The sequence below is a fragment of the Alosa pseudoharengus genome, unplaced genomic scaffold (genome assembly GCF_046254945.1).
Source record: "Alosa pseudoharengus isolate Yale_2024_CS ecotype anadromous, Long Island Sound unplaced genomic scaffold, YU_APseudo_1.1 YU_APseudo_1.1_scf_23, whole genome shotgun sequence".
Classification (NCBI taxonomy): domain Eukaryota; kingdom Metazoa; phylum Chordata; class Actinopteri; order Clupeiformes; family Clupeidae; genus Alosa; species Alosa pseudoharengus.
In genome coordinates this window covers 30,287,445-30,359,113 of record NW_027468685.1, presented here as the reverse complement: position 1 = coordinate 30,359,113, position 71,669 = coordinate 30,287,445, and the positions used below count along the sequence as shown (strand labels likewise).

At 42.5% G+C, this 71,669-nt stretch overlaps 5 protein-coding genes across 5 annotated transcripts in view; 2 read left to right on the top strand and 3 right to left on the bottom strand.

Moving 5' to 3' along the window:
• Positions 1-15,409, top strand: part of fam83hb (family with sequence similarity 83 member Hb) — an 18,831-nt gene extending 3,422 nt beyond the window's left edge. The window contains exons 2-6 of the mRNA XM_076302298.1: positions 3,424-3,915; positions 9,875-10,039; positions 10,190-10,314; positions 10,615-13,267; positions 13,871-15,409. Coding sequence (XP_076158413.1) covers positions 3,460-3,915; positions 9,875-10,039; positions 10,190-10,314; positions 10,615-13,267; positions 13,871-13,891 — 3,420 coding nt within the window. The 5' untranslated portion in view covers positions 3,424-3,459 and the 3' untranslated portion in view covers positions 13,892-15,409. The remainder of the gene's footprint in view (positions 1-3,423; positions 3,916-9,874; positions 10,040-10,189; positions 10,315-10,614; positions 13,268-13,870) is intronic.
• Positions 15,410-16,103: 694 nt separating this feature from the next.
• On the bottom strand, positions 16,104-24,636 carry LOC143141059 (synaptonemal complex central element protein 1). The gene is made up of 10 exons (XM_076302299.1): positions 24,505-24,636; positions 24,079-24,123; positions 21,586-21,645; positions 21,126-21,200; positions 20,981-21,028; positions 20,327-20,381; positions 20,114-20,203; positions 17,077-17,140; positions 16,911-16,977; positions 16,104-16,432 (listed from the first exon to the last, which is right to left on the bottom strand). The coding sequence occupies exons 1-10, from the start codon at positions 24,518-24,520 to the stop codon at positions 16,329-16,331; spliced, it is 624 nt and encodes a 207-aa protein (XP_076158414.1). The 5' UTR covers positions 24,521-24,636; the 3' UTR covers positions 16,104-16,328.
• A 13,910-nt stretch (positions 24,637-38,546) lies between these two features.
• Positions 38,547-41,369, bottom strand: cd164l2 (CD164 sialomucin-like 2). Its single transcript, XM_076301049.1, has 6 exons — positions 41,111-41,369; positions 40,639-40,743; positions 39,751-39,828; positions 39,303-39,338; positions 39,044-39,194; positions 38,547-38,937 (listed from the first exon to the last, which is right to left on the bottom strand). The coding sequence occupies exons 1-6, from the start codon at positions 41,187-41,189 to the stop codon at positions 38,922-38,924; spliced, it is 465 nt and encodes a 154-aa protein (XP_076157164.1). The 5' UTR covers positions 41,190-41,369; the 3' UTR covers positions 38,547-38,921.
• A 2,487-nt stretch (positions 41,370-43,856) lies between these two features.
• On the top strand, positions 43,857-44,822 carry gpr3 (G protein-coupled receptor 3). The gene has a single exon (XM_076300857.1). The coding sequence runs from the start codon at positions 43,857-43,859 to the stop codon at positions 44,820-44,822; it is 966 nt and encodes a 321-aa protein (XP_076156972.1).
• Positions 44,823-46,592: 1,770 nt separating this feature from the next.
• On the bottom strand, positions 46,593-58,218 carry wasf2 (WASP family member 2). The gene is made up of 9 exons (XM_076302297.1): positions 58,106-58,218; positions 56,817-56,972; positions 52,995-53,129; positions 52,536-52,689; positions 51,679-51,796; positions 51,454-51,578; positions 50,945-51,082; positions 48,551-49,014; positions 46,593-48,345 (listed from the first exon to the last, which is right to left on the bottom strand). The coding sequence occupies exons 2-9, from the start codon at positions 56,947-56,949 to the stop codon at positions 48,188-48,190; spliced, it is 1,425 nt and encodes a 474-aa protein (XP_076158412.1). The 5' UTR covers positions 56,950-56,972; positions 58,106-58,218; the 3' UTR covers positions 46,593-48,187.
• Positions 58,219-71,669: the final 13,451 nt, after the last annotated feature.

Below are 71,669 nucleotides of genomic sequence, written 5' to 3'. Positions count from 1 at the left end.
AAAATTTTACAGAGTCCATTGTAGAAATTCAGACATTACCACCATGAATGAAATACGTGTGGCAGGGCACCTTTAACTTAAAAAAGTAAGGCTAATTTACAACAGCCCCTCCATGTTTGCCTTTTATTTAGGGAGCATATCTTTTATATCACATGACAGACAATGTACCCCTCAGAGACAGCATATCTGTTGAGCAAAGATACACAAGAGAGGCAGAACACCTCTCGATAGAACCCACAACTGCTGAAGAAAGGACAGAGAACAAAGTAAAGCTAGAAAACAGATAAGCACAGGTCATAAAGGGATGAGAGATCGAGAATGGAGCAGTGGACCCTTTGATAACTAGAGAGGCCATACAGCATATCTGTAGAGTACAGTCAGAGCACCTGGTCAGAAGGAAAGTAAAAACACAGAGACCAGATCATGAACAGGGGCTCAATTGAACTTAGGTGTAGTTGTTGCGCAAGTAGCAAGGTCATAAAGAAAAGAAGACCGAACTAATGAACCTGCCATATGATGATAATAAACCTGATTGAGTTGTTTGGGTGTTCCTGTGTTGTTTGGAAAAATACTTTATTGAGACTCAAAATCAGTGATAATGTTTGATTGACTGAAGTGTGATTGTTTATGCTATCCTGGAACAATTAAGTGTAGTATGTTTAATAAAACAGACACTTTTCTATTCTGACCTACAGTATTTGAGACACCTCCATAGACCCACAAGCATATTGTGAGTAAAATGGGTATATTCAGAACACTGCAAAATACATAGCTCACAGCATGGTGGCCATTTTCACATGGTATAGCTACAAAAATGGCCAACTGAGCTGGAAAGGAGACCTCTTTTTACACAGACTAGAAAATATGTAATGAATGTGGAAATTCACCCATCTGTGTTTTTGTGTATGTGTGTTAGTATGTGCGTATGAAACGAGCCAGCGTTTTCTATGTAGGCCCAACCTGTGTGTGGGTAGGGAAGGTCCTTTAAGAGATGTTTAGAATTCATGCGCGTGGGTTCAACCCAGAAAGAACAGGAAAGCCCTGAGGAACAGGAACACAGTAATGAGTCAGTGTGTCTCCCAGTCTGCCCAATTAAACCTGTCGGCCTCGTCATGGATGTTCAGTCAGGCCAGGCTTTTGCTTCAAATGTTAAAATATGTCAATTAAAATATTACAATGACAATGTTACAATGCTGCAGTATAGAAACGGTTGCAGGGGCATTCCATTGAAGCAGTGCTGTTCTAACATGTCTTTCTTTAACTGACACGACATATAAACATTTACAGACTAATAATGTAAATATATTTTCACAAATAATAGGCCTGCCGCCTACATCATATCTTAAATGATTGTATGTGTGGCCTATAATTGTTATGGCAACCCTTCCCTTATTCAGAGTCCTTAAGGCATTGTAAACACATGCATAAAGGCATATAAAGTACTCATAATGCCTCATAAGTGTATTATAAGTATTTAGTAATGATTGCACTCATAAAGCATGATGATGACTAACGTTTGTAACAAAATCAAATGAATCACATTGTTTTTAATTGGAATGTCCTAACTAGAACGGTGCGATACAGTGCTGTGCAGTGCGATTTATGCTATATGGTGACTGATTTGTTGTTATGTTGTGCTGTTGAGCTTGGCCACTTTGGATGTGCTGTGGATTGCTAATGACACAGGCTAGAGGGGGCTGCACGGCTGTAGCATGTGTATAGATGTGAAGTATAGAAAACTATATACTTGTTGTTGAGTAAACATTTTGGTTAGAGAGTAAAGAGAGTCGTGTAATGTTTTGTGTGTGCATGCATACGGGCTTAAATGAACACAACTTGAATCAATTCATAGTTATTCTTGAGATAACCTAACATGAAGGGTAACCTCTGTAGTCTAGATGGCATGAAATGGAGAGCTGCACTTATTGGATGTGGTAGTGAATCCTGCTGGTGAATCACCCAGTGCTTAGCCACAAGAGATTTCTCTCTCTCTCTCTCTCTCTGAGTCACTTTCTGTAATCCACAATTCTGTGTCTACTGACCACAAACCACGTTGCCATGACAGCGGGGCAAACATACCCATACACTCTACTACTCTATTCCAACGTATGCATGGATGTTTTGTTTCAAATCTCAAACTAGGAACTCGTGGAAACTTTGGACCTAATTTTAAGTATGGGGAAATAATGTGCAGCACTGGAAATGGACCGTAATGTCTTTTTGCCAGTTTCATTGGCTAGTGTCTGTTGAAACAAACTTGCCTGACAAGCCTGGAAACATCAGTTCCATAAGATGAGGCTGTAAAGACATTTTTACAAAGAGTGTAACTAAATACTTTTTAGGTCTGATACTTGTGGTTCTGATATTTTGCACTGAGATTCCTCATGACTTCTCCTTGAAACCAGATATCCTTATTTGGCAATGCATTGAGAAATCTTCAAGAGAAGAGAAGTCAATACTAGGTGGCATGACCAGAGCATGTTAGATCCGGTTTAGTCCACAGCCATTAACTGTTCACATGCACACTTGAAGTGAATGTTTTTTGTCATTGTTGTAAGATGATTCATAAAAAAGCACAATGCTCAAGTGTATTGTTTGATGTTTGAAGATGAGAACAATTCATTTGAAATTCACATCAATACATTTAAGATTATAGAAACAGATGTATGATTTTTCCATCAAAGTTTGCATATTTAAACTACAATTGTTCTCCAAATATGAGCACAAATGCATAAAATACCATGATGAGCACGGCAATGCCTCATAACCACAGACAGGTTCTTGAAGGTCAGAAATGGGCGTGTTAGAGGGGATTGGGTGTGTCAAAGGTGTGCGGGCATGCCAAAAGTTGGGTGAGTCAAAATATGCAGAGCGTGACGAAGGATGTAGAATTGTTTTCAAGGCTATTGTTATTGAGGAGACTTACATGTAGCATGCTGTTATGCTTGAGCATGCTTTGAAAAAGCATTAGACCTGCATTTTTTGTCCCACACCTAGTAATGTCTTGACTATAATCATGTTGTGAAGACCAAGCGCATGATTCGGTGGTTTCAACCCCCTTGAACAGTTACTTGATAATTATAGTTGTAAGTTCCTGTTTGTGAGACTGCATGCTTTGTTGGTGTCGTATTTGTCTAATAATGTCTAGAATTTCCCTTGGGATGAATAAAGTATCTATCTATCTATCTATCTATCTATCTATCTATCTATCGAAAACCTTTTAACATGTCAGAATGTTGTGAAACATCACACATACCATCTTTCCATAGACTATGACCTGCTGGAATTAGTAACACTGTATATTCAGGCAGGAATAGGTAGATTTAGATCAAATATAGGGTATTATATCTTGAGATTAGTTAATTTTAGACACATGGTCAAGGTCAAACCGTATTGACATTTTGTGTTGTATTGTATCCTCAGGCCTACCTCTCACAGTCCTGTGCCTCAGTGCCCACAATGCCTCATCGGTCTCAGAGTTCGTCTGTGGGGGAAAATCCCTTGGATCCAAACTACCTCCCCCCCCACTACCGTGAGGAGTACCGGTTGGCCATTGATGCACTTGTGGAAAATGGTGTGGAAGGCTACTATGAATTCCTGCAGAGCGCCAATGTGGTTGACTTCCTGTGCCAGTCAGAGGTGGAGCACATCAAGCACACCGTGCAGTCACCAGAGACCCAGCAGGCCCCCAGCGGATCTTTACCCCAGCTGACGTATCACCAAGCAGACCAAGATGGCTCCTCTGACACCTACTGGCCGATGCATTCTGACCTTGACGCTCCAGGTCTGGACCTGGGCTGGCCACAGCACTCATTTGTAGGCCCTACAGAGGTCACAACCCTAGTGAACCCTTCTGATCCTGAAATGCCAAGCATCAAGGAGCAGGCACGGCGGCTCATAAAACATGCTGGGCAGGTGAGAGCATCATAGAACATATGACAGTTACTCCAAGATATTGCAAAGGTTTTTTTGTGATTGTTGTGGCCAAAAGTAACCAAATTCGGAATTAGGGCTTACTGATTTGGGGAAAATATCAAACAAATTTTTTGCGGATAGATATTGCAATTGCAATTTCATTTGCTATATAAATTGTTTTTTAGACTTAAGTGCTCAATGACAGGTTTTGCATTGTACATTACTTTTGGTAATCTTTGAGTCAAAGTCAGGACATTTCACATCAAAAGTCAGGACATTTCTTTAAGTCATACCAGGGATGTACTGTAGGTAGGAGATCGCATATACATCACAAAATTCTATTGCTTCCATCAGCGATACAGAGTTGAGGTGAAGAAAACACATTTTATCCAATCTTAATTCCAATCCAATATAATTCACACAACCTGTGGCTTGAAGTAAGCAATTTTGTATTTATATGCTGTGAAAAGTCATGGGGCATTATTCTCAATGTCAATGACAAGTCATGGAAAAGTTTAGAGAATTTGTCAGTGAAAATAGGTGTAAACTCTGCACAGAGGAGAGCATGAGTTAAAAAAAAACATAGATGCAAAATTAATTGGAAAAATGGTCATAATCAGTCACGGCAGCACCTTGAGCTCCCATGTACATGCCCCTACAGTGTAGCGCTGTAGCTGCCTGGCAGCGTTAGCTGCTGCCTGTAGCAACTCAAGCTAGGGAAAAACTATTGTTTTCGGGTTTTTTCATACCAACAGTACTCTGTGACCTTGAGAAACGGAGATCTATGTGTAAACAGATTTTTCCTAAAGCTTATCAAGATAAACATAACTCAGGAATACAAAGAGTAGTGAGGAACAAACTAGGAACTAGTGAGGAACAAACTAGGCATTTTATTCTTCCTGAATGTAGTGTAGATATAAGGTTAATGGAACGCAGAACTGAGTATAATATTTCTTTGCAATGGGCAACTTTACCATTCACACAATGCAAAAACTGTTTATCTAATACAGGCCCGTTTCAAGTCAAGTCAAGTCAAGTCACTTTTATTTATATAGCACATTTAAAAACAACAGGAGTTGACCCAAAGTGCTTTACATGGCAATGAGAGGTTAGGCAAGTAGTTAAAACAAAAAGAAAAGGGGCCCAGGGATACACAGGTCTGACTAAAGAAATGTATAAAAAAAGTAAAAGGAAAAACAATATTACACGAGTAAAAATTAAGAAGTAGTACATTAAAAAGAAAATAATAATAATAATAATGGTAATAATAATATCAGTAGAATAGATAAAGTTAAAAATAAATATAATATAAAAATAAGAACATAAAATAAATGGAGTAAAACAGGTAAAATAGAGTAAACAGGATATATATATATTCCAAATAATACCAAGATCCACGCACAGCCTGGTTAGGTGCAGGTAGATTGCAGGAACATACTTAATTAGAAAAATTGAGATAGTCCTACCGCACACTGTTTTGACGTTTCACTTGATTTTATTCAGAGCGAACAACGCGTTTCGCATATAGCGTCCTCAGGTTCGCTCAGGTATGGTCTGAGCTCTCAGGTGTGTCTTTAATTACCTTCTAGTCACATGACCAGTTGTTTGTAACGTCCATTTTAAATGCCAATATCCCATATTCCCATAAACAGATAAATACAATCAACAGACAAAAATATTGAACACGTCCGCAAAGATATACAATATACAATATATACACAATTCTTATCAAATATATACATATATACATAATTATCATCATCAAAAATAGTGTCATCAAAAGTCCAACAAGATCAAAGAGTTTTGCAGAAACAGTGCATATAGGTCACAGGTATCATCAATGCATCACCAATGCCACAAATACAGCTAAACCAGTGGGCAATACCCCATTGTCTATACACTTACATTTACAGAAAACAGCTTAAGTCCTGTGATTCATTCATGCCAGCGGGTTCAAGAGTGGACAGTTCATTTATCCAAAAGGCCTCTCTTCTCAAGAGCTGTTTGACTATGCGAAACGCGTTGTTCGCTCTGAATAAAATCAAGTGAAACGTCAAAACAGTGTGCGGTAGGACTATCTCAATTTTTCTAATTAAGGATATATATATATATTAAGAGAAATAAATAACTAAAAGTAAGTAGTAGATAAAAAATAAAATAAAAAGGTAAAAAAAAAAAGAGTGAGCCATTTGGGCAGAGGGGAAAAGGGACACACGCAAGACACAGGGGGCGGAATTACAGGTTGTTAAAAGCAAGAGAGAAGAGGGAAGTTTTTAAATTAGACTTAAAACTGGCAAGGGTAGTCGAGGACTTAATGTGGGGTGGAAGGGGATTCCATAAGTTTGGGCCAGCAACAGAGAAGGCCCGGTCACCTTTTGTTTTGAGACGGTTTTCAAGGAATTAGGGGGCCCTTGGGCAGATCCACGACTCAAGGGGCTAACCCAACTGCCAGGGGTCTTGGTGTGTGTGTTGGGGGGATGACAGGGGAGATGGGATAGTGTGCTGTGTATGTGGGGAGAGGGCAGTGTGCAATATGTGTGTTGGAGAAGCTTCCTGTGTAGAAGGCCTTCATGATGGATGTAGAAACTTTAAATTTCCTTAGCTGACGAAGGAAATAGAGTCGTTGTCTGGACTTCTTCAGAACATATTGAGTGTTAACAGTCCATGTCTGCTTTGATGCACGGAATTTATCGTGTGGTTTTCCTTGGTAAATAGATTATCACGGTTGAATAGTTAGTATAGCAGAGAAGCTATGCCACTTTCATCAAAACCTATTTCCAAGCTATAGCAATGTTATGTCATTAAATACGATAAACAGTGATTCTGGAACAGATCTGCGTCTTCCTTTTCCTGTTAATAAACATATTACAGTATGTAACCATATTCCGTCCGTTCGGGAAAAAAAAGTTGCGCTAACTGTTCTTGTTTGTTACAAGAAGCATGGGCCGTCAGGCAGGTAGTTAACATAAACATTTTTTGCTAGGCTAGCCTTCATGCTGCGACATTACACAATTTGTACAAGACAAGTAGAGCTATTTTATCCAGTGTAATTTATCACTTACCACTATCTTGTTTTTTCTTGTCATCCTCTTCCTTTCTCTTCTGGCTTCCGGATGCATAACTCCACTTCATTATGACTGCCAAGGTTTTATATTTTGCCAGCAGCAGATATCACAAACCTGGCTGGCTGGCTGCTGTCAGCATAGGCTGTCAGTGACTACTGAGAGGGGCCCCCTTGAGGGGGATCCCGGTATTGCCGGTAACAGTGTCGTTGCACTTCACTGCATTGACTATCAAAGGGGCACTCACAGTTTGTCATTGCATTTTATTCTTAACCAGTCGTTGTCTTGGGGCTCCTGGCCAGCTCGGGGCCCCAAGCAATTGCTTGGTTTGCTTGCCTTCTAGCGACGGGCCTGATCTAATAACATCTAACCAAGTCTTATTAATCTTATATCAAGATAAAAAAAATCTACTTGACCAATACCAGTATTGCTTTCAGTATAAAGAGATTTACCTAGTGCTTTCTCGTAAAATCATTTGACTTAATTTAAGAAGAGTTTGATTTCTTTTAAGACGCCTCATCCTGAAAACAAGCAAATTTGTCTGCCAGTGCGTTAAGCAAATTTGTCCTAAAACAAGCAAATTTGTCTGCTAGTGTGTTAAGTAAATTTGTCTTGATAAGACTGCTTATAAGTCAAAATGATCTTTTGAGAGAGCGCTAGGTAAGTCTCTAAATACTAAAAACAATACTAACAAGATTTTATGATCTTAAGTAAGGGATAATGTATTGTCCGCCGGTAATTATCAGAAAATAAGTGTTCTCAGGGAGAACAGAACCCCGACGCGCAGCGGAGGGGTTTTGCTTCGACCTGAAGGGACTTATTTTCTGATAATTACCGGCGGACAATACATTATCCCGCTTATTACACGGCTACTTGCCAAAACGAGAAAAGAAACCTAACACAATTAATCTTTAAAAATGATTTTGCTACCGTTTTGTGTCTTCCGCTGACAAAATAAATAGTTCGCCACACAGATAGAACTTGACAGTTTCAGGTGTTGCGTGGCAACGTCTTACTAGCTTACTTTTAGCTTACTAATTCTTGCGGAGGGATATGAAAATCGTTAATCAACCCGTTGCCATTGACAGCGGTGATTATACTTTGCCGGTGATTTATATAGATTTAACATAGGCCCGAACATTGAGAAGGCCCATTCATGTGAATGGAACTTTCTGCAGCACTATGAAGAGCCGTGTAATAATATAAGATTAATAACACTTGGTTAGATTTTTTATTTTTTTGCAGTGCATGCATTAAGGGAAAACTTTTCAGATGTATTCAGTTTGTTATTTGTCAAAATTAGATTCTTATTTATTATTTCCATTGAATTGTTGTATTTTTTATATACGTTATATATTGCCCATTGGCTGCCATTCTCCCCAAGTGGCCATATCTCAACATATCTGTGCACATACCTTTGAACTATAGAGTCTTATCCTGAGATCTACACTGAGACTTATTCTGAGAACTACATTGATGCGTGAGAACTATACTGACAACTATATGAAACATACAGTACATACCTGTGAATCATATCTGTCAACCATTCATACCTTTGAGTCATACCTGTGCTGTGTTATCTGTGAAACTTAGCTGAGCTGTGCTGTGTGAAAATTAAGATTCTAACCTAAGTTCTGTCTAAAACTGATCATCTGAAGGGCTGACTTTTATTTTTCAGTCTATATCACTAACAAACGTGATGTTACCATTTACTAAGAGCTCTAGCTGTTGCTGCCTGTTCAGAATTACCACTAATGAATATCTAAAATATATATAGTATATATATCCTAGGATGATGGATGATATTATTGGCAGTAGTTTCTCCCTGAGCATAAAGTATTGGCTAGCTTTAAAATAGGTTAAAAAAATGGGTTAAAACAACTTAGATTTTTGGACTTCCAGTGTGCATTGGTTGTTAAATGTTTATTAGTGTATTCTGAGTATCATTCCACTGTTGTTTCTACTGTACTGTATTAAAACAAAGAATATTGATCAATATTGAATTAACAATTTATTTGTACTGACTGCCATATACTCTATGCTAACATCTCACATAGTAAGTGATTTTCAAGAATACTGTAGGTCTATGTAATCTCAATAATCATACTATAAGTAATTTGTATTTTTTTACAATGTTTACACAGCAGCCGTTTTGCATTTACATGCAATGGTAATCCTTCCTTGGAATTTTTGTATAAATGTCATTGTCAGAATTGTCAGAATTCACTTTTGAAATTTGACTGAGGTGAAAATATGTTATATGATAAATGTTCTTTGGTTTAAAGCAACACCAAAGAGTTTTGTGTACCTTAAAATAATGTTTCCAAAATCGTTTCAGTGGTTCATCAACTTGTAACAGGGTGAACAGCACTTCTGCAGTCGCTTTGCGGCCCTCTATCGGCTATAACCGCACTATGTGTGTTTGCCAAATCGGGTAGCGCATCAGTAAGTTGATGGAATGAGACATAAGAAACTTTACTTGCATCTGATGTCGCAATACATCATACTTTCATAAATCATGCAACATATTCTACCTTGTCTGTGGACATTGTTATTTGCCTAGCCAGTGCTGGATAAACAAATAGCGTGCGTGCGACAGAGGGAAAGTTCTTTGGTGTTGCTTTAATACATCTTGTAAGAATAATAACACCAGCCAAGCCATGCTGATGGCTGATGATTGATTAAATCAGACTGAAAACAGATCAATCTGTGAATGTTAAGGTAGTCAACCTTTTAGGTCAGCAAATGCCCGTCATATTTTGGAGATCATTAAAGCCTGGATTGGATAGTGTGATGATAAGCAGAAATGTTACTTGGCAGGCCCTTATCTTCTTTTTAAAATATTTGAAGTTGCCTAGTCTAAAAGGTCATTCATTTATTTATTTATTTTTCGCCAGGTCATTGCTGTGGTAATGGACGTGTTCACTGACATTGACCTCTTTGCTGATCTCCTGGATGCGGCTGCACGTGGTGTACCTGTCTACATCCTTTTAGATGAACAGAATTCTCACCACTTTGTTTCTATGGTGACAAGCTGCAAAGTTAACCTAGAGATGATTCATGTAAGTTTTACTCTGGCAATTTTCCAGAAGATAAGGTGCCATGACACAAAAGTAAAAACACATTATTTGCTCTGCTTACACTAATAGCGAGGCATACTTTAATGGTGAGATTACTACCCTTTTTCAATATAAATCTTGTTTATGTTGTAGATGATGCGTGTACGGACAGTATCAGGTGTCACATACTTCTGCCGGACAGGAAAGTCATTTAAAGGTCAGGTGACGGACCGTTTCCTGCTGACTGACTGCAGAGCTGTGCTCAGTGGAAATTACAGGTGAGAACAGACACATTTCTTTGGAAAAAAGAAAAAAAAGTGTAACCAGCCCACTACTACTCATATAGTATGTCTGTTCTGTGGTAATTATTTTAGATCTGGGTTATTGAATTGCATTACATTTTATGAATTAATCAAAATCAATGGACTATTATACCCCTAATACAGAAATAAATTATTTTAACATACTTGGTTTTAGTTTAATTGTGCTATTTTAAATTGGTCATATTTAAGGAAACAGGCTTACAGCAGTCACCAAACATTAATTACATTAATTAGTAACCTCTTGTGTGTTGACAGCTTCATGTGGTCTTTTGAGAAGATCCATCGGTGTATTGCTCATCTTTTCCTGGGGGAGTTGGTAGCCACCTTTGATGAAGAGTTTCGGATTCTTTTCGCCCAGTCAAAGCCCTTGGTAGTGGAAAATGCACTAGTCCCTTCTGATGGTAGCGGGCATTTTGGTAACCAATTTGGCATGAAAAGGACTCAGTCCCTGCGTCTGCAACGTGGCTACTTTCGCCAGACAGAGCTTTCTGCGTATTCATTTGGTGACCGCATGGATTCCGGACTACCCTTTAGACGTGAGGATCCCTTCCGTCACACATTGGAGATCGGTGCAGCAGGCCTGCAGATGGGAAAGTACTCCTCACAGCAGTTCCGTATGCAGCAGGGCGTTGTGCAACAGGGTCGCTCCATCATGGCCTCCCAGCAGATAGAGAGGAATGCTTTCAAGAGGCACAGTTATGCTGAGGGGACCCAGGAGAGCTACTCTTCCTCCCGCCTATACATGAAACAGCGTGTCATGGGCAACCTGGACGAGATGGAACAGCACCACCAGCGGGAGAAACACATGTACCAGGCAGAGGGCTGTTATGAGCAGCTCCGCAGCCGTGCTTTACAGCAGGACCAGCACTCTGACTCTGGGTACCTACCTGAGTTAGAGCCACCATCTGACTATGATGTCCTTTCCTCCGATGATCTCAAATCTGGACATTCTCACCCACGTGCAGGGCACTATGACCCAACAAGTCACAAAAGACCCACAGTAGGACAGGCATATGCATGCCAGAATTCCCCAACACAGACCAACCCGCCAGACCTAAAAAGGTTTCCTGGGGCTAAGCAAGATCATGACGCAAAGGACCCTGATGTAAAGCAGGGAATGAGGGACTGGAGAATTAGCTCTTACCTGAGTGCGTATGATGATTCAGGGCAGGAGTGCTTAAATGAACCTCTTGGGCCTGATGCTTTCGATGACGTCCAGCACCATTCTGATGAGAGGGGATTTGAAAACAGGGAGCGTCCCAGCAACCCCCACAGGCCCAAACTGGACCTTCGTCCAAGATTTGGTAAACCTATCCTACAAGAGAGAAAAGGTTCTAAAGATCTCAGCACAACTGACTATGAGTCCAAGATGAGGTCAACAGACTCTCTCTCGTCTTTGGGAACAGAGGGAGAGGAGAGGGAGACAAGGGAATTGGGCCTCACCAAACATGAATCCTTCCGGTCAAGAATCAACCCAATGCTCCAAAGGAGCTCTCGTCTGCGGTCTTCACTTATTTTCAGTTCTTCAACATTAGAGACGCATAATACCTCAGGCACAACCAAAACCGAGGGAGAGAGTGACCTAATAAAAACCTCCTCTGCAGTGGCTGAAATCCTTGAGAAGAGGAGATCTTTATCGAGGGAGCCCTTTGACTGGAACAAGCACAAGAAGACACACGGTACTGATTCAGACAGCAAAGCCGTTGCACCCACTGATGAACCTAATCAAGACCCCAAAGAGGATGCAAAAAGAAACAAAGAGGAAGCTACCATTACATCCATAGTGGAAGAGTCAGAAAACCCTGCAAAATCAGAGGCTAAGCTGAACATGAATGATCCTGAAAGCCGACTCTTGTACTTCAAGGAACTTGCAGCTAAACGAAAAGCAAAAACAGTTGAGTCCACCACAGACAAAAGTAATCAACCAGCACTGAAAAGGTCAGATCTCCTCAACACTGTCACAACTGCTGATAAACTTCCAGAAGAAAAACTCACCAAAGCAGAACCACAGACAGACAAGCCTCCTGTGGCAACATTAAAACCAAAACCTTCTGAGCTAAATATTGAGAAGCAGACCACAAACAGCACAACAAAGAAAGAGGAAAACTCTGAGGTAAAGAAAGATTCAGCAGGTGCAAAAACTTTGAAGCCCTTCCCCTCACCAAAGTTCTTTAAAAAGGACCCACTGAAGTCTTTTAAATCCTCCTCCCAGTCAAGACGTGTTTCGTGTGATGAAGACATTATGACAGATGCCACGGATGCAGAGAAGAGTGAAATGAAAAAGTCACGAAGCCAGAGTTCATCCAGCATGTCTCGCTCTGAATCACGTGAGAGTCTCAGCCTCACTCGCCAAGGCTCCATCACCTCACTCAACACAGAGGGTAAAGAAACCAAAGCTCTTGACTTCCTCAAGAAACAGACACAGAGGCTCAAGGGTATCCTTGGACCAAAGGGTGATAAGAAGACATCAGGAACAGTGACTTCAGACAGTAAGAGCATGAAAACATTTCCAGAAATTAAAGAAGAGACGGCAGATAAAAAGTCCTCAGACACTCTTCCAGAGAATCATAAGGCTACAACTAAACCAAGCCAATCTCGGTATCAATCCTCCACATCCAATGTGATCTTCAGCAGTAACCTGAGGGACGACACTAAAGTCATCCTGGAGCAAATCTCTGCCAACAGTCAGAAGAACCGAATGGAACAGGCAAAACAGATTGATGCAGCTGGGAGAGATGGGGGCAGTGGGGACACTGGCCCAAAATCTGATCTGGAGCAAGAGAACCCTCTCAAATACCATAGCAGAAACCGGTTTGCTCGACCTCCCACCAACCCCGAAGAGCGAGAAAACCTGCTGAAGAGAATGGAGAGCATGCGAAAAGAAAAGAAAGTGTACAGCCGGTTTGAGGTATTGTTTCATAATGTTACACTACATACATTAGCTACAATATGTATTACATAGAAAGTTCTTAATAAGAAAAAAAGAATAAAGCATATTTTAATTTTGGAAAATAGACAATGATTATCAGGGCCCAAAAATGGAGGACTTATTGCATAATTATTTCCTGAGTTTCTCTAAATTTATATTCTCTTGAAATAAATTTGAATGATAGCGAAATTCATGTTTCAAATTCAGAGTGGCCAGTTTCATCTGCGCTTAAATAAGTGTGGATTGCTTGAATATGCCAGAGCATTGTAGTCTCTCTAGCAGTTCTCTTTTCACTTAGAGGATATCTGTGCTTCTGCACTCCTTTTACTGAATAGTCTTTCAATCTGTCAATAGTATTAAGTTACTGAGTAGAAGCTATGGGAGAAGCTCAAGGCCACTTTGAGTTTGTGACCTAGATCACAGTTCCCTCTAAAACAAGACATCTGCTGGTATACATGAAAAACTTGTTCACTGCTCCTTTGTAATGGTACTGTAACTCTATAGATCATGAGTCAATAGACAAGTTTTGAAGACGAATATATAGATGCACTCACATTGTTTCATCTTTTTTTCTTTTGACAGATGGGGAATAACTTGGGATAGTAGAGCAGTGAGCTGCTACTATTCATCTGGAGACTCCTTACTTGGATCTACCCCAATGATAACGTTTTATTGTAACAACTAATGAAGATGATACAAATTTCAGTTGCAAAGACCAACCAACTCTGGATCTGTGTTCTGTAAACAGACACTCATCAGCACAACTGTGCTTGCAGTGTGTAGAATGTTTGAGATCAGATACTACATCCTGGCAGTGCCAACGAAAGTCTCTTTTCTCAACTCAACCTGGCCTTATTTGGGAACAGGACTACTGTATTGGACACAGCTTGGACTTAGTGTGCAGTGCACAGAAATTCAATCCGGAACACATGGACACTCCACAGGGTCACAGCAAACAAGCATCAGTGACTGAAATGTCTATATTCAAAAATACTGGCTATGAAAAACCTCTACACGCACCATGTATATGTACATATCCCCAACCACCACAGAACAAAGTTTACCCAGGTCACGTGCCAACAAAAACTGCTGTCAAAAAAAGCCAAATAAGGCTGAAAAGTCTTTTAAAATCTTTGGCAAAGCTAAACCAGAGAGATGAAAAGACAAAGAATCAATGATGAAAGAGAAAGTGACGTAATTGTATGGGCAAGAGGTAGTAGTGCAAGCACCGAGGTGCAGAAAGACAGTCAATGACATGTAAATATGGTGGTTAATGATAACATATTTTTTTTACATTTGGGACAGTTGAACAGGACAGACAGATTTGTGTTTGAACACAAGCACTGTACCTTGATTTGTGGTTGTTAATTAGATAGACATGTTTCTTATGAGGGAAACCACTCAGGGAAAGGCCATGCCCCAACTAACCAGGCAACCTTCTATCCAAAGGCACAACATAATGCATTTTTCCACAGAACATCTGGTACAGACACATGTACATGGATTCTTGTATTCCGATTAGAAATGAACTAGAACAGAAAATTCCTGATCCGATCAGAATGAAAAGAGGTGGTGTAGTCCGTTCCTATTCCGAATGAACAGCAATGTATAAGGTCATTCGGATTGACTGCTGCATCTTCTCAAGGAAAAGTAGGCAACAACGGCTATTCCGATCAAATATTCTAAAGCGTTTGAGAGCACCTGATGTGAAGAGAACATAACCCATGTAAACAGACGGCATACATTTTTCAATTGGAATAGTTTAATCGGAATGACAAAAAACTGTCCATGTAAACATGGCTACATTTTTTTTAAATGTCAGTCATGTTTAAGGGAAAGGAGATAGGCTCTTTTAACAAGGGACCACAAACTGAGACTGTACGATTTTTTTTATCAAAGACTTTAAAAAAGAACTGTTAGACTGACTTTACTATTAAAGTGGCTCAGTAGGTGTTTGTATGTAGTATTTTTGTTTATAAATGTATTTAATCAGACAAATGGGACATGAATCTCAATTTTCAAACAGTACCTGAAGAGATTAGGAAATTACAGCTGTTGTTTTATATGTCACACTTTTACAGGAACAAAAAATCCCATTAAATACTTGTCTTCCCCTTGTAACAGGATTGTGAGTGTGTATAGTTTTTGTGTGTGTCCCTGGAATAGTGTGTCTTACATATAAGACTAGTCTCTAATTAGTTAGGAGAGACATAATATATACGCCATTTCCCTTCATTATTGGCCATGTATACTATACTGCGCATGCACCACATTCACTTTGAAAGAGCAGACTTCTCAAAACAAACTTGCAATGACAACAGTATACAGAGGCAACACTGGAAGCTGACTTTTTAAGTTCTGTCTCAGCGGAACCTTTTTGGCCTCCTAACCACGTCCATGTGAACTCTCCCAGGATGTATTGTGAACAACCTAATACCTTATAAAGCGACTTTGGCTGTGACTAAAGAAAAATATCTGAATAAAAAAAAAAACACTTTTTTATACATCAAACCCTGATGCCACTGAGAAATTCTAGACAAAATTCCAGCAAAACTGATTCAACTGCTGGTTGTATACATGCATTTGTCTTGGGCAAAGTATAATTGGTAGCATGAACCAAAATATATGGACACATTTTGCACGCTGGCAGACAGCAGCTTTCTTTCAGCATTCACTGAGGGAAAGGGGCGGCATGTGGGGCATTAGGTTTCACTTTAACTGAAGCAGCCTTGTGAAGTCAGCAGCATACAGAAACTATTACCAACTGCTATGCCTGTTACTCCCTTGGGAAAATCATGATAGCTCACAACAGAAGTCATTTCATTATGACTGTTGTATTGCAGTCTTTTGAGAATAAATAATCAAACATAACCAACATTACAACGTACATAAGTGAACTTAAGTGAACAGTGAACAATGTCTATGGCAAAGGACCCTGCTGGGTGTATAATCATGGTAGCTCATCTCTAGAATTCACTGGAGATGTCATCAACGTATGTGAGTAAAAGCATGGCACACTGTGCTGGCGTGTGTTGGACACTCACACTGCTGTGGTAAGCAGCTCATTGTCTCTAGGCACTGCTCCGTTATAGATGTCACTCAGCTCCTCCTGCTGTTGAGCCAACTGCTCCATCCTGTGTTTCTCTACATGAGCACAGAAACACAAAAGCACACACATTGTATTTATGAAAATGGTCAAAGCACAAACTGACCAGACACACTTCTACTGTCTGCATCACATTCAGACTAATCCCACTAAGATTAGAATGACAAAACGTAGCAATCCTTTTTGCTATCAAACTGAGCAACCATCATAAGTAAAACTTGAAAACCATACACCACTGGTACAAAAAACATTTGAACACGTCTGACCTTGTCCACACAAACCCAGGTATTTTAAAAAAAACTTCTGAAAACAGACCATTTTTCAAAACACCTTTTTTTAGGATGAAGATTTTCAGTAAATCTGTTAAAGCGTAGACAGGGAAAACAGACTTTGTCTGTTCATCTCCTTTGGTTAAACCTTATTCAAGCCAGGGTTCTGACTGGCCAATATAGCTTTCACTTAGGGTTACATAACATGGAGTGGTCATTGTGGCAAATTGATCCTTAAAAAACTCACCAGCTTTAAGGAGCTGAGCTGTAGCATTCTCTGCAGTGATGATCTCTGCTGGAAGTCTCTGGGGTGTCTAATAGAAGAGACATCAAAATCAAGAGGCATAATCACAAACCTTCTCACCCACATATCTGTTTTGAATAAAATATTTAACATACTCAAGACAACTCACAAACATAGAGAAGAGACTTTTGTGTTGAACCATTAACTGCTGCAGTTGATTCTCAAACTTCATCCTGATGAAAAAATGTAGCACAAGCACAAATATTCTTTATTTATTCTTTATATGTGCTGTCAATTTGACTGGTAACAGCTTTCATCCCACTCATAACTTACGATAAGACCTTTGTGGTCACTTAGACCTGAATGCAGTATGGACACTGCTGCTCGCGCCATTGTCCTAGAAGTTAGAAGTGCAGTCCACGATTTGTATTATTTATACGATTCGCCTTATTCACCTGGCGACCATTGTAAGCCAGAACGAGGGTACAGGGTAGGGTACACTTGCAATCACACCTCAGTCTAGCAGATGGTGGTAATGCAATCCGTTTGCGAACTGCCAAAAAAGCTGGGTTTGGGTTTGCTGGTCAGTGAGTTTTTTTGGCAGTTTGCATTACCACCATCTGCTGGACTGAGGTGTGATGACAAGTGTACCCTGTAGCCTTGTTCTGACTGCCGGATGAATAAGGCGAATTCAGTGGATTGCTCCTCTTGATCCTTTAGCTGTCTATTCAGTGTGAGCTCAAAACAAAAAAGAACAAAAAACTGTGTTGTTCATACACAGTCCCGGCTCTGTAAATAGGAAACAGATACTGTATAGTGGCCTGGCCATTACCAGCAGCCAAATTCCCTCAACGCCACCCTTACTCTTTAAACTTAAACTTCTCAGCAAGTCAGTGCAAGTACACAAGAACATAAACCTCACAAAACAACCTCACATGAAACAAATGTACAACATAAAACAGGCAGAGGACATGTTTACAGTCATTTCCACACAAAGCTTGCCAAATTTTCGAGTCTGCATGGTCTTACAGTCAAACATACAATAGTAAATCGGCAGGGGATTGGAAAACTATATTCATGGAATACAGTCTAATGCAGGGGTTCTCAAACTTTTGTGGGCCGGGGTCCCCTCATGTAGTGGAAAATTCTCCAAGGACCCCTCATAATCGCAACACATACAACTTGCTGTATAGCCTTTTTTTCCTGTTAGATGCTTATGTTATATGTACTCTAAAAACATAGAGTGGTAATACCACAATAGTCATGTTAGCAAACTTATGCTGGATTTTTGTATGTAGGATTTTTTTTAAAGGATTGTTGTTTCTTTGTCAAATGTAGGCCTATTGTGTTGAACACATAGTGTTTGCTTCACATAACTTTCATTTTGTTGGCGGTTAATTAATAGTAAAGTGTTTTGACGTATTGATGTAACGAATCAGCAGATCAATTGGGCAAATACTAATACTGTAGCATTTTTCGCCATATAAGACAATTTCATATTTTGTAGCAAACTTTGTCAGGGACCCCCGGACCCCAGTTTGAGAAGCAATGGTCTAATGGACCAAAGACTTTTCGTGCAGATTTTCCATAATGTAGCCTGTTATAACATTTGATGGCTTAGTATACCCGTCATGTTTACAGAATTACTTTCATTGATAAAAATGAGTTTGGCATGTGTCGTATGGATTTGTAATGTCGTATGGAATGTATTTGGTAGTAGCACATGATGCGTTTTGTCTGCAAAGTATGTTACACTTAAATTCTCATAGTTTTCCGACTTCCTGTGATGGCACGGCCAAAACAAACTGGTTCAGCTGTACTTGCAATGTCACTGTGGCTACCTGGAGGTCTTTTGGATGTATTATGCACCTCCTTGTCGTAAATTCTCTAAAATGAGAATAAACAGGGGCATGATATTTCAATTGAGTTTGTTTATAATTTTAATCCACCAAATTGACCAACACCTAATCATTCTTATGCCATACCTGTCAACATTTAGCTTTTTAACGTTTCATACACGTGTTTCAACACTGCATTTCGGTTGTTGCTTTTACCTTATGTATCCACCACTCCAAAGCTGCTTGTATCCAAACTCCAAAGCTGCTTGCTGTCAGATTTGGTTCCGAGGACACAAGTTCAGTGTATCAACAACACTCAATAACAGTTTATGTGATGTGTTAATCAATTAAATTCCCAACAATTTCACAACAGCTAGTTCTGGAGTAGGCCATTCAACCAGCCCACTAGCTTACGACGAGACTCAGGCTGCGTAGTCGGCACCCGCTTCCTTATTTAGGATTTGGGTTGCCAGGTTTTAGCCTATGACAAAACGGTTGAAATTGAAACTAAGTGATCGTGTATGTGTAGGGTGTATTTCATACACAATCTGGCAACCTGGGAGATGTCAGACTAATAGAAAAAATGCATGGATCAATGATTTTAAAATGAAGTTTGATGGCCATGGAAATTACGGGAGTTTTCCGGGAGAAATAACAAAACGGGAGGGTGCCGGGAGATGACCTTGAAATACGGAAGAACCCGGGAAAAACGGGAGTGTTGACAGGTATGTCTTATGCTGGAATTGGAGCGCTCCGATTGTTTTATAAATCATAGAGTCCTGGTGTAAGACGATTCCTGCACCATGGATCTGCTCTGGTATTAGATTTAAATTAGATTCAACTTTATTGTCATCGTGCAGAGTACAAGTACAAAGCCAACAAAATGCAGTTTGCGGGGGGGGGTCGTGTGCGGGGGGGTCGTGGGGACATCGTGGGGATGTCCACCTCCTTGTTGTCCCTATGTTGTATGTTTGATAAATAAGAGCCATTGTGCTAGTCAATCAATGCAACAGGGAAACTACAAAACATAAAACCTGCTTCAGTTCAGAGTTTTGGAGTACTGTATGCAAAATGATGGGATAGAAATAACCAAGTTGAAAGGGTCAAATGTGTGTGTGTTATTAAATTCTTTTTTGAATTTCATTTGCTTTAATCTACTTCCATGAAATAGAATGAACTTCACATTTTCTTTCTCAAATCAAATTCAATTAAAAAAAGGTTTAATTTTAGTACAATGCAATTCAGGATGGCCATTTCATTTTTTTCTGAATAAAGCAAAATTATTTCTTATTTCCTAGCTGCTTTGCTTGCTGTCAAGTATGCTCATATGAAGCACTGATGTTATTTATTGAGCTGGTTCATTGTTACCTTGTTTTGCGGTGTTTGAGTGTGGCTTCTTGTATCCGGTATCGGTACTGTTCCACAAGTTCTTCTTTCTGCTTGTTCTGCTCCTGCTTCCTATGAAGAACACATGAAGAGCATGCACTCATGTAGGCAGTCTTCTAAAATATAGCGTTAATTGACAACACTGAAATAAAGCTTTAATTCTTATCACACAGGCAAACAGACCTATGCACCTACCTCTGTGACTCCTGGTCCAGTTCTTCACATTTGAACTGCAGTACTCTGTGTGCCTCTGGGTGAACAGACAAACAGAAGGAAATGGAGGAAGACATCTATCTCCATTACTGGAGGCTTGAGATCACAAGCAAGATAATTACAATCAGCTCTCTCTTGGTGAAAAATACCATGTGATTTCATAAAGGCTATTTTAATAAGCATTATTTATAAGCACATCAACCTTTCACTACTACACTTACAGTAATTTGGGCATAGATTTGCATATCACTGAACATACAGCTAGATATTAGTTATCAACTTAGTGGTGGCTAAGTAAGCTAAGCATAAAAAACTTTGAAAAAAAAAAAGTAAACACATGGAATTTGTTTACCATTCCTTCTCTACAATGCATGAAATACAATGCACTTGTCTCAGCAGGACAGGACACTGTGGCAGCAAGTGTAGCACACAACGTAATCATTGTGTTTGGCTATCTACAGTACTGTACTGTTGATAATGCAAGAGCATGTGCACTTTGACATCAACTATGTAGTCAAGTGTGGTGGGTGATTGGTCAGAAAGACTGTAGATTGGAGAAAGTAGCCTGTTTTTGCTGAAATATTATTTGCTTAGCTGAAACAGTGAATAAACAAAAACAAGAGGAATTAAGCATACCTTGCTTCTCTTTAAGGACCACATCTAGCTGAAAGGCCTCTGAGCACACTAGAAACACACGTTTTCTTAAGTTAGCAAAACTGTGTATTGACCATACACCATTAATACATACAAAGACTCTCATCCATACACCAACATTACTCACAGGCCTCTTCTTCTTGTTCTAACACTCCTTTGATTTTTTGCACCTCCCACAGTTCCTCTTCCAGAGTTCTTTTAGCTATGCACAAAACACAAAATTATAATGTGAAATAAAATAAAATTGTCTATGATGTCACAGACAACTTCTCGCAAAAACATTTGATTAGACTACAATATGGTGGCTGATAAAAAGTGAGTATCTGGTAGAATTTAGAATCCACCAGTCATATTAGCAGATGGAAGAGAAAGTTAATTTCCACTCCTGGTACCCACTCACCTCCCATAACAGCATATGTGGCTGACATAACAAAGCTTATACTGACTACTCAAAGTACTCAAAGTATGGTTGTTACCCAAAGTAAATGTGCAGAATTTGAAGGTTAACTTGTTAACACTTTACCTGTCATTCATAAATAGGAGCCCTAAAGTGAATCTATGTTATATTGCTAGCTACTTCACAATACCTTGCTGTAGTCTTCTCAATTTCACAACGAGATCTTCCACTTTGGGCTCCTTTCCATTCTCTGATGAGAGCAAAAATATGCCATTGTTCATACTATAGGCTACATACATCCTCACTGATATTAACATTAATAACAGAAGTTACACAAGGAATCCATGGCTTTGTACCTGATTAACCTAAGGCCAATCTCACAAGACATAACTATCTTCAGATTGTCCCACATTTCTGATCCACATTTGAACCATTTCTATTTCAGAAAGTTAGTGAACTAATTTGAGTGGCTTTGTGAACATCATTGCTGCAGAAGTCACCGGTTTCAGGTACTTACTCACAGCTATTCCTCACAGGAAATATAGCACCTACTCCTACAATAGGAATAAGCTTTGCGTTGTGATAACAATACTGTACGCTTTGCCGAGTAGGCCTATGCCCTCAAGTTTGTGCCATAACTTAGTGTTTCATAGTAACTCAAGATACTGAGTAGAAATGCACCGATTGATCGGCTGGTAACCGGAATTGGTTGATTCTCATGTGATCAGCCAAGACCGGTGACCGGCCGGTCAGTCTGAGACATGGCGATTTAATGCCGGTCAATTGCACTCACCGCACTTGAAACAACATCACTCAGCTGATTTTGCAACGTTTAAAGAAGCTAGCAAAGGCCAACACTCAGGTCTGGATGTACAAAGAAAGCGCTAACACAGAGTTTTTCTATGTGCAGAAAGCTACTAAGACACTACTACTGTCACTTCATTACGTAAACAGCACTCATCACCCCTTGTCCCCTGCTCCCTCTACAACTGAGCAGCTGAACCACAAGCGCAGATGAGTTAACCGATTGCAACATTAAAAGGAATCAAAGTTTAGCGATCATACATGATAATAAGATGTCAACAAGCAGCAACATACAGAGTAGGCCTAGTAGTTCTACTCCACTTAAAAAAAATACTTGAACTATTTATGTAGACTAGGGCTATAACTTAATACCCTAGTCTAGCAGATTAGGAAGAGTAACTAAAGTTAAAGTTAAAGTTGCTTTTGACATAGTTGACATAGATGCTCTGAAAATACTGATTTAGCTGTCTCTGACAGTTTCTATAATTGATGCATTTAACCGGAATTTGAATTAGACCTGTTTTTAACAGGCGGAAGTTTTCACCGCAAATCACGCAAGCTATTTTCATATATGCCGTATATAGTACCACATCAGTGGTGTAGTAGTGGATATACTGTGATGTAGTAGTTAGCTGTAGTGGGTATACTGTGATCACTCCCAAATGTTAATACGTATCTTTGCCTATTTTATTTTGGGTATACTGAGATGGTGATGCTTTTTAAGTGGGTATACTGCATAGTCTTGCGTATCACATAGTCTACACCACTGCAATCACTATTAGCACTTCTCCTCCCCTGTGTTTGCGTGATACTCCCACTTTCCCCTCACCCTCCCATATGCATCAATGCATATGAAAATATGTTCCAAGGCAGCATCTTCAAATGCGTCATGCAAATAGCTTTTCTATTTTTAGTTGGATATTGAAAGTGAGAAGAAAAAAAAGGTTGTTCCATAACAGTGCATAAAGTGTGTGATTGTCCCACACTGGGAAGCATTATAGTTTAATACTGCAGCTGAAGTTAGACTTGAAGAACAATTTGTCTGTTCACCTGTTCCATCTTTTTAACAGCCATTCCATTATTGAAAAGTTGATTACATTTCTATGTTAAAATGTTACATTAAAGAAAATAAATCGTTGTGTATGCTGTAAAGTGGTTAGTAGAAATGAAATTGGAATTGGCTAAAATCGATATCAGCAGGTCATGAAAATCGGAAATTGGAATCGGCCAGAAAATTGCAATGGTGCATCTCTAATATTGACTTATAATTATGAAACAGCATAATTATGAAAAAAGTCATAATTATGAGAAATTGGGCCTCCTAGGAAGTCTGTGTCTTTTCTGCTGTTTCAAGAGCTGTTATGCTCAAAGGGTTATATCTACCAGAGCCATATAAAGATATTTTGCGACTTATTTCATGACAACACTGCAAAAAATGAATTCTAACCAAGTGTTATTGATCTTATATTAAGATTAAAAAATCTTACCTAGCGCCCTCTCAAAAGATCATTTTGACGTAATTTAAGAAGACTTTAACTTATTTTAAGGAGTCTTATCAAGACAAATTTGCTCAACGCACTGGCAGACAAATTTGCTTGTTTTTAGGACAAATTTGCTTGTTTTTAGGACAAATTTGCTTAACTCACTGGCAGACAAATTTGCTTGTTTTCAAGATGAGATGTCTTAAAATAAGTCAATGTTTTTTTTTATTAAGTCAAATGATTTCACAAGAAAGCGCTAGGTAAGTCTCTTTATACTGAAAACAACTAGTTTTTTTTTTTTTATCTTGATATAAGATTAATAACACTTGGTTAGATTTTGTTAGATAAGCAGTTTTTGCAGTGAACACAATGACATAACTTTACCACAACTAACTTACCTTGTTTTAAAGACAATTTCATCAAGATATCGTCGAGGGAGAACCCTGAATACATGATAAAGATTGTCAGATGACTGCATACTTGGGTCAGTAGCAAATGATGTTAACGTTAACTTTACGTTAGTGCTAGCTAGCTGTTCTAATAACGTTAGCTGCTAGCTAACGTTACCCTTTCTTGGCTTACTTAGGATCACTGCTGGTGTTAGGTCATTTTTGCTTCAGTAAGGAAATAGAGAGCTATTCCACCTATTTCAACAAATGTGATCAGTTAACGTTAACGTTTGCTGAATATGCTGCTTACTTAACTAATAATGCCCAGGTTGTAAAGTTAAGGGGCCTTCCTGACTAGCTTGACAGCTAACGTTAAGTTAATGTTTTACAGGAGGGGAAAGCAGTTCAACTTGAACTGGGCAATAACTTACTTACCTGCCGATGAACTCATAGTTGTTAAATGCGTTAACTGACAGTACAGTATTAGCTCAATTTGGTGTTGTAGTTATCGTAACCACACTGACACATTCAACTTCTAGGTAAAAGGGTTCAAATTGCTTGGCCTGTTTCTCCCTTCTCACGATCAGTGTTGCCAGATGCCAGCAAGGTTTTCCAGCCCAAAGCCTCGCCAAAAACCGCGAGAATGCACAAAAAACCGCCCAAATTTGCTTTTGCTTGTTTCTCATTTAAACACATTGAAATCATTAACAAGCTTTAAAACTATCCAATTTCAGAAACAATATTCAATTAAATGAACGCAAAAGTAGGCTACACGGACCTCAGTCAGACTATTCTTCTATAAGCTTATGTTACGGAAAATAATGCAATAAACGTAGACTATCAATGAGTCTGTTTGTGTCAATAGACGCTTGGAACAAAAGCATTCAGTAGGCTAGCCTAACATACAAACATTGAGTGGATATGAACATACAAAATAGCCTAACGCACAACATTTCAATTATTTATAATAGCAACATGACATGCATATTCATGTATTAGATGAAATCGCATTGATTATAGAACAGGGGTGTCGACTCTTTGAAGAGGCAGTGCGTTCATAACTGGTGGGCCAGCTCTAGGCTACAAAAAATATTTTCATAGGCCTACGCCAAATGTAGGCTAAAGGCTTGAGTTAAACTTGAGTCTGACACCTGTGATTTAGAACAATTAATTAATACATAGGCTATATCTATTCCTTGAGACAGGCAGTTAGGCCTAGAGTTTTCATGAAAATCGCGCTGAACATAGGCTATTTAGGACAGTGTCAGTGCGCTCTTTGCAGAAGCAGTGCGTTCATGCATGGCAACTCTATACACGCAAAAAATATTTTCATACGCCAGATATAGGTTAAAGGCAAACTTGAGTTTGACACCTGTAATTTAGAACAATCAGGCCTACCTGACAGGCAGTTAAACCTAGAGTTTTCATGAAAGTCGAGTTGAACGAACAGGGGTGTCAGTGCGCTGCAGAAGCAGAACGTTCATGCATGGCGGGCCATCTCTACACAAAAAACATAGGCCTATGGCCTAGGCCCTTCGTGAAAATTGCTTTGAGCAATTGTTATTAGGCCTAAAAATAATTAAAAAGTTCTAGTAGGCTTTGTCAAACTTCCTCAACAACTGTCGGGCTGGACGGAACGTGGGCCGTAGTCCTATGTCAAGCCATTCGCGCAAGACCTGTGCGCACATCCATCAACCCTGAAAGAAGGGGAAAGTCCATCCTGTCTCGTAGGTAATCTTTCAGCAGTGTGCACCCTCATAAAGAGATTGACTGTAATGAGAAAATGATCTTTGCCCACTTTGGCATATTGATATTGTCAGTCAGCTAGCTAAATTTGAAAACCCCGCGAGCTGTGTGTTTGAAGGGCGGTTTGCGCCGCAGTAGGGGAGAACCAGACTGAAACACTTTTTAATTAAACGTAATTTACAAAGACATCGTAAAACACTGAAAGCTAATATTTTGTCACAAGCAACCTACATCTGTCCTCTGTCAAATACAGTTGCATTTTCAGGTCTGAACAAAACCATTCAGTAGTTATTTAAGGAGAAATCGAACGTGCGTTTTGTTTCATTCGTCCCTCCTGGCCGGGATAAATGAAACGACATGAGGGACGAAAGAAACATACAGCTTAAACTTCCCACAACTTCAATATTTGACAACATCATGAATGGTACTTAATATGTGTTATTTTAGATAAATTACTGCTGGGCTTTACTGTCTGCTATGAATATCTAACAACTTATTGCCGTCATTGTGAAGCGCATATCTCGCGGTTATGGAAATACCATGCACTATGCCATTTATAGCTAGAATGCATGTTTCGATACATAAGGTGACGTGAGCTGAGAGTGTCTGTTGTGAGTTTAGGGGGCACGTCAGCCAGAGGGTGTGTGAGTGAGTGAGTGAGTGAGAGACTGCTGCCTGCTGAGGGTCGCTGGAAGAAGGGTCTGAAGTGCTTATGTGTTTCGGCTACAAAAACCCGCCGAACTGATCCGAAACCAGCCCAATTTTTATACACCCGCCCAAACCCATTTTTGCCCGCAAAATAGATTGCAAAACCGCCCAATTGCCCAATCTGGCAACCCTGCTCACGATCGTCATGATCACGTCCAGGTGGTAGTCCTGGGATTCTAGAATGCAAGAGAACATCACCCTCCTGGGGTCCCCATATAAATGTGTAGAATAAATTAAGGGGACAAGACTTTTAGACTAGGCAGGATTTTGGAAAATGTGCTTATTTAAAGTCCCGAAGGCAAATCATGTTAATTTTTGGCATACAACATTTTAAGGGGTTTTGAAGGGTGCTGAATTCAAATCTTCTGTATGCCAGGCTCAAAAATGTCCCATAATGCCTCAAAACGGAGAAATCCAATATGGCCGCCGCCGCCAGGTCAAAATCTAATTAATCACTTATCTTTAGGACTGTACAAGGTAAAAACCTGAATGTAATGTGCTTTTATAGGTTTTCACATATAGGGAATTCAATGTCATGCTCAGATTTAAGATCAACACTAGAGAAAATGCTTGAAATTAATGTACATGGTTAAAATTGTTGTCTCGGATAATGAATAATTCATGAAAAAAGAGGACCATGAAACAGGTTGATGGCTTTCTGAAGAATTTACTTGAAACGTGTTTAGAAGCAAGGTTGATTACCATATTTCAATTATATATTTATATTATTTATCTGTATTTATCTATTTATCTGTATTTTAACTATTTATTTAATAATGCATATTTACCTATTTATTTAGTAATTAATCCATTCTGTTCTAATCAATTCTTTAAACTTCTTGGTATGAAGAGGTAGGCTACACACTTATAATTATCCTCATCCTCCTCCTCTCCAGCAGTGTTCTGACAGGTGCTGCTGCATAACATGCAACTTTTCCTGCAACTGTAGCGCTGGCTTAGACATCCCTTGACGCAACCACAGGAGGTGATCTCCTTACAAGCTTTTGGAATTGGTGAGAGATAGTAGCTGTGGCACTAACTGATCATTTGGATGGCCTGATAAGTGTGTGTTGTGTTTGGGCCACCAACATGCTTTCTTGGCAAGGGACGCCCCCCAGTCGTGCATGAATTGTTTAATTATGCCTACGCACACAAGGGAAGCCCGTTGTCGTTTTTTCTCTGGTAAACGTGCGGGTTCTCCTGTTTCCGAGGGTCCGTCAAGGAAGATGGCAAGAGTAGCCAGGGCGCTTGGGGAGTCCTCAGCAGCCTTACAAGCCTCACTTTTTTCTCTTAGCACAAGGCCTGCAGTTACCCAACCTGCTCCTTCTACCAGTCCGCATGAGCTGGAGGAGGAAGATGAGGAGGCCATTGTGGACGTTGAGACTGTTCTTGCGTCTGAGGGAGAGGAGCTACCTTGTGCACTGCCCTGTGTAGCCAGCCCCGTGGGAGGCGAGCTGGCCCGTCTGTTTGAGGAGGTCGTTGGCAGGGCATCCAGGGCTCTTGATATTCCCCTTCCAGAAAAGCCCCTTGCCTCTGCATCTAGGTTCCACACAGACATGACTGAGCGCCCAGTGGCGGCGCTCATTCCCCTCCTACCAGACTTTAGCGACTTGTTCTGTCACCAGTTTTCCTCCCCAACTACTTTTCATAGGTGGTCTGGCCAGGCTAAGGTGCTTTCCAACATGCACGGTGAAGGGCTGATAGGTTGTGGCTCACTCCCCCCAGTGGATCAAGCTTTGGAGCCCCTCTTCAACTCCCCCAACTCCCTCTTTGGTGGTCCCTCCTGCCTCAGTGCCAATGGCAGGACTATGGAGGCTCTGCTGGGTAAGCTGCATAGGCCCATAGTGATGCAAGCCCGCCTGGCTAACACAGCGGCCATTCTGTCCCTGTATGTTCGACACCTCTCTGGTCTCTTGCAAAGCAGTGCCGGTGATCCCGGTGCCGGTGATTTGATAGAGCTCCAGTCAGCCTCTGTGTACCTCACTGCAGTGTCTAAGGAGCAGGCAGTGGCATCGGGCCGCTCCTTGCCTCAGTTCTAAGTAGCTAGACGCCATCTCTGGCTGTCTTAATCTCAGCTCCAGCAGGCAGACAGAGAGCGTCTTTTGAGAGTGCCGGTGGAGCCTGGGTCCATGTTCGGCCCACAGCAGGCGCGTGACAGCTGGCCCTGTGCAGAAGAGGTGAAAGGGTCTCTTGGCAGGCGTACCAGGGGCGCTAAGCGCCCTAGAGCATTCACGCCTCAGCCAACACCTACCTTGGGGCATCCGTCTTGGGGGCCGACTGAGCTCATGCAGCGGCTTCAGGCATCCCAGGGGCGGGGTACCTGCCCACAAGCTGGCCGGGGGGGCCAGCGTGCTAGTGGCCGTGGCCTCTCCAGGCGCCCTTGTCGTTCCTGACAATCTCCGAGCCAGCCAGCCTCACCTCTCAGCTTGATGCATTAAGGCTTGGCTGGAGCAGATCCATGGGTGCTCTCCACCATGACCCACGCTCAGACCTTATGTGCAGAGCTGTCCACCCTCCTGGACAAAAGGGCGATAAGGGAAGTGAGGAGTTCAGACCCCCAAGCGGGGTTCTTCTCCCGTTATTTTCCTGTACCCAAGCACACAGAGGACCTTCGTCCTATTTTAGACCTCAGGGCTCTCAACGTACACCGGTCTCTGAGGTGCAGGTTCATAACAGTTCCGAGGGTGCGGCAGGCCATCAATGCAGGGGACTGGTTTGCTACCATCGACCTACAGTATGCTTATTTTCAGATACCCATGGCCAGGGCATTGGCAGTTCCTGAGGTTTGCATTCGAGGGTCAGGTCTTCGAGTTCCAAGTCCCCCCATTTGGAATCTCTCTGGCCCCCCGAACCTTCACCAGGTGCATGGAGGCAGAGGGGGCTGAGGATATTAAACTATCTAGACGACTGGCTCATCTGTGCAACCTCAGAAGTGCAATGCCACCTACACGTGGCTTTGCTGTTGAAGCACATTCAGGACTTGGGCTTGCGCCCCAATCCCAAGTAAAGCAGGCTTCAGCCTTCCCAGGTCACCACCTTCCTGGGCATGGTCCTGGACTCCAGGAGGGCAACCATCTCAATGTCTCAGTTGCTTCACGTTGCACGCCCAGGTGGAGTGGAAACTCTGCCTTCGCCTCTTGGCCTTATGGCCCTTCACATGCGCCCAGTCCAGAGGTGCCTGTTGAGCCTTTGTCTGTGCCCCCAAGGGCCCTCCCAGGCCAAGGTGACTGTGTCCCGCAGGCTTCACAGGGCCCTATTGGTGGAGAGATCCCGCCAACACCGAGAAGGAGAGTGCCATGGAACCAGAGATTCGTGACTGGGTCGTATTTACAGACACATCCCCAGTAGGCTGGGGCGCCGTTCTCGATGGTCAGGGCATCAATGGTCTCTGGACGGACCCTTGGCTATCCCAGCACATCAATGTCCTGGAGCTGAGGGCTGCTCTCCTCACCCTCCGACACTATCTACCGTGGCTAAGATGTGATGGTGAGGACCGACAGCACGGTGACTGCGGCCTACATCAACAGACAGGGGGGCTTGGGGTCTCCAGGTCTTTGCAGCCTGTCGACAGACCTGTGGCTCTGGGCTCATCCCCTGTTCAGCTCTCTCAGAGCAGTTCATGTGCCGGGGGCCTTGTATGCTGCGGCCAACATCTTGTCGAGAGGGGGCCCACATCCCAGAGAGTCGAGGCTCTAGTTAGCTTCTTCCTATTCACAAAGGCTAACTAGCTAACGTTTTTTTAGTTTCTTACGATATATTAATTATTCAGTTAGCCTATACATAATCCTCACATAACAATATTCACATGCTATTATAGATGTATTACATGGTCCTAAACAAATTGTTGTGATATTATGTTATAGTTTACCTGTTACTGCTGAGCATCATGTGAGAGGAGCGACATAATTGCTAAAAAGTGCCTCCTCAGTGTATAGGTAGAGGGTGTGGCCTCATTCAGGGTTACATATGGGTATTTGTGTGTGTAGGGGTACGGGTAGGGGTGGGATGGGCAAACATGTCATCTTAGCACACTGACATCAAAACAATAGGCTCAGGTACAATATTTCAATAGTAGGCAAATCTAGTAGTAATAGCTTAAGAGTTTCAAGCATTTTCTTCAAATACTAAATAAATAGTTAAAATACAGATAAATAATATAAATAGATAGTTAAAATATAAAAATAAAAAACATGTTTCAAGTAAATTCTTCAGAAAGCCATCAACCTGTTTCATGGTCCTCTTTTTTCATGAATGATTTGTTATCCGAGACAACAATTTTAACCATGTACATTCATTTCAAGCATTTTCTCAAGTCTTGATCTTAAATCTGAGCATGGCAATGAATTACCTATATGTGAAAACCTATAAAAGCACATTACATTCAGGTTTTTACCTTGTACAGTCCTAAAGATAAGTGATTAATTAGATTTTGACCTGGCGGCGGCGGCCATATTGGATTTCTCCGTTTTGAGGCATTATGGGACATTTTTGAGCCTGGCATACAGAAGATTTGAATTCAGCACCCTTCAAAACCCCTAAAAATGTTGTATGCCAAAAATTAACATGATTTGCCTTCAGGGTTAATTTATTTTCAAAATTGACCTAGACTATTTTATGTGTTGGGTCAGGGACAGATTACTTTGAAATGTAATCCGTCATAAATACAGACTACACTCCAATCTTCGTGGCATAATCCATTGGATTCCAAAAATAATGCAATTCAATTATTGAAGAAAAAAGTTTTGATATTAAGATTTTTTAAAGATGATTTAAGTATTATGGTTGAAGGGAGCATAATGCAAAAATATATTTACTTCTGTATCATATGTCCATTGCAGTGGACATCATTCTTAAGAAAATATGTACTAATGTAATGTTATTGCATAGAGCTCCAATGGGATCTTGTATTTGCAACATGAAATGAAAATAGATGTGCCAAGGAAGGAGTGTTGCCCCTGGAGTGATTTTCAGGCTGACCCCAGAGATGAGCACTGTGATGGAGTGCTGTTACTGTAGTTGAGTATGCACTCTGATGGCCATACCAATATAAGGTGTTTGGCGTTGCAGCCACAATGTAGGTATGGTAGACTGTATGCCTGGGTTTTAGCCCAGGAGGAGTGACTGCACGCTCCATTCACTACGTGGTGAGGTACTAGGATGGCTTGCTGTGAGGCCATCAGACTTACCTAGAGTATGAGCTGTATTAGGGACCCCCATAGTCTTACCCCTGACCCTGGTGTGATGGACCCCAGAGATGAGTGTGTGTGACACCCTGTAGTCGGGTTAACCTCACGGCGGTGGAACAACAGGAGGCAGTGCGTCAGATGTTGGGCAAAGGCAGTTGTATGCGTTTTATTTTCTTTTGCCGCAGGTAAGCATCAGCAAGTCAGTCAGGAGAAAGAGAGAAAAAAAAAATAACTAACTGAAATAAACAAAAAAAAAGAAGAAGAAAAAAAAAACTCCAATGCACCGACTCTCAATTAACACTAAAACTTAAACTTCCAAAATAGCTCCAATAATTACAACTCCAAAAAGAGAACAATTCTCCCCTCACAAGGATTGACAGATGTGTACTGCTATTCAATGTCTAGGTGTTGTCTTAAGCTCACTTCAGACCCTTCTCTCCTCTAGACCCGTTTTGGCCAAGAATATATTTCGCATGGCCTAACCCACAATCATAACCAAAATCAATTATCTCTATGAACATACATTTCTGGTTCAAATATCACCATACATAGTCAACACAATACTCTTCACATATTTACCTGCCTAGAATCATTATACATCCTCTGTATCCCCCTTAAATATTCCCCCAACACATAAAAGCCAAAAACACCCCTCTTAACCCACACACTTGATCCCCGCACCTCTCTGACGTCACACCCCACAATGCACAAAGTCCTTCCCGACTTCACGTCGGGTCCTTTCCCAGCCTACAGCACCCGGAAGCCAGCGCGGCCGCAGCGTGAGTGTTTCCCAGTCCCTGTCCATGTTTGTGAACTGTTCGTACCGTGTTTCATTGTCTTTGGCCTTTCAGTAACGTCGCGATTTATGTTTGTGTTGTAGGCGGCGTCCTGAATGCCTTGGAATGTCATGTTCGTGTGTGCGCTGGAATATTATGTTTGTGCTAACGTGCTAATAAAAGGGTGTTTGTGAACCACGGTCTCAGTCCCGTTCGGATCAGCTGTATTCACTTTAGGGGTAGTGGGCAGCCACACCGCTACACTTCCCCCCTCCCGTACAGACGCCTGACGTCCCTGTGAAGAAACGGGCTCTCCCAAGCCGGGCTCCATGCTCACTCCTTCCCCCCCCTCTTCTGGGATGCGGGAAAGAAAATCCGCCACTCTGTTTGAGGCCCCAGGCCGGTACGTCACGGTGAAGTTGTACGGTTGGAGAGACAGGTACCACCTGGTGACCCTGGAGTTAGTGTCACACATCCTCTCCAGCCACTGAAGCGCTCTGTGGTCTGTCTCCAGCTGGAACGGTCTCCCCAGGAGGTAATATCTCAGGGAGTCGAGGGCCCACTTAATCGCCAGACACTCCAGCTCCACAGCCGAGTACCGCCTGTCCCTCGGGAACAGCTTTCGGCTGATGAATGCCACCGGCCTCCGGAACCCATCCACCTCCTGAAGCAGGACCGCACCGAGTCCCACCCCAGAAGCGTCTGTCTGGATAATGAACGGCCTGTCGAAGTCGGGGCTCAGCAGGACTGAGTCGCCGCAGACTGCTCCCTTCAGGTCCTGAAAGGCCAACTCCAGACCACTCTGTTTGGTGCTGCCGCACTAGTGAGATCAGAAAGGGGAGATGACCTCTCCGAAAAGTTAGGAATAAACCTTCGATACCACCCCACTAGCCCCAAAAAGGATCTCACCTTCCTCTTTGTGGTTGGAGGTGTGCAGCTGCGAATGGAGTCCACTTTCTCCACCTGTGGTCGGATCACTCCCGCGCCAATCACATAACCCAGGTAGCTGACTTCTCTCTTCCCCAGGGCACACTTCTTTGGATTTATGGTCAGCCCTGCTCCCTGGATACGCTCAAAGACCTGCTTGAGGTGGTACAGGTGTTCTTGCCAGGTGTTGCTGTATATCACCACATCATCCAGGTATGCTGCCGTAAACTCGTTGACTCCTGCCAGTACGGTGTCCATGAGCCTCTGAAAACTCGCTGGCGCCCCCTGTAGGCCAAAAGGCATTACCCGAAAGTGGTAAAGGCCAAAAGGGGTCCGGAAAGCAGTGATCTCCTTTGCTCGCTCCCTCAGTGGCACTTGCCAATAGCCCCGGGAAAGATCAATCGTCGAGATGTACTTCGCTTTCCCTAGGCCTTTTCTAGCAGATCGTCAATCCGGGGCATTGGGTAGGGTTCCACCTTGCTGAGGGCATTAACTTGCCGGTAGTCTACACAGAATCTGATGGTGCCATCTCGCTTCGGCACTAGCACCACTGGGCTGCACCAGTCGCTGGAGGATGGCTCCACGACTCCCAGCGATAGCATAACCTCCAGCTCTTCCCTCAAGGCGCCCACCAACCTTTCTGGCACCCTATAGCTCTTCCGCTGAGGGGATGCGTCTGGTCGCAGGATGATGTTATGCTTCACAGCAGTCGTCTGCCCTGGTGTCTCCTGGAACAAATTGGGGTCTAAGAGCTCCTCTTCCTCAGTCACTGCCCGGACAAAGAGCGTCTCCACTTGGTCTCTGGAATGAAATGCCTTCAAAAGGTTAACATGGAAAGTCTGTTTCTTCTTACCCCGCTCTGGCATATGGACCTCATAGGTGACCTCTCCCATTCTCTTGGTGATTTCATAGGGGCCATGCCACTTAGCCAGGAGTTTGTTGTCATCTGTGGGTAGTAGAAGCAGCACCTTCTGGCCAGGCACGAAGGTCCGCTCTCTGGCTTTTCCATCATACCAGGTTTTCTGTCTTTTTCTGCGCCATCACCATGTTCTGATGCGCCAGCGCCGACATCTCTTCCAGCCTGTTCCTCATCTGGATGACGTAAAGTGCCACATTCCGGTTCTCTTCTTTAGGCCCCTCCCAGAGCTCCTTCAACAGGTCTAACGGCCCTCTCACTTGCCGACCATACAGGAGCTCAAAGGGAGAGAAGCCTGTGGAGGCCTGTGGCACCTCCCTGTACGCAAACAAGAGGTACGGCAGCCACTCGTCCCAATCCTTTCCGGTCTGCGAGACAAAACGACGGAGCATGGTTTTGAGGGTACGGTTGAACCGTTCCACTAACCGTCCGTCTGGGGGTGATAAGGCGTGGTCTTGATGCCTTTGATGCCCAACAGACTGTACACTTGCTTCAACAGTAGGGATAGAAAATTAGTGCCCTGATCTGTCACTACCTCTCTTGGCACCCCCTCCCGTGAAAAAAGCTGCACTAAGCAATTGGCCACCTGTCTTGCTTTGATGTTTTTGAGAGGAAAGGCTTCCGGATATCTAGTCGCATAGTCATCTGTGTTCTCCAAATCCATGGCAACGAATGCACTGCGAGCCTTCCCGGTGAGCAGTGGCACCAGCCGGATGGCCCATGTGGACTCCGGCCACCTGCAGGTCGCTGCAACCCTCTCGAACGTGGCCAGGAAATGTTCGATGTCATCTTCTTTCGATAGCGGGTGGAGCTTAGGATCCTTAAACCTTGTCTCTCTGGAATCTCCCGTCAATGTAAGTGGCTGGGGTGTGTTGGCTCTTGAAGGCTCACTGCTTTGAATATCTCCCACTTGGCCTTGGAGTAGCTGGAATTGGTGGTTCATCGTCTTCCAGTGCTGATCCTGGGTCTGCACCACCTTCTCCCATCGGTTTTCCCTCGCTTCTTGGGCCTGCAGCAGCGTCTTCATCATGGTCGCCAGCTCCAATACGGCTCCCTCTGCTGGGCCGATGGTTCCTGAGGCTCCATCCCCCTCTGTTGGCCTTGTGCTGGTGGTGCCCACTTGTTCGTCCTCCTGCTGAGGACAGGCATCAGTCTCTTTGGCTGGCTTGCCTTTAGGTGGCATCTTCCACACTGCCCCCTGTTGAGGCGCTCCAGTTTCTTCTGCCACCAATTGTAGTCGGGTTAACCTCACGGCGGTGGAACAACAGGAGGCAGTGCGTCAGATGTTGGGCAAAGGCAGTTGTATGCGTTTTATTTTCTTTTGCCGCAGGTAAGCATCAGCAAGTCAGTCAGGAGAAAGAGAGAAAAAAAAAATAACTAACTGAAATAAACAAAAAAAAAGAAGAAGAAAAAAAAAACTCCAATGCACCGACTCTCAATTAACACTAAAACTTAAACTTCCAAAATAGCTCCAATAATTACAACTCCAAAAAGAGAACAATTCTCCCCTCACAAGGATTGACAGATGTGCTCACTTCAGACCCTTCTCTCCTCTAGACCCGTTTTGGCAAAGAATATATTTCGCATGGCCTAACCCACAATCATAACCAAAATCAATTATCTCTATGAACATACATTTCTGGTTCAAATATCACCATACATAGTCAACACAATACTCTTCACATATTTACCTGCCTAGAATCATTATACATCCTCTGTATCCCCCTTAAATATTCCCCCAACACATAAAAGCCAAAAACACCCCTCTTAACCCACACACTTGATCCCCGCACCTCTCTGACGTCACACCCCACAATGCACAAAGTCCTTCCCGACTTCACGTCGGGTCCTTTCCCAGCCTACAGCACCCGGAAGCCAGCGCGGCCACAGCCTGAGTGTTTCCCAGTCCATGTTTGTGAACTGTTCATACCGTGTTTCATTGTCTTTGGCCTTTCAGTAACGTTGCGATTTATGTTTGTGTTGCAGGCGGCGTCTAGCCTGGCGGGCCATCCTATATCATTGAAATGTATAGTCTGGAATCGAATCATTCACCTGCTTAATCCAAGGGGCGGGCAGAGAATTGTCTTTCAAACTGCCTAGGCATGCAATAGGCCAGCGCTACGACCATATCCGTATCCGGTCGGCAAAACGGCAAATACATCCTTCTTCGAAAGGAATGACTTAAGTGCATTGTGTTGCTCTACTTTCAAAGAAAAGCACAAGTCCAACTCCTCCAAAGCACAAGTCCAACTCCTCCAAAGTTGACGCCAACGCCGATTCTTCGCTCTTCGTTCGCCATAGCCACCTTCCTTGTTGTTCACCGTCGCAGGACTGTCGTTATCCTGTTAAGCCCGCCTTAAGACTCTCTAACGAAATAGAGCGCTGTGATTGGAGAACATCCACGGTGTTAAGCCAATAGAAATTCCTATGGTTCGATATTAGACATACAGGCTGAGCAAATTAATTTGCCGCCGCTAGGGTGCGTCTAGAATGCCTTGGAATGCCTGAATGCCTTGGAATGTTATGTTCGTGTGTGCGCTGGAATATTGTGTTTGTGCTAACTTGCTAATAAAAGGGTGTTTGTGAACCACGGTCTCAGTCCCGTTCGGATCAGCTGTATTCACTTTAGGGGTAGCGGGCAGCCGCACCGCTACACACCCTATGGCAAAAGTACAGTGGAGCTGTTTTAGAACACCTGCCAAAAGAACAAATTGTCTAATAGTTACTTTCACAACCTTTATTTTAAAGAATGAAAGGCCTGACAGAACATCCATAAAGATTTTAAGAAGGTACCTTGAAAAATAAAGTGTGAATGATAAATTCATCTCTCTCTCTCTCTCTCTCCCTCTTGTGTTTGTTATAGTAAAAAAAAAACTGCTGCATAATTGTGTCAAAATAAGACACCTTTTCCCACATATGTTAAATTCCAATAGGACCGTATTTACCATTAGCACACCATTACCATTAATACATTTACCACCAATGTCATGTCATGTGCAAACTGACCTGCAATGATGCTGAAGCTGATGCAAGAAACACAACAAAAATGAAAACATACTCAATGCAAAGAGATGCAGTAGGCCTACATCCACTGTAACCTCCAGTTTAGTGAGCTAGACCTTGAGCTCTGACCACAGGTCATAGATTGTATAAGTAGAGCCATCATAATTGAGAGTTGCTATGTAGGCTTTAGCAGATACTGCATTATTCTAGTCAGTACTAGACATGTCAGTACTAGACATGTCAGTACTGGTACATGCATATATCTTTAATGAAGAAAGAGACACTTTATGTGACCTTGACCCCATGCCCTTGAGTATGTAACCTTTATAGTGATGAAAAACCTTCATGCTGGCTGGGGCGATATTGTGCCAACACTACGGGCATTTTCACACTGTTGTAGTAGTGCGTTGGTTAGTTTGTGTCGGTCGGACTCAGGTTCACACCAAATTAATCTGTCCGAAACCTCCTAAAAGAGGTCTAGCAAACACTGGTGAGCAAGCAACCTGAAATAAATAGATCCAACAGTCTTGTTGAAATTAATTATGGGAGTTAAAGGAGAACTCAGCATCTTTAAAATCATGCCCCCAGAGTGTAGCACTGTAGCTGCCTGGCTACTCTAGCTGTTGGCTGCAACAACTCGAGCTACTGTAGGTAGCACCGATTCATAGAGACACAGAAATCGCTGGAGTTTTCCTTTTAAGATCACTTACAGTAATTGTGGGTAAAATTAGGTAAGATTAGGCTAGATTTTGAGTACCTAATCACAACATGGCATGTAGCCTTTGTAGTGATTAACTGTGCAAAGTTTGACAAAGACTGTTCAACCTTCTTGGAAAATATAGTGGAAATACTGTGCCATGATGGATGGAGCATGCATGGACTATATGGAAATACTGTGCCATAATGGATGGAGCATGCATGGACTATAGAAATACTGTGCCATAATGGATGGAGCATATGGACAGTAGGCCTGCCAGCAGGGCCCACTCATGCGTACAGTGCCATAATTACCATAAGACCTTTTGTTTAGTCGGCTTGACTTGAGAAAGCAAGAAGTGGTACAATTCAAATTCTCAATGATTTCATGTGCTATATGCATGTCAAAAACATCTGTTTTGGCAATTCATGACAGTGCTGTTGGCAACAAGCAATCAATAATCGAAAGTATTATTTCATAATGAAATTAATATTTTTATTTGTATTGGTGAGGTAAACCATCGTAGGATAACACACATCTGGAGAGAATTAAAACCATTGGGCTGACAAGCACAGAGCAAAACTGAAGATTATTGTATCAAGGTCTAAATTAATAATTATGTTGTCCTTTAAACAAGAAAAAAATATAAACAGAACAAGCAACATACATCATCTTTAAAAATAACCACACAGTTCAACAGAGTAACACAAGGGAAAACTGCCTTTACAAAGAAAATGTAGGTATTCAATGTAATGTACTCAGACATAGATAGTGATAGAAACTATAAATATTCAGTGTGACATAAAATTAACTAAGAAATAAATTAATAATGACATATTATCAAGATGCCAGATATCATCCGTCAATTCTTTATATGTTTTCAAGATGTTCCATTACTGGGGCTGTTCTCTGTGGGATAAAATGAGAGGAATGTAAGATATATCACCTTGTTTTACCCAAACAAATATTACAATAATTACTTACAGTTACATTAAAGCACTACATTAAAACTTACATAGTTTCATAGGTGCTGTCCTTTGTCTTCAGGAACCGCATAGCAAAGAAGCCTCCTGCTTGAAGCACCAGTACAAGAATAATCCCCCCAATGAAGCTGGACAGATCAAAGGATGCCTGGGAGAACTCCGGAGCAGGAGCTGGTTTGGTGTCTGTGGATGACAAAGAGGGATCACAAAAGCAGAAATGGCAAGAAGAAAGAGAGATTTTGTTTTATATATGTGCAGACTTAAAAACCACACTCACCAAAATGCACTCACCTATGTCAATATCAATATCAATATCAATATCAGTGCCTGGAGAAACATACCCAAGTAAACATCAGGGAGAAAGGGGTCATGGTAGGGAGAGATGACAAACATACTGTGTTCCATTTGTACTTCCTAACCAGTCAGTGCTTTGGCCCAGGCTTTTCGGCAGAAACTAGCTTTTTTTGCATTTATTCATATAATAGACCAAGTCAACATGTCATAGGAATGATTCAACTGAATATAGACGTTTGCTTGATCTAATGCTTAACCCTTAAAGGTGTAGGTTTTTGAACATTCTAACATAAGATTCTGTTCTGCAACAATTGAAGGTTCTAAAATTCTATATTGAATTCAATGAACCCAGATATTCTTTAGAACGTACATTTCCCAACATTCCCGTCACACCGGTGTGACAATACTCCTTTACGTCAACCTATTCTGTGCAGTCTAAGCTTACCTGCACACATGTCGGTTTCGTTTAACCTGTTGCAGCCCTGAAAGTCTTCAGTATCAGATACACACCCAGTGTTATTTTCTGAGGAGGAATAGAGAGAATAGTGTGGGGGTGGGGGGACAACAGGCAAATACAAGAATAGATTGGTTTAGAACCCAATCAAACAGAATTTTAAATGAAAGGCAGAGGAGAAAAGTCAATCTTTTAGTGGCATTTTTACTCAGATAGTTGCAGAGAGACAGGTAATGTGTAAGCACACACACACACACACACACACACACACACACACACACACACACACAGCTCAGGTGAGCACCATGGCATGGATCTAGCAGGGATCATGGCACTGAATATTTAATTATGTGTGTGACTGAGTTCAAAAAGTGTGTTCATGTGAGCAGACGTTGTAGTTTGTCATGGAAGACAGATTGTGTCTGTGTGAAGAGTATTGTGTGTGTGTGTGTGTGTGTGTGTGTGTGTGTGTGTGTGTGTGTGTGTGTGTGTGTGTGTGTGTGTGTATGTGTGTGTGTGTGTGTGTGTAAAGGAAAAGTAGAGAGTATGGAAGACAGTCTGTGAAGGTGTGTCTGTGACTTTGTGTGTTTGCATGGAAGGGCTTGAATAATTTACTGACTTGATGGTTCTAGAGTTTAGAGGCTCGTATTACTGGCAAAGCCATGCATCACTGAGGAAGTGTATGTGTGTGTGTGTGTGTGTGTGTGTGTGTGTGTGTGTGTGTGTGGTGTTCATTTGTGTGTATTTGATGTGATATCAGTTTCTGAATTTCTGTCTGTTTATGCAATGCTCACTTATAGCCTAAACTGTGTCTAGACAACATGTGCATACAGTCTGTCTGACTGCAGTATTTGTTGTGTATATGTGTGTCCATCTCACCATTGTCACAGATCCTCCAAACACAGCGTGTGTTGTTGAGGGAAAGGCTCACACACTGATCACAAGAATCCATCTGCTTACAATCTCCATTAGCCACATCATCTGCTGCAAAACAGAAGTAGCAACACAAATACTAATATTGTTTATTAGCATCTGTTACAAGAGCCCATGGAATTTTCTGTCCATCCTCTAGCATCAGATATTTTGCTTCGTCATGCACAAGATTAACTTTAACTAGCAACCAAAACCTCAAAAAGTGTATCTCACGCCCTTCTTTACCAGACATGAATGCCATCACAACTTCCCTATGAAAACATACTCTTCATTTGTCAAAGATTAACATCTGGAAATGCACAAAAACATTTTACTCCTGATGGAAAAAAACAAACATAAATTTTGATTTCAAATTGTGAAATCTTGATTTAGTTATTGCCCGCCGACTCAGCATATCATTTGCTGCACTGTTTCTTACCTGCAGTTTGGGCAGTGATCATCTGAATCACCTCCAATGTCAGCAGTGTCCCAAGCAACACCAGCAATAAACCCCTCATCCTAACGCAGACTTACCAACTGTCACACTCAAGCACTCTAAACATAAACGCAAGCGTTTACTGCTTGTGCTGAAGTCCAGTGAATAAATATACTCTAATCGCTCAGAAGAGCAGCATGCACTAAGTTAGACATTCCACAGTTGAGACTCACTCTCCTGATTCTCACTTCTTGTTCGATGATGTGAGAGGACAGCACTGTGTGTTTTGTGGTGTGTGTGTGTGTATGGGTGTGTGTGTGTGTGGAGGGTGCATCTTTGTGAGTTCAGCGTCACAGTGACACTGTTGAGCAGGTAATGTAACCGCAGCATGTTACCTGGCAACCCACTCCCCCACCTCCATCTGCCAACACAACTCTGAAAACCCACACCACTGTGACCACCTTACTGTGTCTGCTTGCCAAGCCACACATTCAAAACATAAATGCATACACTCAATTAATATCAAGTAGCCTACCAGTATCAATAGTCTATTTGCCCAAACTCTGCATAAATCTAACTAGTCTTAGGCCTACTAGTTACACTGTTGTGTCTCTCAGACAAAGACAGACTGTGTGTATGTAAGAGAGCTGATTATGACATAGCCTAGGCTACCCTGTATTTTGCTTGGCTACTCCTCGCAACTAATTTTCCTGAAATGTGATGTTCAGTAATGTCAGCAAAGATTATTCAATCAACAAACAAAAGGAACATATCTGTCTGGTGATAGGCTACATTATCTGCTTTATTTGTAAAATCCTTCACCTCATTATTTCCCATTACAACCGGGCTATCATCGCATTTTAACACACGTGCTGTTATATCATCGAAGAGCGTGGTTGTAGTCTAGGCTAAAATGCAATGTAGGCTAAGAAACGTGGGTATGGACACGACAAAGGTATGGAAGCGTCACCCGACACTATTCTTTCAAAAAACATCTGCTGACACACACAACCTGCTACTCTGAAGCCTACGTAACGATGTTTGATTAGCCTACTAACCGCTCCGCGTCAACTAACTCTCCCTCACGTCTAAAGAGACCACAGCCTATCTGATGTCATGAAGACTGCAGGGAAAACAGGCTCATCGGAACCGTCATTCCTTATATGGTCTGGGCTAGGAGGAATTCCATCCGGCTTGCCTTAACGATCTCGCCCACTGTCGGACACCCCACGCAGCCACCTTTCTGAGCATCCCTCGAAGAACGGGAATCCTTCAGTGCAAACATGATAGTTTAGGGGCGTAGGCTATCTCAGAAATGCAAGATATGTCGATAGAATTGTGTGACGTATTTCATTCTGAGAAGTCCTGCATATATTGTTTAGGCAGACTGTTCCAGTCTTAGTAGCCTTGCTTGATGGTGAAATAGAGACGCATTTAAAAAAAAAATGCTGCATAAGCTATGATTGTAGCCTAACATAACAATTTAGCCATGACCATATCATAAAAGATTAAATTATCCTCACCGATACATTTATTGCAGGAGTAGGCTATATTTCCCTCTGACAGTTTATTCAGATTGCCTATGAAAAATAGTTCATCTGTTATCTGTTACACGAGTGTGAAAGAGATGTCTTTCTCCCCCATCCATTAAAAGAGCTCAACTAAATGTAATGTTTCGGAATAAGGCTAATTTCTCTAAGCAACGTAGCCTCGTAGCCCAAGTCTGAATGACAACAACTTCAGCACCAAGGAGAGCGGTGACTCACATTTAGCGTGAGGGAAGCGGGAAAGACCGCATGTGTTTCTAGTTGCTTACCGAAATTGGCCCACTGCTCACCTCACTGCAATGGGAGGAGCTTTGAAGATGCGGATTTTATGAATGAAATGACACAATACCATTCAGCCAGAGAAAGGCTTCTGATTGGTTAAAGGTCTTATGGAATCGGGTCTATTCTATCGCCCACCTTACTTGAAGCCAGACACATTCTGGCGAAAGCATTGGAAGCCGACGTGCCAGGACCTTACCGTGGGGACAAAAACGATGATACAACACCCAAGTATTTTTCCAAAAAATAATCCCTGGTAGATAGCCTAGGCTACTGTATGCCAAAATCTCTGCTGAGAAGAAAGCTCCTCCTGCACCTGCCAAACGTTTTCGTTAGGACGGACTGTTCCCCGAGAAGCTTGCGGTAAGTGTTTATCTCACAGTGTTCATTGTATGCTATTGTGAATGATCAAGTCTTTGTATTAGACATTCAGACAATGTCGTCTCATGCAGATGTTTCAGGCAGGGGACATTGCTTAACGTTACCACGCATTGTAGTAGGCTGACTGTTCTTCACGTATCAAATCGAACATTGACAGTGACTGAGGTAGTAGGCTGTTTGCGCTTTAATTTCCCTTTTAATGGCAAACTCAGAGAAATTCTTACACAAATGCTGCTTTACCACTACCTAGTGAAGTCTAGTGCCATAATATTTTCAGTCACGAAAGATATCGTTGGCAGGCAGTAGGCGAAGGTGATGGGTGTTGTGTAATATGTCTGCTCTACCCCCTCCTATTAGTGCAAACGGCTTTCAGGGATAGTTTTAACAGGTAGTCTGTGCTTGCATACTAAAAGGATGACAGGAGAACTGTCATAAAAATGAATACGTGGACAGCACTTTATCAAGCAAAATCAGTCATTTAACACCTGTGCTATGAGTGATAGGCTCAAATATTAATCATTCTGCATCTTTCTCTGACAGAAATGGACGTGAATGACTCAGGCCTGGCATGGTTGCAGCAATACCCTCCGTCCTTGAACTCACACTCTGAGGTTTTCACTCCTGTGACCCTGTGGGACTACGCTGAATGTCTGTCTGGCATCCTGATCTGCTGTGAAAATGGAATTGTTGTGGCAACCATTTTATCCTCCCATCTGCTGCGAGCACCCATGTTCCTTCTCATCGGCTCACTTGCGTGGGCAGACTCTCTGGCTGGGGTGGGTCTCGTTCTTCGCTTCCTGTCACGCATAACTGTGTATTCGGAAGTGCTCTCACTAGCCAGTGTGTGTGTGTGTGTGGGTGCCCTCAGTGCGAGTGTGTGCTCTCAGCTGGGCATCACCCTGGACCGTTTCCTGTCACTACGCTGCGCGCTGACGTACGGCTCTCACACACACCGCACACACACACGTGCCGCGCTCGCCCTCGCGTGGTTTCTGGCGGCACTGCAAGGGGCCTTGCCACTGCTGGGTGTGAGCTGCGTGCTGGACTCCCTCTCGTCCACGCACTTCAACGCGTGCAGCGTGGTGCATCCCCTGACGCGGATTCACCTGAGCGTCCTCTGCGGCGGCTTCCTCTTGATCCTGGCGGTGATGCTGCAGCTGAACGCGCACATCTGCCAGGTGGTGCGACGCCATGCCCGGATGATCGCCCTGCAGCGCCACACTCTCCCGCACGCACACACTCCCAGCCGCTGCCGCACGCACACCCTGGCGCTCGGCTTTGCCACCTTCGCCAGCTGCTGGTTGCCGTTCACCCTCTACGGTCTCGTAGGCGATGGCTCAGCGCCAGGTCACTACACCTATGCAACACTAGTACCTGTAGCAACACACTTACTGATCAACCCGCTCATCTACGCGTACCGCAACACGCACATCCGCAAAATCCTGCTCAAGGCTTTTGGCTGTTCCCACACACATCTGCAACACACACACACACCCAGTGACGTCTGACACAGTGACGTCTCACACTACATGATCTTCTAGAACTGGGAAACTGATGGATCTCATGAACACTTCACTGCCAAAGGCTGCTGCCAACACCTGCCCCTAAAGAAGAGGTAGAGAGAGCTGGACAAAGCTCAGCCCATCGGACCTGTGCCTCATTATCTCCTGCACTTTATATAAGACAGACTGCTGTTAACTGAGAACGACACTGCTGAAACTGATGAGTAGTATAACTACTGAAATGGTGCTAGTATACCTGATGAGTCTGTGCAGCTGTCTTAGCTTTAATGGTTTATAAGAGAACATTGAAGTTTGTCAGCATGAATGTAATTCATTTGTCTATTTATTTTGCTATTTTATTACAAAAAAATAAAGCATCTGTTTTTTAAACAAGCAAAGTCTCAAAAATGTATTCATAAAGGTTGCTGGATGAAATGTTGTTACATTTATTACTTTCAGTACAGGCCTACTGTGTATGCATCCAATACTGCATAATCAGTCAAAGTTACTACAAAGTTTTAATCAAAATCAGCAAATTGTTTCTCACAGTCCTCCAGCATTCAGTGTTTGCACTGAAAAAAAGCCCTGTCCATGTGAATGGTAAACAGTGGGCCCTATCTTGGCGATCTGAAATGTCTGGTCAGAGGCGCAACGTTTAGACATTTAAGGCGTGTCCAGTCCACATTCTTTAATTTAATGGCACGATTTTGCGATCAAATGCTGGCCCCAAAAGGGTTGTTCTTATGTTTCATAAGCATTCATGGATGTGTTTTGGGTGTAACATCCTTTAAACCAATGAGAATCACATCTGTCATTCCCTTTAAGAGCCATCAGCGCAAAATCAAACAGCCTGTTGGTATTTTGAGACAACACATCTGAAGGAATCTGCTTGCACTATTCCACTAGTAGGCTACTTGCTTTACTAAAACCTGTGTGTGACTAGCAGAGTATAGCCTTACCCTAATAATGTTCGAATTACTGAATAAAAATCCTAAGTTGTTTGGGACTGGTTGCTAAGGGACTTTTGTGCCAGGCCACACTATATGTTGTTAATTGCCACACCCCGGGGCGCAAGGTTTAATAAAAGGCGAAAAATTCATCACTGACTGGGTGTACGATATGAATATGACTCACCACTTTGCGCCGGGTGCACGATAGGGCCCAGTGGCTTGGACAAAGCCCTACACAACCTCAGCCAATTAGCACGGTGCCTCAGCAGAGTGAAGTGTGATCTGATTGGGTATTGAGCTCAAAGTTACCCTAGATCACAAAGAGAATAACCATGTTTGTAGGTGATAAAGAAAAAAAACATTTAGTGCTGATCCCTCTGGCCTTAAAGGTGCCATGTGTAAGAATTGAGGTAAAAATATCCAAAAAATTAGCTACACGCATCAAAAGAATGAGAAGAAATAAGGACGATGTCATTAAAAAAAATGACAAGCTATAGTGCTGCAGAGATATCAACCTGAATTAGCATGCTAAATTACTAGCCAAAACCCGACAAGTGTCCTACCAGTTTCAGCCATGGGAGGCGGTATGTGGGCAACATAACCGCCAGCCAAACTGCAATACACGTGTCTCGGTTGTTACTCTAGGGTAGACCAACTCACTTTCTGGAGGTATACTGCCCCCATCTTTTATAGAATGTGGAGTATGAATTGATTTTTGGCGGACATTACACATGGCACCTTTCAATTATTTCAAGCAATATGCCATGCACATAATGTTTAAAAGTTCAAAGAAGCCAGAGATAATGAAGCACACAGGCAAAAGGGAAAACATTAATTTGGTTTATTTTCTTCAACTGATCATGTAGAAAGTCTCAACAAATATGCAAATGTTAGATGTGAAATATATATTTTTACTGGTTGTCTGATTACAGACTTGGCAGAACAAAGGGGCTGACATTAAGCTTTGGCTTTGAAAGTTAAGGCACTCAGTACATTACAAGGCACTTTCGAATGTATCTTTGGATTGGTCCCCACTTGGCGACTCTGTCACAAACAGAGCCAGTGAAACATTTGTAAACACAATCCCATGCTGCAACACTGGGGACAAGGGGAATAATGCAGGCCAGAGCTACACACATGACAAAGGCTAAAGCATTTTGTACAAAGAATAGATAAAAAAAGTTTTCTTTTAAATCTTTTGATTCTTTCTAGAAAATATGTCAATAAAGTGATTCACACAGGATCTGTGTGTCTGAGAAAGTGTGTCTCTCTGTGTGTGAGTGTGTGTGTGCATCAAAGCAACAATTATGAAGTCATAAACTTCATAAAGTCAGTAAGAGCTATATCCCCAAACAACCAAACATGCTCAACTTACTCAAACACAGACATACACACACACCATCTCTTTCACACACATACAACTATTCCATGACTCCCACACAGTTTAAAATAGAATACTTGTCTGTAAATAGGCATTATCTGCTCAACAGTCAGTCTGTAGAAATCTGGTCTAAAACCAACAGAAATGGCTGTATGCAAGTGTCTTACACTTAAGTCTTATCCCCCATATGTCAAAACACTATAAAATCAATTAGACTGCCTATTGCAGATATGTGAAAGAGAGCTATAACAACCTGTTTTATGGAAAAGTGATAAGTGGCACTCCGTGAGAAGGAAAATAATCAGACAGCTGATACTGCAATACTGTCAGTATAAGGGAGTTGCATCTATAATTAATGTAAATTAAGAGACCTTAGGCAGTCGCTGAAAAATATACAGTATATTAGGGGAACAATGTGTTGTCACCTGACGTTTTGTACTGTCTATCAGCTGATGCCTGAACAGATATCTCGCCATAGTTATACAAGATGCATCTAGGTTGCAGGGATATAAAGAAATCCCATCACCCTATGGATGGTAGTATCAATACATGCATAACAACAATACTCAAGATGAGAACCAGGGTTCCATCAGTTTTCTTGCTGTGGATCTTTCCTTTCCAAATATTTGACCATTTAGCCTGCTTTATTATTTGGATGACTTGGACTATGTTGCCTCTGTGTAGGGATGGGGAGGTTCTATTAGATTCACCTATTTGGACTATGCTGCCTCTGTGTAAGGATGGGGAGGTTCTATTAGATTCACCTATTTGGTTTAAATGGTGCAGGAAGGCATCACTGGCCCGGTTTTTAATGGGAGCTAACATACAAGCAAGTCAGCACAAACACACATACACACAGAAGCATCCTGTCAATACAATGCTGCTGGTTGCTCTTGAAGGTGAACTCTAATGATAAAACAGGTAGTGTGAGTGAGATCATGTGCGCACACACACACACACGCACACACACACACACACACACACACACACACACACACACACATGCACACACATGCACACACACAGATAGATGGTCAGTCTCAGTCAGACCAATCATCATCGTCAAACTCAGAGGAGTCATCCTCAGAGTCACTACACTCTACAGCAATACGGCGGGACAAGATGGCAGCCACATCATTGCCCACAGTGTCCCTCTTCTCTTGTTCTCGCTGCTCCTCCACCTTACGGAGGTTGAAGCCTAAAACATGAGCACACGTGCAAGCACACGTTAACACAGAGAGAAAGAAAACAAGTGCACAGTATTCATGAAATTAATTTTCCAAAGTTCTCAAGATAGCATGTCGTTACAGTGTATCTGGCAAATTGAGGACAAGAATTGATACAATGCGAAACTGAAGCATCCAAAACGAGCCATGCGCATTTAATAAACATCCATGTGTTACCTTGACGTATAGCCGACAGGAGATCACTGCGTGTTGCATCACCACCAGCAGGAGCAGGCTGAGCTTTTGGTGGAGCTGCGCTGGGGGCTCCAGAGGAGGTCGGAGCAGGGGGAGGAGGTCCAGCAGAGGGGGGAGGGGGAGGACCAGGTGGGGGAGGAGGGGGAGGAGGAGGTGGTGGGCCTCCAGCAGCTGGAGGAGGCGGTGGTGGTGCAATCCCTGCAGGTGTGGGGGGAGGTGGGGGAGCAGGAGGAGAGGTGCCATTGGGAGTAGAAGTTGGGGTGGAATCCCAGCCAGGTGGTGGAGGGGGTGGGACCATGCCACTCGGTGGAGGAGGAGGTGGGGCTGGGGGTGGGGCTATGTTAGATTGCAAAGTAGGAGAGGACGCCATTGGAGGAGCTGGAGGTGGGTGGGCTGGACTTAAAAGGCTGCTGCGCTTCTGAGGCTGACCTCCAGGATCAGAGTACCTGAGTGGGAACAATGTATGGTCAATTCTATCATCAACTGACCCAAATGTCAGCATACACTTCACATGTGATACAAAACCATTATCAGTACAGTCATTTTGGAAAGATAACGAACGTCGACCTGTTTTAGTGTCACATGACTGAATTATTTTGACAAAATGGTGCACATTTGGAGAATTAGGCTATTAGAATGAAATTAACTAACAGTGACTGCAAAATTACAACATAGATTTTGGGATTTTGACCCAATCACATAATGCAGACCTGCCAACCTTGAAGAACCTCGAGCCAAGAAAAAAAATTGCTCACATCGGCCTTCATGCAGGCAGCCAAAAACAGACATAGCCATACTCGCAAGACACATTTTGGATAGTGACCCATCTTTAATTAATTTCATTTAATGCAAACTGAATATTTTACAGTAGCTCTATAATGTTGACAATCTGTTTTAGAGCATAATCCTGACCTATGAAAAACACTTTTGTTGATAGGGACAGATGTGGATATGTTGTCCATTTTCTTATATGTGGCCTCTATTCAATCAAGTCTGGTATTATTACCTCTTTTCAAGCCATTATTATTAAAGATTTATTTAGTAAAGAAATACATCTATCACCCATGTTATGCCAACATATATAACATCTGCTGTCGTCAGTGTGCAGTCTATCCCTTTACTCACAATAGCCTGCATGCTTTGTTTTTAAATGTTCAATCATTACCTGCTGACTAATGCAAATTACTGATTGCTTTAAAAGAATTTCACTTGCACATTCACTCAGTTTCTTTCAGATCGCGGTGTCTTTCTGCCATCTGTGAGGCTGCTATGATTAGGCCTACATTATCCTAACTACAGTGATAGGTGTGTGATTTCAGTCTGGAAGCCCATTATTTGTTCTCGCTTGTTTTCACGCTAATAATCAAGAAGAAGGATCTGCTCCAAAGAAAAAACTAATTGAACACTTATCAATGAGCAGCTCAAAATATTTAGCCAAGGTCCACTTTCAGACTCGTTGTTTTGCCTTGGAAAGGTCCGTGCTCCATTTAATTAATGCCTTTTAGTCATGAAAACTTTAACCATCAGCTGAAACAAGTGGTAAACAAGTAATAACTTTCCAAGACAACATCAAACTATAAGGCCTAAGTAAATTTACAATCGCACTTAGTGGAATATTTTTAGTTTCGCAAAACGGCAGCTGGGGGGACGCAAACTCACCTCATCAAGTCTTTCATTTAACCCACCGTTGGATGAAGAAAAAATAACATAAAGAGAGGCCACTATGCTTTGCCTGTCATTCTCACTTGTCACTTTCTCTCTGTATCTCATCCTCGCATGAAATAGATTTGCGGGAGATTCTAATTCATATGCTGAAGGAGCTTTCCGGAGAAGTTGGATGTCTGCTCGCTTTGCGTAGTTTTAAGTAAAAAATCGTAGCGGCATACTTTGATGTGAAAATGCTTGGTTGCTAGGCAAAATGCGTATAGGTTGGCAGGTCTGATAACGTTCCATAATTTTCACTCCCCACAGTAGTACAGAAGAATGCTTTATACCTTTGAATTCGGTAAGGTAAAATTCAGCGGCTGTTTATTTTGATATACTGTACAGTTTGTTATGTTTTGAGTGAAGAGTTTGTAAAGAATGGGTGTGGAGATGGCCGCAGAGATATATGCAGTAAATATAAATATTTCATGTGATTTCAAGTTAATTTTGCTCGTGCAACTCTTTCACAGCAACAAGCTAGTATCGATTGGAAAGCTGAAGTCATATGGTTTCATGTGATATGCATTCGTTATCCGTACGATGAGTATTCTGTGAGCAACTCAGAGATGAAAAACAGAGATGAATGGGTGTGTAAATGTTGACGCACTGTGCGTCCTACGGCACCACAGGGCTAAAGCATTTTCCCTTTCTGGTCAATGGCAAGGGACTCACATGTCGGGTGGTGGAGGAGGCAAATCATCAGGAGCTGGCGGAGGAAAGGGGGAGCCCGGGTCATACCCAGTGGAGTCCATCTCCCCACTGAATCCATCATCAGAGCCAGCACTGCCATTCAGACCCTCAGAGGAGTTTCTGTGGACACACACACACACACACACACAACACACCTTGTGACATTGTGGACATATACTATTCTAAAGTTAGCTGTGACAAGCTATTTCCTATTGGACTTGAGACAGTCACAACATTTTCATTGCACTGCAATCATTTAAAAAGTATCATTGTTGCGCTCATAAAAACTAGAATAAATATGGGAATCAATAATAGTTCATAAGTCCATAGCTGTTTTTCAACAAATGTTGATAATAGCATAAGAACATGGAAACCTTAGGTCACTCCAACCATAATGTAGATCCCTCATGATGGTCCCACCCTCCCACTGATACCATTGAGGCTGTATGAAAGCTTTGACATTGTGACACACACAAGTAACAACCACAAACCTCGAATCACCACTTTTGGGCGTGACAAACTCCTGCCCCATTTTGAGGCGTTCCCACTCATCCTTGCGGGTCTTAATCTTCCGTGGGTTTTGATTCCTGCGGTTGGGATTATCCTTCTTCTCCTTCTGCTCTCACATACAAACACAAATCCAGACAAAACAGAATGAAAGCCTCCTCTTGACATCCTACATGGTCTGTGCTCAACTGCATGTATGGTCATCTCACCCTATGCTTGCGTTTCTCCTTCATGATGTCTTTGGTGTCCTGCAGCATCTTTTCTTTCCAGAGGTCAAAGAAGTAGGAGGGATCGGTGTAGAACTTCAGAGCCTCTTTGCCATCATCCCTGAGAACAGGAAATGAAAAAAGGGAAATGAGGAGAGTCAGAAAGGAGAGAGACGTTGAGAAAAACTTATCCATCAAGATATCCACCTGGAGGCAACCATGGAAATAGAAAGACTGGTAAACTATGTTCACCTTGCAGGCCTTGATGGTCTGCCTTAATGTTTGCATTTATCATTGTGTTAGACATTAAGATTAACAAAAAGAAACTGATTTGCACAAAATGCATCTGCATGACAGCAGACTGAGTACAGTGATTGTGCAGTGTAAACACAGTTGAAATATGGGTCGGAGCAATTTGAGTACTTCACCTGTGACTGACAATATGGGCTTGTTGACTGGCTTCCTTGCATTTTGGAGACACTGATAGTCCACAATTTCACACAGCATGTGACGAGACATGACATTTTGTCTATATACCTAGAATTTAGGGCTAGTATTACAAAGCCAGCCTACATATGATCCACCCAATTTGAAATCAATGTGGGGGAGAAAAATTGTGTGTTAACTAGTGTGTCAAACTACATATGAAATCTCTGCTGCCTTGTAAAGGCGGAGCTCAAGACAGTGATGCTGATGATTCAGGAGAGAATAAGAGATGATGAAAGATGTTTTTATCACAGGGTTTTAGAGGGAGAGCCAGGTGTGTGTTATATGGATTATACGACTAAGTCCAGAAGTCACGTTTGACAGTGGTTGTTTACCTGTGTGGATTATGTGGACATGCACATGTGACTGTTTACCTGTAGACGCTGAGGTTGTTGAGAGGTGGCGGCTCATCGCAGACCAAATAGGTATCCTGCACAGGTACGGGCAAGGAGCGGCGGATGAAGAGCTGCTGATCCTGGGTCAGGCTGGAGCGGAAGGCCTTGCGCGTGGTAATGGCCTGCAGGGAGACTGGAGGAGACAGGGGATGAGCATGACAAATGGTGACAAAGAGCAGCGCTAACGGAGGAGGAGTAGAGAGATGAAAACAGGTGACAGGACAGTTGGTTTAAAGTTGGGCTACATTTCTGTCTTGCAGCCAAAACAAAGGTATGCCTTCTGTTTTCTCTGTTTGTGTTTATGTAAGCACATTGAATGACCTCTATGTATAAAATGCGCTATATAAATAAACTTAGATATTTTGTATATAATTATAAATTATATATATGTTTATATATCTATATATATATATAAATTGACTTGACTTCTCCCCTTACCCTCCTCCTCTTTGGGATCCAGCTGTGTGACTTTAACCTGCAGACGGTCCACTCTCTCCCCAAGTGTACTCACTCGCTCTGCAAATGTGCTGGCTTGGACAAACAACTCTCCAAACACATCCTCAGCATATTTACCTACAACACACATATATACACACACAAAAAGTTATTCCTATGTCCAGTCAAAAAGATACACACAAAAATGTATGTCAAACGACTACAAAAAATACAATCGTATACCTTATTTACAATTCCCAAAGTTCTCATCAAAAGTTAAATATTTGCGCTAAATATCATTAAACTTTAAACTTTCACTTGAAAATAACCTGACTACAGTCCAGACCTGTCACATTGGGTGTATCATACAACCCCTGGCAAAAACATGGAAATACCACTTTTGGAAGATGTTCATTTAGCTGGCCTTCATTCTGACAATTTATTTTTCATGATTCTGTAGAGGAAAAACATGCAATCACTCAATCTTAAGGAAAAAATTATGGAATCACAAACTTAAAATATTATAAATAGTACTTTTTTTGCACCTTCTCTGGCTTTTATGACAGCTTACTTTTTCTGAGGTATAGACAGTAGCTATTCTTGATCGAGCAGATTCCATTTTTGTTGTAAGCAGTTGACAGATCAGCTTTGCAGGATGGAGTCTTGTCATGCACCATTTTATTCAGTTTCCACCATCAATTTTCAATAAACAAGAAACTCTCCACAGTCACTGATGATACGGGGTTGCATGTCAGGAAATGGACCAGGGGAGATGGCATTCATTACCTCTACAGTAAATGCACAAGTGCACATTGACATTTTGGGCACTTTTGCCATTCCATCAATCAATAGGAATTTTGGTGATGAAGTCATTTTCCAGGATGATAATGTCTCTTCCCATAGAACAAAAAACGTTAAAACCTTTCTTCAGGAAAGACACATTAAGTCAATGACACGGGCAGCAAACAGTCTGGATCTCAATCCCATTGAAAATGCATGGTCCAACTGAAGAGAAGGCACCATCCTCTACAGCTGATTTGTCAACTGCTGTTTGACAAAGTTGAAACTTGATTGATGAAAAATACTGTTCAACATTAGTGAAGTCTATGCTTCAGAGAATACAAGCGGTCATACAAGCTAGAAAAGGTGCAACAAAGTACTAATTAATTATGTTTTAGGTTTATGATTGCATAATGTTTTCCTCAGGATCGAGTGATTCCATATTTTTTTCATCTACATCACACATGGGCAACATACGGCCCGCGGGCCACATCCGGCCCGTGGGCTTTCCCTGACCGGCCCGCGTAAGGTCCGTGAAAAAACAGTAGTCAAGAGCCTAGCATAGAGATAATGCACGCAAATCAATATCGTTGCTTTTATTTTGATTGCGACTGCTATTTGTACGTCTATACATTTGTGCATGGATGGATGCATACGACATAAACACCCTCACTGATGTGCTGGTGAATAGAATGCTTCTGCGTCGACACAATTCAGTTACCTTTACGTCGGCGTAAACCTTTCAGTTTTGTTTCAAGTTTCAAGTTTTGTGTCTCCTGTGTCTGCGTCGCTCACCACCGCAACGGTTGTTAGAATGTCGAACTCCTACTGCTGCTCGTTTAGTTGGCGATACGAAGTGTTCATTTCAAAGCGTTAATGACAGATAGAAAGTTTACAATCGGATAACTCCGTCATTGTAATCAAAATATGTCTGAGTGTATTGGCAAAGCTTATTATAGCGAACTAGTATGATGCTACTACCCACAGGTTGCTTGAAGCAGCCGGCTCAACACACAGGGCGAGTTGACCGAGTTTTGTGAATAAAGTTAAAGCAAAAACATAGCGTACATTTTCAAAATATTTTTCTTTGTGCATGTTGATTAACTAATGACAGCCTACTATTGTCTGCTCCACATTTTCATAATCTAATTCTGCATAGAGTTAATTTAATGATGGTAATGATTTAATGATGAAATATTGCTGAGTGTTGATGAAATGGTGGCACAGGCCGATGGTACTGACTCCTTCACATTTTCATGGCCTATCTAATTATATAGATATTGTACTACTTTTTTATATCAGTCTTTGAAAACTGAAAAAAAAAAACCTGTCAATGTCAAAAAATCATTTTCGAGAATGAGGATTAAATACATATATTAAATATTGCCGTTTTTCCTTTGTCTCCCTCACATTTTCATTTGTTCTTACGAGTAGTAATCAAAAACGATTTACTTAATGTTATACAAGAACAGAATAGAATTGAACAGAATTGAGTTCAGACTTGAGTTTGGTATTTTGGGTCCGGCCCTCCTTAACAGTCCCAGTTTGTCATGTGGCCCCTTGGGGAAATTAGTTGCCCACCCCTGATCTACATGATCTAAACAATAAATTCCCATCAATTACTACAATGTTCCACAAAGCCAGAATGTTCAACTGTTACAGAAAGATATTTACTTTGAGGCACATCTGTGATTTATCTTCTTTCTAACAAATAAACAGCTGATGAACATCCTCTAAGAGTGGTGATTCCATAATGTTTGCAAAGGCTTGTAGTAAGAAACACATGATTAAAAAGACTCCATACTGTTGAGCAGCTAAAATCCTATATTGGGCAAGAGTGGGACATTTCATTATCAAAACTCCAGCAAATGGTCTCAGTTTCTGAATATTTACAGACTGCAGTTGAAAGAAGAAGTGAAGTAACACAGTGGTAAACATGCTCCTGTCCCGGCTTTTTTGAGCTGTGCTGATAGATTCAATGGCATCAATGACATTTCTTTGTTTCAACAATTGATATGTTGTCTTTGTACTATTCTCAATTACATATAGGGTTTACATGTTCTGCAAATCATAGCATTCTGTTTTTATTTACATGGTGCTGTTTGGGTCCTGGTTGGTATATTATAAGCATACTGTTTTTTGGCATTGGCAGCCCTGGGTGAAATGTGCAGAGGTCTCACAAGAGCTATGAAACTCATTGACTATTTATACACAGGCACTAATTACAATCAAACATGTCAAAGGTGTGGAAATTCACCCTTAATAGCCTATTAAACCTGGTGTGTTAACTTTTATGTACTCTCACGCCAAACATTCAGGGCTATGCAAACTTTTGATCAGGTGATTTCAGTTATTATTATTTAAAAAGGGTACACAAAATTATGTGATAATAAATGGCATCACCTGACCACTATCCCTAAATAAAAGAAAGGTTTTCTTCATGATCAGTCATATTTTCTAAAAACTGACCAATATCTCACAAATTCTGCTGGGGCATGTAAACTTATCAGCAAAACTGTATGTCCTACTTTCCTTTACGCACTTCCCATCATATACACTTAAGAATTTCAACTTTCCTTCCACTCTATACATGTGAATTTGAATTCTCTGAAAAAACTGCTACACTAGACTGGAGTCTGAAATAAATGATTTAACAGGCATTTAACAGCTTTAAAAGTTGAGGTTCCCAAAGTAATATACAAGAACGAATTCAAAATAATTATATTGCCGCCTATTATTGGTGTGCCACCCCCTTACAAAATAGAACCATAGCAATACTAAAATAGTGTAAAATACTTATATGCTTTTCTGTAATACCTCTATAATATAATTCTATAGTGTTCCTATAGTACAGTCCTATAGTACTTTTATAGTGTGTCCCAAAATACCAAAACATTCCTATGATATCTATAGTTTTCCTATTACTTTGTCCCAAAATACTATACAATTCCTACAGTTCTCTTTCTTAAGGGCCTAGCTTGGTTGGATAACACAAAGACAGAACTTCAGCCACTAACACGGATTTGTGTACACAGACCCACTCACTCAGAGAGCCCAGCTGACGAATGATGTTGGCAAGAGTGATGTTAGTCACACACTCAAGTTCACTTTTGATGGTGTTGGGCAATGACTGGCGGCATAGGTGCCTGGGCTCAATGTTCCGTGTCACCAGTGGCATGTTGGTGAGTGGGAATGGTCACCCTGGAAGACAGAAAACACAATATATAAACCCACTATCAGTGACAAGCCATGAAATGTAAAGGACTTTATTCTGTGACTGAAATATATACCGTTTAAAGTACTAGAGTTTTAAAATACAGCCTATATTCACTTTGTGAAAGAGTTTGGTTTACCAGGCTAATTCAAAGCAAAACTTTTCCTTGTCCTGAAGGATTTCCTATACATAATGAGCACTTGTTGCCTGCTTTTCTTTCACTCATGTTTTCTTCTCATGTTTCACTCATGAGAAGCATTCCAAGTGACTCTTTCATGAAATTGGTCATCATGATGACAATGCCAATAGTGCACAATCAGCCATGAAGGTAAATGTAGGCCATTTTGAAGAATCTAACTCAAGAAACATATAACATAGCCTATATTTAACAAACCAAAAAAATACATACAATAGCCTACAGGATAGGTTCCAATACATGTCATGTTAACAAACAATGCTTGCCTAATACTAGGCTAATACTTTAGTATTTGCATTGCATTTGTATCCGAATTATCACACATCAAAACCCACAAACGAAAATGAACCAGTAGGCCTATTAACTATGTATTTTTCGAACAGATACATGGGCAACACAGTTGGCCCTGCAGTACACCTTTCAGTCGGCAGAAGGAGCTGACTTTCTTCGGGAAGTTCCTTTACATCGTTCAAATTACATGATTTGAAATTAACGATATAGGTAGGCTATTCATCGTTTCAGTCAAAACATAACGTTAGTGTAGGCTATTAGGCCAACAAAACCGCACTGCTGAATGAGTTATATGACTGACATTATTTCGCCTGATAACTCACTAACAGAGACAAAGTAGGCTAGTCAAAGCAATGAACATGCTTTTTTAATTTAAGAATGGGAAGCCTACAACAGTATGATTGTGGGGTAACTTACATTATAGGCAGAACAAACCAAGGAAATAAACGATAACACAAAATAAGAACAAGACAAACGTTCGGACCAGGCCTGAATGCGAAAAAGCAGGAAGTATCCCAACGATAGCTTAACAGCAGCTCTGACTATCCACGACAAAAAGTGCAATTTCTCACGTTCTAAAGCTAAAGCAAACGTTCGGTATGAAATAACTAAACAAGGACGGTTATGTCTTACCAAAAGTAAAACGACGAAAGCGTTCACACTTGAAGGTTTCAGATCGAGGATTGCATTAGAAGTTTTGTGCTTCTTTAAGGTGGGCCCTGCTTGTTAGTCTACTTGAGATTTGCGGAACTAATACAACACGTCGTGGAACACAGAAAACTTCAGGTCTTCATCTAATTGGCCAGAGTTTCTCAATTCGTGCACGCTATTGGACATCGCACCAGTCATTTACGACGAGAGCGTGGAAATGACATTTTGTACGTAAATGGCGTAACTCCACCCAATGGGTTGAAAACATCTGTTCATCTGTATGCGGGGGGCGGGGGTGAGCATGTTAGCACATTCCTAGATGTCTGGCCTGCATGGACATATCCGAAATAGTTATGGCCTGTCTTCCTTCACATTCCAATATTGCTTGCCGGTTCGAACCCCGACCAGTCGACACGGCTGAAGTGCCCTTGAGCAACCCCTCACTGGTCCCCGAGCGCCGCAATTGTTACAGGCAGCTCACTGCGCAGGGATTAGTGTGTGCTTCACCTCACTGTGTGTTCACTGTGTGCTGGGTGTGTTTCACTGATTCACGGATTGGGATAAATGCAGAGACCAATTTCCCTCACGGGATCAAAAGAGTAGGCCTATATATACTATACTTATACTATAAGTAGAATACATTATTCGAGTCTCATGACGCTGGCTATTGCGTGTAGGTCAAGGTTCTCCTTTTCGTAAAATTGTAAAAAGCACAACAAACAGAAAGCAAACAGTTACAAACAGTCATGCACTTGGCTTCTTAAGAGTTTGCGTGCCCGCCTGCACTCGGGATCGCACTGACCAGTGTAGCATAATATAACGGCAGACCACGGCAGCCACTAGTACGGTGTCTTGTGCATATTTTGCTAGTATAGAGTCTAAGGAACAATATTTTTTTGTCTTCAAATGTTCACGATCCATTTTCACACTTAGATGACATCATCATTTTTATAATGCATAATTAAGACTACTATCACTTGGGGGTCAAATGTGAGAAAACACTGGTAAAGAGGGTATTTTGCCTAATTTTTGGGTGCTGATTCTGAATATCATATTTACTTAGATGATTTTTAATTAGCATTTGCAGCCTAAAACTGGCCTCCGAACGGGTGAATAGGGTAAACAATTTAACTCCTTGATATTCTTATGAAACTTTACTAGTTGGTTATTTATGCAGAGACAATATTTTTTTTGGATTACACGTTTTCTGAAAATATATGTTTATGGATGTAATGTAACAATATCTTATTCATTTTGCACTAATTTGCATACACTTCAATTGCAAAAAAAAAAGAAACATCTGAATATTGGATAGTTAACATTGAATGTAGTCAGGTTCAGGTTTGCCTTCAGAACTCTTTCTGGATTCAGAGTCTTAAAAGAACGGCTTGTTTAAGCGCCAGTCCTAGGTTATGCCGATTTCAGCCGTCCCTTTATCTTAGAGACGGATGCAAGCCATGCAGGATTGGGGGCAGTTCTGTGACAGGAGAAGGATGGGTTACGGCGACCAATAGCTAGCCGGGGCTTGCGGCCAAGTGAGAGGAACATGTCAAATTATAGTGCCATGAAACTCAAACTCCTTGCAGTCAAGTGGGCAATCACGGAAAAAGTATCTCCTGGGCAACAAGTTCACCGTGTACACTGACAACAATCCCCTCCAATACCTGCAGTCAGCGAAACTGGGCGCTCTGGAACAGTACTGGGTTTCTCAGCTTGCCCTCTTTGATTACAACATCAAATATCGTCCTGGGACAGCTAATTGCAATGCTGATGCCCTTTCTAGGCTTCCCACAAGCCCCACTAACACTTTGCTATCTGTGTCACGCGGCCTGGACGTCCCCCTGCCGATTGCCATAGCCAACATGTAAGCCTCGGGTGCACCTATCCAAGACTCTTGGATGACAGAATCTTGTATGGTGGACACCATCTCTGGTCGAACCAAAAGAGACCTGAAAGTCCTGCAAGGGACTGATGCCTGTATTCCCAGATACCTGTGGTTTTGGCGACAGGGCCGACCACCAACCCGTTAAGACAAGTGGAGTGAACCAAGGGAAGTCCAGCAGCTGATAAAGCAGTGGTCCCAGATACAGGAAGTGGATGGGACCTTGTAACGAGCGATCCAGGCTCCTCCAGGGATCCAGTGCTGCAACTTTTACTGCACAAGGTGTTGCGAGTCAAAGTGCTCACTAGCCTACACAACAACCATGGCCATCTGGGGGTGGACAGGACCACAGATTTGATATGCCAGAGGTGCTATAATAGGTTACCTATAATATCACCATGTACCAGTCCACACAGCACTCTCCATACAAGCTGATGTTCGGTCAAAAGCCACAGTTACCAGTCGACCACCTACTTGGAAATATTGGAGGTGACCACAGGGACGGTCCACTGACTGATTGGGTGGTGCAACATCAAGAGTACCTGACTTCTGTCTATGCTAGTGCTAGGAGACTCGTAGAAGAGGCTGCGGCATATTGTAGGCATGGTGGTCCTGACACCGTACCCATATTACCACCTGGCACTCTAGTCTTTTTCTAGTGGGCGGTGGTAGTGTAGTGGTTAAGGAGCTGGGCTAACGTGCAGTAGCCTGAAAGTTGTCAGTTCAATTCCTAGCTTCCACTGTTATGCCCTTGAGCAAGGCCCTTAACCCCAAGTTGCTCCAGGGACAATTTGATCCCTTGTAATATCCCAGATAGCAAAAATACACTGGGACGGAACTGGGCCACACCTACCACAACGTCCGGCATGGATCTGCATAATGGACCTGATCTGGCGTCCAAACGCACATCGGTCCAAAATTGGTCTGGATCCGTTTGACGGATCTGGTGCCAATAAGGGCTAAGACTGGCCCAGTTCCGTATGATACTCTGTGTTACTGCCGTGTTCCAGATCTGCTTATCATATGCAATACGGGTCCGCGTATTGTGTGTGGTACGGACCCGTTTACCAGATATCAGCCGGCTTTATATGAAATGTGATTGGTAATTAACTAGATGTACCGCATAGCGGTACAAAATATGACCGCCGCTCAGTCCTGCACATCCATTCCGCGAAAATAAATCATATTAATGAATTTGTCTCCATCTTCTACTCCATCCCCCACTCTTGAAACTTTTGTGTATGCTTGTTTGGAATGTGTGTTTGCACACATTCCGCACACAAAGTAGCCTACTGGCGCTGCAAAGGTGAATAGATTTGTTTCTGGGCCAAAAAATCTGTAGCATTGTAATAAAACCTTTAAAATCTCTAAACAATCACAAGTAGGGCAGTTCATCACAGTCCATCCATTGCAACTGGACTGATGAAAGGTACACCTGTAGGCTACATTGTATTTGGGAAAAGCAGAAGGTAGCAGCATAATGTATTTATTTATTTATTATTAAACAAAACAATCCCTGTCAGTTCCATGCAGTTATCAAGAAGAGAGGTCATGTCATGGATTTTTGTGAATGTTTCTTCTTCTACATATGCATAAGTTTAGTCATCTAGTTCAAATGATATTCAGCTTTATTGTCAATGCACAAATTAAATACCAGTAGTCTAAAACAAAATGCCGTTTTACCCAGTGGTGCAAATAACTGACATGTCCAAAAGGGCCTTCATGAAATGCGTTGCGAGACTGCTCATACACATTTTAACGGGCAAAGTTGAATAGCTACTGTCCGTTATTGTTTGTGCAAATAATATGCTGATTCATGTTCCCTTGCATTTTGCAACTATGAGGTCCATAAGCTCAATCTTTTGACGCAATCTTTTGATTTTCACCCAGCCTAGTCCATGGTAGGCGCCCAATAGAAATATTGTTTAATTTTGCGATTGAGATATCCACGCACTGGCGCCCCCCCCCCCCCCCCCCCTGCGACGTGTTCGCCCCCCGGTTTTAGAGCTATTCTAAATGCAAAAATGCATAGAGGGAGTTATGACAAAACCGTGACTGTTAACAAACTATAAGCTATATAAGGTAGGCCCTATGCTAGGCCTATTACACAACACAAATTGTCACTAGGCTATGCTGGCGACCCAAATAAAATATCCTTTGGAACCAAAAAAGTTAATAGATTTGCATATCAGTAGTAATACATTTCACGTAGCTGTGTGAATCACGGAAAGGGCGAACGAAGTGGACACTTGGCCCACTTGGCACAAATGGAACCCAACCCACTGTACAGTAGCTCAAGGTCTGTGGCTAAAGCAGCCATAATGAAAGCTTTATCATTGTTTGGATACTTCACACACACGTGTTTTTTAATCGCATAGACTACAACTACCAAGCTGGAATCAAAGCACATAGACTCCCCTCTCACACCCTAAACACACTTCGAGCAAACAAAAAGCGCCTCAGTCTCACGGAATAGCCATAGGCAAAACTGCAGTGGTGGAGGAAGTACTGAATCTCAGTACTTAAGTAAAAGTACAAATACACAGAGAAATATTTACTTTAGTAAAAGTAAAAGTACCACAATGACAACCCTACTTAAGTAAAAGTAAAAAGTACCTGCTTTTAAATGTACTTTAAGTATTAAAAGTAAAAGTATTTGCATAATGATTTATTCTCTTAGTATCTATATTCTAAAAGACAAATTAGTATGGGCTGTGGCATTTTAATTACGCTAGTTTTACTTTTAGGTTATACTCAACTAGATACAGTAGTTTTAAGCTAATGCAATTGTGCTTACCATCTGTGGCCCAGTTTACATTCTGACCTACAATTCTAGAGACTGTAATTCTGGTTATCTACTAGGGTGATCTGCTGAGTATATCATTCAGCAAAACACGAGAGTCTGAAGTTTAACGGGGTAGACCAGGGAAACGTCGGGTGGATCGTAATGCTGATTGAACAGAGAAGTTGCTGAGAAAAGTGTCTTTATGATTAGGTTCAGTTTCACTTGCGCAGACGCACATAGACATTGAATGAGCGCTCACATTTCTACTCCCCAATTGTAGGCTATGCCTTTTTATTTGATCACACACAATTAAGAAATATTTCCTAACTTCGCTGATCCGCGGATAGCAATCTCATCGGAGAGGAGGCCCTAACGCTGCAGATAACAGACAGAGAAAGGCACAGAACACAGTTGCATGTCCAGTGTAGCCATGGGTCCGGTGAATATAGCCTTCCGAATGCAGATGGCTACAAGCTCACGCTTTGCCTGGTCTAGACTAGAAGCTTATGTTTCAAAGATTTATAAGCTGGGCACGTAGCGCTCCAGAATAGCAACCCCGCCCCCTGGTAAAACAAACGTGTTTGTCAGAGAGAAAAAAAAATCTGATCATAAAATGTATCGTAAAAAGGAACAATGGTGTTGTAGAAATGTAGCGGAGTAAAAGTACAGATAATTGCTGTAAAATGTAACGAAGTAAAAGTCAAAAGTATGCACTATAAATTCTACTTAAGTAAAGTACAAATACGTGGAAAATGTACTTAAGTACAGTAACGAAGTATTTGTACTTCGTTACATTCCACCACTGCAAAACTGTATCTGACCGGTGTAACGTTGGTACTAAATCATCCATAGCAAAGAATGATTTTTGTAGCACGTGCAACAAATATGTGTAGGTACAGCCCTGCCCTGAATACATCTCAACGTGCGCTCTAAAACATCTGGTTTAAATGGAGATGTAGATCATCACGGGTGCGTTAATAAATCTACATTGCGGCGAGTTGACACAAATTATTCACTTTGACGAATTTATGTAGTTTCAGTTACTTTACTTTGAGCCATGCTCTTCCTTACTTGAATCACCTTTGAAAATAGAGGATTGAAGTAGCCTATATGGGTGTCTGGGAATGAACGTTGACTCAGATGCTTTTTGAGACCTTGAGCAGAACTGTCCCAGCCCGGTGTTTAGGATGCATCATAGACAGGTTATCTTTCAGGTAGCCTATATATTTTCCATTAAAAAACCATCACGTAGCGAACGTGTTGTGGCTAACTCACTTAGCTCCTGTTAGTAGCCTAGGTTATGGTCATAAATGAGATGACAGTCGAAAGATACAATTAGTGCTGTTATCGATTTGCTTGGTAGCCTATAAACGCATTTATGGTTTTCTACAAATACATCAATAATCAAATTGGCCTCCATCACTCAACCATGCTAACGGTAACATTATTTTACCTACGTTCTGCTATTGATAGGATTAACGTAGCCTGCAGTAAAAAACAAGCATGTCCGATAAACATTCTCAGATTTATTTCGGCTTCAAGAGGAAATGGGAATTACATGTCATGCAGAAATCATCCTACCCTTAGACGTTCTCTGCGGTAAACTACTGTAGCCTACAGTCTTGTCCTTGTAGGAAGCGTAGTGTCTTTCCAACCCACTTTAGACTTCCAACAAAATTACGTCTCACTGCAACGATGCGCCATCTAGTGGACAAACGACTACTTATCGCCAATACTGGAAATGCAGCCATGATGATGATGATGAATATTTATTTTGGCTTACTTTTAATCCTACTGAATTTGTAATTATGTATCGGCCGTTCTAATACCGATAGTATGTGGGTGCCTGTGTGTGTGTGTGCATGTGTATATGTGTGCACCACCATCTACAGGCCAATGAGTGTACAGTCACTAAATGTACACATAACTTAATTTTTTAGACCCCCCCCCATGGATGAAATTCTACGAAACTTGGCATACCCCCAGAGAATGTCAGGTTAATCATACACATACAATTTGGTGCAGTTCTGAACGTCTTTACTGAAGAGAGGGGCGATTAAAGCAGAATGATATTGCATTTTCATTTTTTACCGGGGGGGTGCAAATCACAAATGAGTGATTATGGGCTAGGTTGATGTGGGCCCTTGAGACCAACATACCATAAAAAAAATTCTTCATCCTCGGTGCCACGGTTCAGGTAGTTATTTAGGAAAAACTGCATTTTTTGGGTTTCGGGGGGCCCAGCGCGGAGGGGGAGTGGCCCCCGAGGACCAAACGAAATTTTTCCGTAAAAGTCTAGTGGGGCTACATACCCACCAAATTTCATGTGCCCCGGTGTTTCGGTGCCCCGGGTATCGTTGACCAAAATTTCAGGAAGTAGATGACGAAAAAAAAAAAAAAAAAGAAAAAAAAACTTTGACAATCCCTATATGACCGCTTCGCTAGCTTCGCTAGCGGCGGTCATAATTATCCTGAAAAATCTGTTTGCTACACATTTGCTAACAGGTTCGTTATAGGTTCACCCAGGCTAAAGTTTGTTTTCCCAACAGCTCAACTAATATAATAAACTCAACTAATATAAACATAAGCTAGGCTACAAACAAAATAGGGGGGGGGGGGGGGGGGGGGACTTTACACATAAGTGTCTTATTATTTTTTATCAACAACCTGGCTGTAGAAGTGCAATCCCAGACAAAGTTTAAGTAGTCTAGGTGTTAATTCCACTGTTCCCATCGAAATTCAGGCTGTCTTCATGCCTCAGTCATCTCCATGGTCAATCTGAAATAACACAAAATAAACACCAGCCATTTATTCCTTTTTGAAAATAGGCTAACTCACAATTACACTCGTTTTTTATCATCAGTTATCCTGTTAGTGTTATCACTGCTTTTCCAAAATAGTTATTGTGATCGCTGTTTTGCCCACTGTAAGCTATAAGCTTAGCCTGATGAGCCAGACCCACATTAAAATGTAGGGTCTGGGCACTCACCGTTCGCAGTGCTCAGTTCAAGGGGCGGGATAATCGGTTGTCTTTCAAATTCCCTCTGCACGCAATAGGACAGCGCTATGAGTCCCATGCGTTTTCCACCGCGAAGTTAGTTGGCTAGTTCAAACTTCTGCCAACTTAATAAAAGCTTAACTCGTGTCACACTGTTCGCCAACAGCAACATCCATCTTATTTGTAGCAGGGAATTTAAGCCAAACCGTTGCAACTCTGCCATTAATCATTATGTTAAGCCTGCCTAACGACTCTATACACGATTTGATTGGCCTGATAGAAGTTTAATTTTTTGAGCTCACAAGCCAATGGAGAGTTGCTAGACTAGCCCTGGCAGCAAATGTAATTTGCTGCCTAGGGTGCGTCTAGATTTCTAGGCTACTATAAGCTAGTATATTGCTGGAAAATAATAGCATATAACCTTAGAGTAAAGTTATCAATCGCTCGGCTGCTTGTTGTTGTCTCTGAATAAACCAACAAAGTGATAAAAAGCAGATAGCCTACCTTGAAAAGTTGGGCTGCGTCCTAGTGCAACCGCAGGCTGGCTAATCATGTCAAAAGATTGATAGTGAGCAAACCAAAGATCCTTGAATAACGTTACTGCTCGGACTTCTGCATGCGTGGCAAGAATATGGGGTTGTCTCATAGCACTGTTAGATCTGACACAAACAACAATTGACTACTTTTACCACTGCTAGGTAATAATAAAAATAATGAAACGAGCATTTGATCAATACTGAGCCAACTATATCTTCTTTGCAGCCTTCTCAACAGAGCGGAGTGCTCGGTGTTATGTACATCATTAGAGTCTCGTGACGCTGGCTATTGCGTAGCCTAGGTCATATTTCGTAAAATGGATTTTTTATTTCTCTGGCTGTTGCAATTGACATCAATTGATTAGTATGAATGCCCTCAGTAAAGAGCAAACAAAGCAGAAAGCAAACATTTGCAAACAGCCAGGCACTTGGCTTTATAAGAGATCGTGCGTGCCAGCCCGCACGTACGCACGCACGCCCGCACGGCCTCGCGGTCGCGATGAGCACCGGACACCGGACAGCTGTTTTTATTTCCCTGGCTGTTGCAATCGATGTCAATGATTATTAATAGGAATGCACTCAGTAAACAGCACACGGAACAGAAAGCAAACAGTTACAAACAGGGACTTGGCTTCGTAAGAGATCGCACGCACGCGCGCACGCGCGCACGCACGGACTTGCGATCGCGATGACCACCGGACAGCGTAGCGTAAAAGTAGCGGGTGACAGCGGCGGACACGGCCGGATTCGAACCGGCGATGCTACTGGAACACTCATGCAAGCAGACAGGTCTTGTCAACAGAGCTAGGGAGGCGCTTCTAAACGCAGCGCTCGGTGTTATGTGCATCATTAGAGTCCCGTGACGCTGGCTATTGCGTGTAGCCTTGGTCATATTTCGTAAAATGGATTTTTTATTTCTCTGGCTGTTGCAATTGACATCAATAGATTAGTATGAATGCCCTCAGTAAAGAGCAAACAAAGCAGAAAGCAAACATTTGCAAACAGCCAGGCACTTGGCTTTCTAAGAGATCGTGCGTGCCAGCCCGCACGTACGCACGCACGCCCGCACGGCCTCGCGGTCGCGATGAGCACCGGACACCGGACAGCTGTTTTTATTTCCCTGGCTGTTGCAATCGATGTCAATGATTATTAATAGGAATGCACTCAGTAAACAGCACACGGAACAGAAAGCAAACAGTTACAAACAGGGACTTGGCTTCGTAAGAGATCGCACGCACGCGCGCACGCGCGCACGCACGGACTTGCGATCGCGATGACCACCGGACAGCGTAGCGTAAAAGTAGCGGGTGACAGCGGCGGACACGGCCGGATTCGAACCGGCGATGCTACTGGAACACTCATGCAAGCAGACAGGTCTTGTCAACAGAGCTAGGGAGGCGCTTCTAAACGCAGCGCTCGGTGTTATGTGCATCATTAGAGTCCCGTGACGCTGGCTATTGCGTGTAGCCTTGGTCATATTTCGTAAAATGGATTTTTTATTTCTCTGGCTGTTGCAATTGACATCAATAGATTAGTATGAATGCCCTCAGTAAAGAGCAAACAAAGCAGAAAGCAAACATTTGCAAACAGCCAGGCACTTGGCTTTCTAAGAGATCGTGCGTGCCAGCCCGCACGTACGCACGCACGCCCGCACGGCCTCGCGGTCGCGATGAGCACCGGACACCGGACAGCTGTTTTTATTTCCCTGGCTGTTGCAATCGATGTCAATGATTATTAATAGGAATGCACTCAGTAAACAGCACACGGAACAGAAAGCAAACAGTTACAAACAGGGACTTGGCTTCGTAAGAGATCGCACGCACGCGCGCACGCGCGCACGCGCGCACGCACGGACTTGCGATCGCGATGACCACCGGACAGCGTAGCGTAAAAGTAGCGGGTGACAGCGGCGGACACGGCCGGATTCGAACCGGCGATGCTACTGGAACACTCATGCAAGCAGACTAGAGGGTGACAATTTTTCGGGACTCCCGCGGGTCACGGTATTCCCGTGGGTTTCCCGCAGTACGGGAGTAAATTTCACTGTTGGTAACGTGATTGGGACGGGACAGGAAATAATAAACGGGAGCTGGCGGGAAGCCAAAAATTAGGCTATTAACTTAAAAAAATGACGCTGCAATGCAGTGAGTGCGCCCAAAGACGTGAGACATTTCGTTTTAGAAAAGATAACCAATTACAACCCACAATACGTTTGTTGTTGATTGGTAGCCTATCAGAGCAATACAAGCAGCTGCCCTGTTCACAATCAATCAGCTTCAGATAGGCCCTGAGGCAAAATGGATGCAAAGAAACACTTACAGGCGAAAGTGTCAGCAAAGGACGGCTCTATTCAATTGCACGAGCTGTCCGGGAAAAGCGATTCTCGTTGAGTTTAATGTGTCATGCAATGTTGGGGCATGGCACCTCGACGATCGCATTCCTCAATATATTTAGCCTATCTATCGCATAACCTGGCGGAACGCAAAAAATAGTTTTGTTTACTCATAGCAACAACGTTGCTATGCTTCGCTGGTTTAACGTGATGAGAACGGTGCAAACCAAAGATTCTAGAACAGAGCTCTGTTCTAGAATCTTTGGTGCAAACTTAACTGATGGGATGAGATCTAACTAAGAAATTATTTAAGCATAGCCTACAGCAAAGTACTGTAAAATATGTAATTTTAATGTAGCCCAAAATGATCGGCTATTAAAGAAAAGTTAGACAAGGCTTTCTGCCCTACCAAAATGTATGATCACCGCACGCTACTGTAGCCTAACAGTAGGATAACTTTAGACATCAACATAGGGAGCGGGACGGGATTCGGGAGTCTTTCTCTCGGGATTTTGCGGGACAGAATTTTTTTGGGGGGGCTGTCACGTGATCGGGATATGACGGGAGTATTTGTGCGGGCTCGGGATGGGACGGGAGTGAAAATTGCTTCCCGTGTCACCCTCTAAAGCAGACAGGTCTTGTCAACAGAGCTAGGGAGGCGCTTCTAAACGCAGCGCTCGGTGTTATGTGCATCATTAGAGTCCCGTGACGCTGGCTATTGCGTGTAGCCTTGGTCATATTTCGTAAAATGGATTTTTTATTTCTCTGGCTGTTGCAATTGACATCAATAGATTAGTATGAATGCCCTCAGTAAAGAGCAAACAAAGCAGAAAGCAAACATTTGCAAACAGCCAGGCACTTGGCTTTCTAAGAGATCGTGCGTGCCAGCCCGCACGTACGCACGCACGCCCGCACGGCCTCGCGGTCGCGATGAGCACCGGACACCGGACAGCTGTTTTTATTTCCCTGGCTGTTGCAATCGATGTCAATGATTATTAATAGGAATGCACTCAGTAAACAGCACACGGAACAGAAAGCAAACAGTTACAAACAGGGACTTGGCTTCGTAAGAGATCGCACGCACGCGCGCACGCGCGCACGCACGGACTTGCGATCGCGATGACCACCGGACAGCGTAGCGTAAAAGTAGCGGGTGACAGCGGCGGACACGGCCGGATTCGAACCGGCGATGCTACTGGAACACTCATGCAAGCAGACAGGTCTTGTCAACAGAGCTAGGGAGGCGCTTCTAAACGCAGCGCTCGGTGTTATGTGCATCATTAGAGTCCCGTGACGCTGGCTATTGCGTGTAGCCTTGGTCATATTTCGTAAAATGGATTTTTTATTTCTCTGGCTGTTGCAATTGACATCAATAGATTAGTATGAATGCCCTCAGTAAAGAGCAAACAAAGCAGAAAGCAAACATTTGCAAACAGCCAGGCACTTGGCTTTCTAAGAGATCGTGCGTGCCAGCCCGCACGTACGCACGCACGCCCGCACGGCCTCGCGGTCGCGATGAGCACCGGACACCGGACAGCTGTTTTTATTTCCCTGGCTGTTGCAATCGATGTCAATGATTATTAATAGGAATGCACTCAGTAAACAGCACACGGAACAGAAAGCAAACAGTTACAAACAGGGACTTGGCTTCGTAAGAGATCGCACGCACGCGCGCACGCGCGCACGCACGGACTTGCGATCGCGATGACCACCGGACAGCGTAGCGTAAAAGTAGCGGGTGACAGCGGCGGACACGGCCGGATTCGAACCGGCGATGCTACTGGAACACTCATGCAAGCAGACAGGTCTTGTCAACAGAGCTAGGGAGGCGCTTCTAAACGCAGCGCTCGGTGTTATGTGCATCATTAGAGTCCCGTGACGCTGGCTATTGCGTGTAGCCTTGGTCATATTTCGTAAAATGGATTTTTTATTTCTCTGGCTGTTGCAATTGACATCAATAGATTAGTATGAATGCCCTCAGTAAAGAGCAAACAAAGCAGAAAGCAAACATTTGCAAACAGCCAGGCACTTGGCTTTCTAAGAGATCGTGCGTGCCAGCCCGCACGTACGCACGCACGCCCGCACGGCCTCGCGGTCGCGATGAGCACCGGACACCGGACAGCTGTTTTTATTTCCCTGGCTGTTGCAATCGATGTCAATGATTATTAATAGGAATGCACTCAGTAAACAGCACACGGAACAGAAAGCAAACAGTTACAAACAGGGACTTGGCTTCGTAAGAGATCGCACGCACGCGCGCACGCGCGCACGCACGGACTTGCGATCGCGATGACCACCGGACAGCGTAGCGTAAAAGTAGCGGGTGACAGCGGCGGACACGGCCGGATTCGAACCGGCGATGCTACTGGAACACTCATGCAAGCAGACAGGTCTTGTCAACAGAGCTAGGGAGGCGCTTCTAAACGCAGCGCTCGGTGTTATGTGCATCATTAGAGTCCCGTGACGCTGGCTATTGCGTGTAGCCTTGGTCATATTTCGTAAAATGGATTTTTTATTTCTCTGGCTGTTGCAATTGACATCAATAGATTAGTATGAATGCCCTCAGTAAAGAGCAAACAAAGCAGAAAGCAAACATTTGCAAACAGCCAGGCACTTGGCTTTCTAAGAGATCGTGCGTGCCAGCCCGCACGTACGCACGCACGCCCGCACGGCCTCGCGGTCGCGATGAGCACCGGACACCGGACAGCTGTTTTTATTTCCCTGGCTGTTGCAATCGATGTCAATGATTATTAATAGGAATGCACTCAGTAAACAGCACACGGAACAGAAAGCAAACAGTTACAAACAGGGACTTGGCTTCGTAAGAGATCGCACGCACGCGCGCACGCGCGCACGCACGGACTTGCGATCGCGATGACCACCGGACAGCGTAGCGTAAAAGTAGCGGGTGACAGCGGCGGACACGGCCGGATTCGAACCGGCGATGCTACTGGAACACTCATGCAAGCAGACAGGTCTTGTCAACAGAGCTAGGGAGGCGCTTCTAAACGCA

Coding starts and splice junctions, on each gene's coding strand:
- LOC143141059 (XM_076302299.1), bottom strand. Junction 21,029..21,125: donor AGAACAAGAAGAAGAGGCCT/GTGAGTAATGTT, acceptor GTGTGTTTCTAG/TGTGCTCAGAGGCCTTTCAG. Junction 20,382..20,980: donor GGTCCTTAAAGAGAAGCAAG/GTATGCTTAATT, acceptor CTGTTCACCCAG/AGGCACACAGAGTACTGCAG.
- cd164l2 (XM_076301049.1), bottom strand. CDS start 41,189: ATGAGGGGTTTATTGCTGGTGTTGCTTGGGACACTGCTGACATTGGAG. Junction 39,829..40,638: donor TTGGAGGATCTGTGACAATG/GTGAGATGGACA, acceptor ATTCCTCCTCAG/AAAATAACACTGGGTGTGTA. Junction 39,195..39,302: donor TGATATTGATATTGACATAG/GTGAGTGCATTT, acceptor TGTCATCCACAG/ACACCAAACCAGCTCCTGCT.
- gpr3 (XM_076300857.1), top strand. CDS start 43,857: ATGGACGTGAATGACTCAGGCCTGGCATGGTTGCAGCAATACCCTCCG.
- wasf2 (XM_076302297.1), bottom strand. CDS start 56,949: ATGCCACTGGTGACACGGAACATTGAGCCCAGGCACCTATGCCGCCAG. Junction 51,797..52,535: donor AACAACCTCAGCGTCTACAG/GTAAACAGTCAC, acceptor TCCTGTTCTCAG/GGATGATGGCAAAGAGGCTC. Junction 51,083..51,453: donor CCCAAAAGTGGTGATTCGAG/GTTTGTGGTTGT, acceptor GTGTGTCCACAG/AAACTCCTCTGAGGGTCTGA.